General features: G+C 32.9%; 1 protein-coding gene across 1 annotated transcript; it reads right to left on the bottom strand.

The window, feature by feature from the left end:
• Positions 1–11654: 11654 nt before the first annotated feature.
• On the bottom strand, positions 11655–56595 carry LOC123659866 (collagen alpha-1(XVIII) chain-like). The gene is made up of 24 exons (XM_045595031.1): positions 56584–56595; positions 56290–56496; positions 35247–35295; positions 34787–34815; positions 33913–33960; positions 33366–33503; positions 32670–32864; positions 30619–30774; positions 27616–27733; positions 27127–27212; positions 25999–26031; positions 25352–25558; positions 24980–25123; positions 23930–24019; positions 23623–23857; positions 23216–23287; positions 22342–22454; positions 21514–21606; positions 19575–19697; positions 19274–19404; positions 16565–16744; positions 14901–15044; positions 12621–12701; positions 11655–11851 (listed from the first exon to the last, which is right to left on the bottom strand). Exons 1-24 carry the CDS (start codon positions 56593–56595, stop codon positions 11779–11781), a joined length of 2757 nt encoding a protein of 918 aa, XP_045450987.1. The 3' UTR covers positions 11655–11778.
• Positions 56596–71025: the final 14430 nt, after the last annotated feature.

Below are 71025 nucleotides of genomic sequence, written 5' to 3'. Positions count from 1 at the left end.
TTGTATTATAATTTCAGTTTCACATTATTGCAATTTCTTTCACACTATATTGAAGATAGTATTGATAAGGTAATATAGATGGTATATAAGGTGGTTTATAAGTTACATAAATTGAGAATATTTCAGATGACATATTATTGTAGGATATATTTGAGAACGCAATTCAGTGGGTCACACCAATTTCGACATGAAAGAACTTTTCCGATACAAGAAATAAAATTCCAGAAACCACTAACCTGTGACCATAAAAGGTAAGAACATAATTAACGTTTAGGTTTTGCTCAACATTTATTTGGGCATGAATTTGGCTTGGCAATAAAAATAAACAATGAAAGGCACCAGGTGAATACCCAAGCCAGTCACGTGCACACATGCGCAGAACGAAATGGAAATACGGGGAAGTGTTTACCAACTTGGTTGTTTTTTGAAAACATGTATGTTGTTAAATATTTACTTAGAACGTGACCAAATTGGTATGAAATGTAAGGTGAGACTGAATTTTAAAGTGTAAGTGTGTAAGTGTGCACATGATATCGTTCTAGGTAATCCACTGATGCTATCTGGCGAGTAATAAATTTTACTTCAACTTTACAAGAAATTTAAACTAAGTGCCCTAAAAATATAATAAAGACATTATACAAAATCTTGATAAGATATAAAAAGGTAGTAAAACTTAGGTATGTCGTAGTAGGTTATAAAATAGAAGGATAAAAAGTAATAAATAAGAGTTGAGTTGGTCGCTATTTAATTGGCAATGTCAATAAAATTATTAAGTCAAATTTTCTTTTTTTAAATAAAATGGGTATAATGTTTTCTAATTATAATTAATATCTTTATTAAAAACTTTTTTAATATCCTAAAATTAAATCAATTTTTTAACCGACTTCCAAAAAAGGAGGAGGTTCTCAATTCGACTGTATTTTTTTTTAATGTATGTTACATCAGAACTTTTGACCGAGTAGACCGATTTCGACAAATTTTGTTTTAATCGAAAGGTGGTGTGTGCCAATTGGTCCCATTTAAATTTATTTGAGATCTAACAACTACTTTTTGAGTTATATCTAATAATGCGTTTTTACTTGACGCTTTTTTCGTTGACCTACGTTGTATTATACCGCATAACTTTCTACTGGATGTACCGATTTGGATAATTCTTTTTTTGTTGAAAAGAAGATATCCCTAGTTTAGTACCATGATAAGGAAACCAGGATTTGATGATGGGATCCCAGAGAAATCGAGGGAAACTCTCGAAAATCCGCAATAACTTTTTACTGGGTGTACCGATTTTGATAATTTTTGATTTAATCGAAAGCTGATGTTTATCATGTGGTCACATATAAATTTTATCGAGATCTGATAACCACTTTTTGAGTAATCTTTGATAACGCGTAGTTATTTGACTATTTTTTCGTCGATCTACGTTGTATTACTCTTCGATGTAATTGAAGTCGGTTTTTTTTTCGTTTGCGAGCAAACACAATTATTTTTTCTGTTTTCCATCTTTCCACTCAATAAAATTATAAACATACATGTGATCACCCGACCTTTGACAGCACCGGTATTTTAATATCCTGAAACACGTGTAATATGGCCACATTTTACATTAACGATTTCCTTTGTCCCGATAACACGTCACATTACATTCACAGACGGACAATGACCACCGCAAAGTGACGTTGTTCCAATTAAACCGCGGATTGGCTTTTCAAATAAATCCAATATTTACTTGCCGCATAACAGAATATCATGTGTTTTACATATGCGTGTAATGGTTGCTGCGCCAGCATTTTAATATTTATCATTTATATTCAACGACATCGCTATAACTATAATAAAATAAAAGCATTATATTTCATCGGTTATGTTTTTTATGCACTAATATTTAATTTAGTCGGGTTTAAAATGACCAAAATAATTATCGGACCATTAATTTCGATTTTGTGTTGGTACTATTATTATAACTCATAATAGCTCTGAAGGTAATGAAGTAAGTCGAAATAGTTTGATTAATCATAACAATTGTAAACTAGAGTAGTCTATAAGTTGTACCAATATTACGAGATACAGTACAATTTGTACACAATATAAATTGGAAAAAAACAGCAAAATTTCTTTAAGTTAAAACCATGGTGTATTTTTAGTATGTCAACACATTTAAATATTTTTGAATTATTACAAAGTATATTTTTCAAGATTCTAATAAAATTCATTGGACCTTGCGCATGTGTGTCAGAAAACTCGTGAAGTATAGGCATTCCGATTACGAGACAGATCGCTAAGCATCTGAAGGTATGAGTATTCGAAGAGTATGTTGAAGAGTCTTAGCATTCCACGAAAAACTGTGTCATATATAAATGAATTTAGAAAATATCAAGAAAGAATGGAAATTTGTCGTACTCATAAAATGTTTCAATCCATAATAATATAAAATAGTCTTTTTTTCTATTTAACTGTCTGTGAACATTAAAAAGCTGTTTTTTTTTTATGTGATCATTAAAATTTATATATTGGAATGCGGATGCTTGTCTTTTCCTATTTAAATTTGATCGAGATCTAAAAACTACTTTTTGAGTAATTTTTGATAGCGCGTATTTACTTGACAAGTTTTTCGTCTACTTACGTTGTATTACTTGTCGATGTAATTGAAGTCGGTTTTTTTTTAGTTTTCGACCAAACACAATTAAATGTAATAGTGATTGGTCGAAACTTTGCTGGATTTCGTACTATTAATTTGTGTAAGTGTATTTTATTATGTATATTTGTTTCTCTTCCAAACATAAATGAAATTAAATTAAAATTATTTTACAATTATATAATTTTACAGAGGCTGTAATAAAACAATTTGTACAAGGAACAACTACTTTTTGAAAATTGTGAAAAACTAACTTATAATGAAACATTATTTATCTTCACTAAAAAAATAGTTCCTATTTAGCTAAAAGTCAAAAAATAACCACCCCACATTTAATAATAGTTGTAATTTGTAAAAGAAAATTACTATACCTACGAATATGGTAGCACACGGGTGTGTAAAGCAAATATTTACAAAACCTAACCGCACGAGCAATTCCGAGTCGATACTTTTTGAGAGAGCACGTAACTTTCCAAAACTATTTCGACTAGTGCCCAGTACGGAATCAAATCAAACGGCCCGGACGAACCAGTGTAAATCGGGAATAGAGTCGCGGCACTGCGGCTCTCACGCGCCCAGGCACACGCAAATTGGATTACATCCGGCGAAAGGACTAAACGTTGCTGTCAAACCAAATTGCTTGTGTCAGGTTAATGGAGAAACAGTGAAACAAATGAAAGTCACAGGGACAAATTAATACTGTATTGCGTTATGACTAGGTGTGTCTGGAAATAGTAGCTTGGTGGTGGCTGTTTCAATAATAACGTAATTAGAGTAAAACGAAAAAGAAATATGAAGTGAATACTTACCGAATAGACAATTTTTATGCTAAAGCAGTAAAAGAAAGTTATGACCGCATTTTCATATAATATTTACGCAATAAAGTTTTCGATGAAGTATTTGTTAAATAAAATTTTGACGATGTCATGAAAATAAATACCTCTGTTATTTTTTGCATCTACCAAATTTATTTTTATCTAGGCAATTAAGCTTAAACATTATATTTTCCAAGTTTTCGGGACATAAGTTAGAAAACTCGGTAATATCACAAGTTTTGTAAAATATTTCATATATTTGACGTGTGATTACTTTGCTTTATATGTATGTGTGTACAGGAATAAATAACAACATGTGTTAAAGAATTCGAATCGGGCAGTCACGGTTTCATTACCTGCGTCACCCGTATAGTGGGATCTGTGGTTCAATAGAACACACAATACAAAAAATACGCACTACGCAGATGGTAGCATAATTGCTTAAGTATTTATTTTATACCATAAATATTTTTACTGTGCTCTATGCATTTTCTTCATTTCTTAATTTGCCTCTCGATATATCGATATCCAATCATAGCATGTTCACAAAAAGTAATACAAAGCAAATACAAAACAAAAGTATGAATTATTTAAATGTTTATTTCTTTTATAGCGTTTTATAACGAAAAAAAGAAAAATCGCCATACAAACCTGAAACTAGAACAAGATCGTGGACGGCTTAAATTAAATTTGTACAGTCTTATGCGAGTATTCGTGACAATATTTTTTTGTTACAATGATATGCGTGACTATTATTCAAAGTTAATTTAAAATTTGCTGACACAGCCATTCTTATCTTGATACAAGCGTATTAACTGTAAGAAATAAACAATTTTATTTTATAACCTTAACAAGCATTTTAAGTTGTCTAAAATACAACAGAAATTAAATCATGATTGTATACGCGATATTGATGTAAACTTGACTATGTAGTGGGTTCAATTACCGCCCTGAGTCTGAGGGTAATATAATTATGAATATATTTTAAAATTAAGCCTTTATACTAGCCAGCTTTTACCTACAGGCATTAAATTGCTTTTTGAATGAACGTCCACGTGTGTCTGTTAAACATATTATTTGTTGTTTAATAAACCTAATTAAAATACAAATCATTATTACTAATCGCGTTCTTTGAAAATATCAAGACACCTGTGCAAACGATTTAACGGGTAGCAGTAAATAGCTTCCACAGCTAATGAGTGTGCTCTGAAAACATGCTGTACACGAAGGCACTCAAAGTGGCTCATTATTTCCACGACTCCGATTTCATTTATGGTACAACGTCGTTTAGTTTGAAAATTAAGTTATTATATTTTATTTCTAAACATGGCGACGACAAAATTGTAAATGACTATGAATATAACCCGAAACTTTTTATATAACGTACGGAGTACAATCGATTCTTGAAATATGTTTGTTATTTCTGTACTTTTCTGATCTTTATTTATGATTATTTATAAATCATGTGAAAAAAAAAATTAGAAGGTTAAAGAATTTAGTAGCATTGTTGTTTATTTTTAGTAAAAAAAAAAACTTTATATTAATTTTAAAACCGAAAAATAATCTATTATAATTTTACTCTTTGAAATGTAATTAATTTTTACTTTATATTTTTTACACATTTAAAATCTGTATACTTAGATAATTACAATCTGTATATCATTTAGAAGTCAAATGCATTTCAAATACATACATTTGAGTACAAACTTTGACTTTTAAAGTACCACTTAGCTTACGTTATCTTGAACCCAGAGTACTATATCAATGTCACGTCAATACTTCAGACTCAACGTGACTATTAAGAAACCTTCGGCCCAAGCTTACACAAATACGGCGAAGCGTGGCGCAATGCAGTCAAAAACCTACTGTATGTAATACTCAAAAATATTACGTTAAGAAATAACATATTCTGACAAACGACGTATGATTCTATAAACGAAAAAAAAAAACGTAATTATTTTTTAGCCTATTAGGGTATGCTTTTTAATAGAGGAAGTAGTTCGGTACTGTAGTTAAAAAAAATACTGTATCGAACTACACTGTCATAGCTTAAGTTTTGTATGTATTTCCCGTTACTCTCAGAACTTTCACTACGTCATTTGATTGTAGCTATTTAAAGGGTAATTTAACTAAAATTGAAACTACAGACACTTTAATTGGTTGTATTTGATATTTTTAATAATAAAAATCTTAAAATATTTTTGATTATAACATATTAAATTTACTATATTTAATTATTATATACAAATATTGTTAATAAAATGTTTGGGTTTATTTTATATATTAAATAAAACTCTCTCTCTCTCTCTGTTTCGTTCTCTTTCTCTATTTGTCTGTATGTGTGCTCTGACACACGACTAGAGGTTACTCCTTAAGAACGATTACCGTAACATTTAAAATATTGAAATGTTATATTTCTATGTAATTAATCAAATAAAAATTAATTAAAATAATCAAACTGTAATTAAAAGCTCTGTTAAGTGTCACTCTTAGCATCACTACTGTTTCATTGTTTCACATGATTTCACCCCGTATATTTTTTCATACCACACGTATTACACCAGGCCCACCCAGCCAGGTGGATGACTGCTCACATGTAGTGGTTTTTGGTCAGTAAGTCTGACATAACCTCTCTGGTGTTCCCGCGCTAGAGGTATCCATTAGGATTTTCCCCACGTAAAAAAAATATGTTGGGCAAGATATGTGCTGATGCTGTGCCCTACCTCAGTTAAATTCTAATAATATGTAACTAGCGTTATAATTATTTTATCTAAGTATTTATAATATAATATTATATATAGAACATGTATTCAAGGCTTTCCCTGTATTTTACAGACGGCGAACAACGACCGCGCTCCAAGTTTTAACTATTTATAAAATTTTCAGCGCCACTTTAAGTTTGTTGCAGAGTGCGCGAAATGTAAATCAACACCATTTGTTACGACAATGCGGTGTGAGTTTCTTTACCACGCGACGAATCTTAATAAAACTGAACTAAACCTACTCACAATTTCACAGTTGTTTTTTAGCAGGTAACATAGAGCGTTACAATAAATATTTTAGAATTAAATAACCACAAATGTAATATAGTGTATCTAAGTATGGTAGAGATACAATAATAAAAACCCAGACTGAAAATAAATATATTTGTATAATAGTGAATAATCGAACTTAACCTCGACGAACTTGACAACAGATTTTGAGTTCATTAGTAGCTCTGAAGTGTTTAATGTAAAAATGTATATTTTTGTCTAGAACCTTATCGATTACATTTATTTAGTTTATAGAGACAAAATCCACGCATCGTAAAATATATTTTAAAGATATTATGTACACGTATAATTTGATTGATTCGTATTAACAGGCGTATACAGTATTTTTTTTTTAATTATATGTTTCAAAAACAATAATAATTATTATTTTGTGTTCATTAATAAATCTAAACATACAATCTACATGATTAATTTTGCTAAATACAGTTCAAATATTTATATTAAAATATTGTCACATTATTATAATTTCATTATTTCCGCTATGTATTATTAATAAATCGTGCATATCTCAAACATTAATGTGCACGCGAATCAATCGTCACACCCTGGTTTTATACGGGTCGTGAAATATTTTATCAGAAGGAATTTCAAGTTATGTATTTATAACACAGAATAATAGTACTCCTGATTATGGACCGGAATTGAAGTTCGTGCTTATATTTGGCCTAGAAATTTGAATTCGTTTTTACGGGATTTATACCATGACCATGGCGCATGCAACTGCGCCGAAATATCGGAGCCTCAAAGATAAAAAGGTACATGGTATAAATCCCGTAAAAACGAATTCAAATAATGTTAAGAACCATGGAAATTTAAAACAATATATGGCCTAGAAATGCTTATTAAGGTACGTAAACTAAATAACTTAACTAAACGTTTCTCAAATTTTTAATTCTAAGTTTGCATTTTTATGAGATCAAAGAGTGGATTAAGTTAGTGACATCCCATTATCCCATCCATATCCATTTGTGTGTAACGTAAATTGGTTTGTCTTTTTTATTTTAATTTTAATTGTAATCCGTTATAGGTGTCTGGATGAGCTTAGAGGTTATTTATTATTATTTATTTGTTTTTATTTATGTAGACTTTGAAATTATATACTTTAGATGTGTGTCCTATTTCAAAGTTAATTGAATTATCTCAAACCAAATTAAGTCTTGTTTTAATAAAGTACGTCCTTTTGACAGTAGACAAAGACAAAATGGGCTTTTTTTGGTTTCAGTTTAAATTAAAGCACAGAAAAAAAGATGAAATATCCTTAACGTAGAGAATTAGACTTATTACTTTAAATATAGAGGTAGATAAAGAGTAGTGAATAAAAGTCATTTAAGTAAATTAGCTGCAATTACGACGACGAGTAGCGCACTGGAAAATGCCACTTCACTTACCCGTGTCTGACCCTCGTATTATAAAAATAGATATGTTTCACCCCGTATTCACTTTACAAATGGCCGCAGAAGATTTAAATTTAACACAAGCCTTGCCTAACGATACTAAATGAAGGGTTTGCATAACAAATTTAATCTCCATTAAAGTATTTTACACAAGCATTCCACACACATGCCTGGATGTTAGGCCGTGGCAAGAATATGCGAAAATTCAGCATTTGGCACCGATAACACTATTTCATTGCCCGGGACGAAAATCTAACACCTTTAATTTATCCTAAATCCCTTTTAATTTCATAAACAGTACGTACCTTTTATATAGAGCGGGGTTATAATATTATACAGAGGATTAATATTTTAACGCTATTCGCGCAGACCACAAACTGACAGTTTAAGACCTTAAGGCGCATTAACCATAAAAGATGTTTTCGTCGAGGTCTTCAGATGTTCTATTTTTGATTTGGAATTTTGATGTAGAATTTATTTAATACAAGAAAATGCGAATCAACTTATATTTGATTAGGTATATTAAAACAGGAACTAGTAAAATGAGTATTGAAATATTTATTATATAGTATATACCCCAATTTCTATTTTTTACAAAGAATATACAAAAAGCATTACTGTAAATAATTCTAAAAAAAATAAAAAATGGCAAAATTTTTTTTCAAGTTTTGTGTAATAATTTTACTAATTTAGAATTATTACCAAAAGTAACAATTTTAAACAAGTTTTGGTTAACTAGCAACGATTGAGGACTCTTATAACTTTTTAGTTAAACAAAAATAATTACGCAAACGGCCCCGTTTGTGCTGTTGTGTAGTGTATCCGGACTCTCGACACAATTGAAAGACATTAAGCCAAATGAATGAACGTATAATTTTGTGTTGTTTACTGAGGAGTTATTTTTAAGTAATCGTATAATATATTTTTGTCTGTGATGTGCAATAAAGACTTTCCTTCTTTCATCATCTGCTGACTGACATTGACGACCTTTCTGCTGTGATGGTGACGAGAGTTCCCGCTATTAAGCTTACGATTGTATTCATACTGGAAGTGAATATTATTATTTGTAAAAATGTTTACTCATAGTATGTTTGCGTTTTCTTTTTTAATAGAGCAAGTAAAGATTTCAGTCCTGCTTAATACTATATATACTTGATAATAATGATATAAATCATAGTAAAATTAGTCTAGTAAAAACAATTATGTATTACTTTTTTTAGTTTCGTTTCATATTTTCAATATTTGAACAATTAAACCTACCTACCTTTTAAAAACAGTTATTTTGCTAAAGACAGCCTGAAATCGTAGCCGGACTTCAGTGGTAATTCAAACTAATGGAAGATATGAAATACTACATGTTAACAAATTAAAAATGTTTCAACTTATTTTGCATCACATTTTTGTTATGTTAAATATAATAAACTAAGTTATTTTCCATAGTCAAATTTCTATATTAATATTGTTGTAAATAATATATTTATATAAATATTGTTGTAATAAAATTTAGATATATTTTTTATATATATTCCGTATTATGATCACCTTACCTGTTAAAATGCATATTGTCATGTAAAAATACGTAAAATAAACACTCTCTTTGTACATTCACATACATTTCACAGATGGTCTGCTTTTGGTGTTCCGAACATAAAGGTTTCGGTATAAATCCTTCCCTGTTTGCTTACTTAACTCCCGAGGGTCTGTGTTGTTCATATACAAACCTAGACCCTCGTAAAAATCACACATAATGACAGTCGAGCGAGAGAAAGAATTTGGATATAAAAATATTTATTTATTCGAAACTTTTTTAATGATTTACCACTTCATTAATTGAATTAAAAAAATGTTGTTTATTACATTTATTGTTATAATTTATTTTATGAAGAAATATAAATAAATTATTTCGAACAATTTTCTTGCATATAGATTCATAAAGGCAAGCAATGCTAGTAAGCATTATTGTACTGTCGGACGTACACCATAAGATGTGTTTAATATCTCCATAGTTTTTAATTAAACAAAAGGGAATTGCTTAATATGTTATTTAATAATTTATAAATATACTACCGACTCGCCTACGGTACGGTCTGTCTGTTTGTTCCGGCTAATTCTTGAAACAGCTGGATCGATTTTGACGGGACTTTCACTGGAAGATAGCTGATGTAATAAGGAGTAGCTTAGGCTACTTTTGTTTTAGAAATTTATTTATTTAGTAACTTTGCGAACTGAACAATATATTTTTTAATTCCATGCGCACGAAGTCGCAGGCGCAGCTAGTTGGAAATAAAAACACATTGCATTAAAAAAGACTTTTATTATTAAAATAAAGAAGAAAAAAACAAATTGACTTGATTATCAAGTGTAATAAATTCTAACATATTAAACAATTTAAAAACAATATAACATTAGGCGTAAGTGATTCTTAACAGCAAATTTTTAATTACATTAAAACATAATTATGAAAAACATCGACATAATTTGTATGTATATATAATTTTTGTTTAATAATTTTACTTAATGTTTCATTGACTTAATTGATGCTTCTCAATATGATATGAACATTTCTATTAAAATATGTAATAAACGAAAGACAATATTTACAAATTAATATATTTTTTATATAAAAATTCATATTAGGTTAACAAAAAAATTTACAAATACTTATTTTGCACTTAAACTGAAAAAAAACGAACAACTACTGAAAATGGCAGTAGTTAAGTAATGTATTACTCTAATTCAGTTAACAGGAATATATTTACATTGAAATAATTATGAATTACATTTGTTCTATCTATACAGGGGTTTTCAACATATTTTTTTAGAAAAATCTTTAAAAGCCATCTATATACAAAACGACTATATTTCAAAATGGCTGACATCGAATAAACGGTTTCCAACAACGGATTTGTGTTGCATTTCAGCACTCAATTATTCCTTGTGCCCAGGCTACAGTTTGTACCATAAATAGCAGAAAATTATAAAATATAGCCTGTGGTCAACCATCAAACGAATGATTTATTCTCTTTAGATGCTTTAGTGCTGATTGCTTCCGATATTTCGAATAAACCTATCTTACTAATGAAACTTTACACAATTTATAACATAACAATATTTTAAATTTATTTTTATACAGAAATTATTATAACAATATGACTGATTTTATATTACGAAAATATTGATTAAATTTTGAAACTGAAAAAACTATTCTCATTGAAATATGTCTTTAAATAAATATTCCGTTTTTAGTATTAAAATAGTAAGCATACATTTAGAAGTTATAAATACAAGGAACATTTATTTTAATACTAAATTATATTAAAAAGACTGTAAAAATAAAATATATAATATTATATCTAAGAAAATAAATAAAAAAATAATTTAAAAATATTCATTCAGGAAATTATTCAACACATAAATGTTAAATTATAAAATAATTTAATAAATATTTTGTTATATAGGTAACTCTTAACATATTTAATTTTTGGATAGAGAAACACAGCAGATATGTGTTTATACTCTTAGAAATCTGTTACATTTCTATATTATGATTTAACATTATATAACGTAACCAACAAACTTGATGTTTACTCCCGAATTTCGTACAAGTTTCAAAGTTATTACACCACCGAGATAAAATAACGAATGCCTAAGTTTCGACCTTTATTCAAGTCGAGTGTTTCAAACTTTTAGGTATAACTTAATACGGATTAAACAACATAGTTTGTTTGATAAATGTTAGTTGGAAACCGTTTTTTTTTTGTAACAAATAATTACTTTTTATATTGTCCTTATGTTCCACGAGAATCCTTTTAGAAACAAATCCATTATCTAATCATTTATTTACAGTCTTCACAGTTTTCTTACATTATAATCGAACGTATTATCTATAAAGAATTATATGTTTCATTTCGTTCTTCGATGTCTTTCATGTGATGCGTTTTATCGGATATGTGATATCTGTTGAGAAAACAAAGTTTCTATAAAGTAATTATGGTTATATACGAATATTGCGATAACTTGTGATTTAAAATAAAATGTATGTTCGTTGTAGATAGCATAATTTTCTTATTAAAAATTTGTTTGAATTATTTTAGAAGTTTTAGATTTTGTGGACTACAGCAAACATTCAAATATTTGCCCATATAAAAAATTCTTTTTTTCATATAGTAGGTTACAGCTAATATATATTTATACTAGCCGTGCAGTTGAGTTTCACTTGCATTAAAATGTGTAAGAAACGGCTTCGTTAGAATTTCAATATAATTATTTTTAGAGTAATAACTATGCGTCAAAGCATGGTATTAAATTAATTAAGTGGAGTTTTCTTTATTGTACATCAAGAAGAAAATATTAGATGTAAAATATAAATAAACAATTGAGCCTTATGTACAACTGCTTAAGCTCCCTAAGCTCGTAAGCTTCTAGGGGGGGGGGGGGTTGGGAATAGGGTCGCCAACGCGCTTACGATACTGGTGTTGCAGGCGTCTATAAGCTACGGTAATCGCTTACCATCAGGTAAGCCGTACGCTTGTTTGCCGACCTAGTTACATAAAAAAAACAGGTTTTGTTAGACTTTCAATGTCAGAACTATGGACAGATATGGTCCAGAACTAGTGATATTGGAAAGCACATACACACAGGTAAACAGACAGGCCCAAGGCCCTCATAAAGCCAAGTGTTAGCATTGACCGCTTACGATTATTTAAAAACGGTTAATAGAACTTACTTTGAACGTTTTTTTCTTCTAACTGTATTCACCGGTGTAGCTTCAATACACAGCACGATTAATCTCGTACTGCACGGATATCTGTATAAAAAATAAACAAAATGAAATGTATGAAAGAAGAACACGCTATTCATTCTAGCAATAATTCTTAGAATTTTTACAACCCTATTTTTCAATTTTATCTAATTTTTCGCATTTGATCTAACACAGCATGTAATGAAATATTTGATAAAACAATTTCATATATAGTTCGATACGAATTTTATTTTAAATACCTATGTACAGTCGTACGAATGAGGTATTTTGGGAATGTATAAAAAAGGCTTGACTTTATTACCGATCTGATATCCTAGTGTGTTTCCCAGAATAGAATAGAATAAATATATCGTATTTCCCAGAAATACGATATATTTATTCTAATTCAATCAAATATCATATACGACTAAGAATTGGTTTATTTATTTATTTAGTTAAAGCGTATCAAAAAGGTTTTCCATTCAAAAAAATACTTGAAGGCTATGCAAAACATAATACTAATGGTATAATATTACTACAGCATACTTAATGCTTAAGAAGTATTTATTATTAATAGCATTAATAAATATCACATAAAACGTACATTTATTAAAAACATTACATATAAATCTTAAAAATAACAATATAAGGAGGCTTACTTTATGATCCAATAAAATGACTACACTTTGCTGCAGTTTAAAAATTTTCGTCCAGCTAGTGTATAAATTTGTAATACGTGACAGGAGTCTAAAACGATTCTAAGACGACTGTATGGCTCTGTACCATCTTACTCGATTGTAATAAAATTTCGTGGACAATTTTTCAACGTCAACGGTAGATAGAACGAGCCCCTTAAACTTTCAACTAGGATAAAATAGAACAGGCTTATTATTTTATTCTTTATGAAAACGTCTCCGCTTTAAAGAACATTTACCAAGTATACTGTGTAAGTGTATAATGACGATATTACTTTTAAACGTAATACAAATACAGTTTTATTTGGCTTTAAAAGTAAATATATAAATATACGTTTACGTTTTTTTTTAAATATTTACATGTTTATTTATTTTTATATGTTGATATTTCGTTACGAGATCAATAATCGAATTTAGAGGTTTTTCCGTGATTTCATATGTACACATTTTTTAATAAATAAAAAAAACCATGTGTCAATCATGTCCATTTGTTTGTATGTACTGTTACGATTATACAAATATGTGAAAAAAAATGAATGTACATTAAAATATCGGAAATCGTTTTCATCATCATCAAATCGAATTTACATTACCATAATAAAATTTTGATGTTCCAATTCCAATTTAAGAAAATGAGAATGAAATTTTTGAGAGTACGAGCATATTGTTTTATTGAGCTGTGGCGAACATGATGACCTAAATACGACATAGGTCACAGAGGAGCTTCAGCGGTTATTTTTCTGTTACATAAGTCATGTCATAAAGCTATGGCTCACGATCGCTTGCTTTAAGTGCTAGCGGGATCTGAAGGATTCACTATCTATATTATTACACGAAACATTACTCAATAAGTTAAAGCTTTACTTACTTCTGAAGAATTTTCTTTAGTAAATTTCATTTTTGAAATAACAATATTTTTGTGCAATGTTTTTAAATATTCATAATATTTATTGTTTTTAAATATATATTATATTTTTAAATATTTATATATTACTATTTATATATAATTTTCAATCCATATTATCAACCGCCCAGGAAAGGATTTTTTTTAAAATAGTTTTAAGCAACTTCCAAAAAGGAGGATGTTATCAATTCGACTGTACCTACTTTTTATGTATGTGTGTTTGGGTTTTTTACTCGGTAGATTGATTTCGATGATTTTTAAAAAAAATGATGTTTGTCATGTGGTCTCATTTAAATTTAATCAAAATCTGACAATAACTTTTCGAGTTACATTTAATAATGCGTATTTACTTGACTATTATTTCGTCGACCTACGTTGTATTTATACCTCGTAACTTTTAACTAGTACCGATTTTCATGATCCTGGTATCAATTGAAATTTGATGGTTCTTTTGTAGTTCCATTTAAATTTGATCGAGATTTGACAATTCATTAAACTTAGATTACGCATATTTACCCGACAAGTTTTTCTTCTACCTACGTTGTATTACTTGTCGATTAGATTGGTTTTTTGTTTGCGAGCAAACACAATTATATATAGATACAATTTTATTGTAGACCGCTAAAATATTTAATTTTTTAAATATTATTTTTGTTGTGTACTTACGTTTCTTGGTCAAGTAACTTGTTAGACCGCAGTGAGGAGGCAAGTCCGAACTTGCTAGGATTGCTTGTGTGCCACGCGTCACAGAACGCATCCATGGCCGGCTCGCCCGTAGGAGTGGCACCGTGCCATACTGCTTTTGTAGGCCTAAAAAAAACAATAAATTGAATGAAAGTTGAAATATCATAAGGGGCAAATTCTAAAAATATTTCTCTATTATATGGATGTTTTGCATAGATTCTTAGGGTAAAGTTACAATGTGACATTATAGTCACATACTAATTTTTTTCGTGATAGTTACTCTGGATATCTTTGTTAATAAGTATATTGACAGTTTTGAATTTTATCTTCTAATATATAAAATTCTCGTGTCGCGGTATTTGTAGTTAAACTCCTCCGAAACGGCTTGACCGATTCTCATGAAATTTTGTGTGCATATTGGGTAGATCTGAGAATCGAACAACATTTTTTTTTCATCACCCTAAATGTTAAGGGTAGTCACCTCTATTTTTTTTAATTATTAGATAAATTATTTATTTTTTATTTTATTATGATTTGGCGTTGAAAAATACATACAATCCTAAATTTTCACCCTTCTACCACCGACTCCTATTTCTAAATAGCGTTTAGCGGCAAGACAACGTTTGCCGTGTCAGCTAGTTCTTATATACAAATCAATGTAAGAAGTATCATTAACAAAAATACATTGTAGTATAACGCCTGTAATACTAACTTCGAATAAATTCTAACAACGAATACTAAACTCTAAAAGAAGAGGAGGAATGTGAGATTTAAATCGTCCTCAACATATAAAGCATTTCCAATAAAATTTTAAATTCGTTGTTTAAGTACTTCTTATTACATATACATTAAAACGCTGTTATCATACCTGCTGAATTCAGAAAAATAATGTTTTCAGATAAAAATCTAACTAGGAACTGTTTAGTAATTTGATTCTGGTATTACATAGTGCACTAACATTAAACAAAGACATTTATTGTGTGCACTACAACTACACATTACGCCAGCCGTTAATCAATTAAAAATATAATTAGTCGTATCACATGGCATATAATATCGCATAAAATGCACTATCTACAATAAAATTCAGTATCGAACAATGTTTATTGCCGCGATCAAAATGGATGTACCTTTGTACGATAAGTCCTCCCTAATGTGTCCTTTCAATTAATGACATAATTAATGTTGTTTCGCGTTAGTGTAGTCTTAGCATTAGTCATCGTTAATTCGATGTACGTCATTACTAGCCCTCGCTAGGAAGATACATAGTTATTTTTTTTTCATTGCATACATATTACATTTCTGTATTTATATTTATTATTCAATTTGAATCAACTATTTACTAAAAATAAAACCAAATTTCACAGATAAGCTAATAACAAGTAAGTTATATTTTATGTTTGAATTTAATTAAAATAAAATGAAAGCTATTCATAAAATAAAATCATTGTAATATATAAATTTAACAAATTATTATTTGCAGTTAAAAGCACAATTGCTTTTATGTTGTACTTATTTTCGTATTATTGGTATTCTATGATATTATTCTTCAACAATAATTCTTATGAATCATTTTATGAATAAAATCACTTACAATAATATTATACATTGCAATACTTTACGAAATGCACACAACTATAACTTACCAATCAGAATCTGTCATCACATTTTTGCCATTGAAGCTGTAAATCTTAGGCGCATGCGTGAACAGTGCACCTGATCCGTCAAACATCTCTCCCCACGAGTTGAACAGCATGTCACCTCTTATATTCATCACTGGCGTTTCTCTATCTACCCAGCTGACTATAGCGTCGATGTTTTGAACTCTAGATAAAAAATAATTTACACGTATAATCATTATAGATTATAAATCTTAAGACCGAAATAGCAATTTGTTTCGTCCGTTTTTCTTATGGAATCATAATATTTTACATGTATTTTTATATGTCACTGGAAAATTAATATAAAGTTTACTTTATATAATAGCCGAAGTTCCGATTCTTCTCGTATATATATATATATATATATATATATATATATATATATATATATATATATATATATATATATATATATATATATATATATATAGATAAAAAGAGAAAGGTCACTAACTCACTCATCACGAGAAATCAAAAACCGCTGGATGGTCTATCCATCCAGGTTGGACAAAGATAAAATTTGGCAGGGAGGTAGATTATAGTTAGCAGACGTCCGCTAAGAAGGGATTTTACGATATTCCACCGCTAAGGGGGTTTAATTGGATTTGATAGTTTATATGAAACACACACACAGCCTGAAAATAAAACTAAAAATGTGGTGTATAGAGAGGTTTTATAAAAATAACTATTAAATTTTACTAAATTGTGCCTTTTAAAAAGTTACTCAGTCTGATAAGCATTTCAAGTGACTGAAATAAAAAAATAATTTGCGTTAAACATCTTAATAGTAATGCATATCTTCATAACCACGCGGACGTAGTCGCGGGCAACATTTAGTGTATGATAAAACAAAGTCCTCAAAAGTATATGTGATCGATTCGCTCAAAATTTACTGAACGGATTTACATGCGGTTTTACCATTGGAGAGAGGGCTCCACCATTGGCAAGAGGAAGGTTTACGGAACGGCTAAGCCGATTTTGATGAGAGTTTCACTGGAAGTTTGCCGGGAAAACTTTGTGACATACTAATTTCAACGCGGGCGAAGCCACGGGCACAGCTAGTAGTTATATATAAATACTCTTAATAATTAAATAAACGTATATTATTGCAGATTTTAGATGATTTGAATATATTTTAGTGGAAGAATAATTACGTCTACAACTAGCAATTAAGTCTATATTTGGGTTATTTATAACATAAATAAAAAATTATAATTTATGTAAAAAAAAAATAAAAAAATTATACAGACACGATTCGTTTATTCTCTGACAATGAGTCTTAAAATAAAACATACAGACTAAAATACGACTTCTTTACGCGATTTTTATGAGATACAATTATAAAGACAAAGGAAAAATAATTTTATAAAATAAGCAATAATGATCGTTTGTCATACAAAAGTGACGTTAAGTTGATACTCGATTTCATTTTATAATTTGACAATATTACAAAGCTTTAAATAAACGTAATTTTATATGGATATAAATAAATGTACTTTGCACGACTTCAGTTAAAATGTTTCAAGTAATTCGATGAACTTAGAGGTTCTACTTCAAGTACTAGAAAAGTTCAAGATGAGTTGTATTTTTGTCGCATCAAAAGATTGTTAAAAGAAAATAAAATAAATATGAAAAGAGAGATTTTTACAGATTACTTTTGTGCACAATATTTTATTTATTTATTTATTATTTATTTATTTATTATTTATTTATTTATTTATTATTTATTTATTTATTTATACTTTATTGTACACCACAACTACATTTTAAATAATAAACACATTTAAAAACATTTACAGACTGTGAAGTACAATGGGCGGACTTACAGCTATTTAGCCATCTCTTCCAGACGAACCAAATTTTAGACAATAAACTCAGTTGAAATGGAATAAAGAAAACCACGCAAAATAATTTGTTTATTAATTTTAAGTAATTACTATTAATATATAGGTGAATATTTATAATCAATACGTTAGAGATTTTACATTCAAAATGATTAATTTTTGTTTTCACATTCTTGCTTTCGATGTTATTCATATAGCACTTTAACCGACTTCCAAAAAAGGAGGAGGTTCTCAATTCGACTGTATTCTTTTTAATGTTTATTCGGATTTACAATGAAGCAGCTTAATTAAAATTGATTTAGATCAATACACAAAATATTTCCTAGAAGTCTTTCTATACTATTATATTTATCAAAATTCGTTTTTTTTTTATTTATATCAGTTTTTATTTGTTTTCTTTGTTCTATTAAATTTCCATCGACTTCAGTTTTCTATATCTTTGATGATGAGTATGATAAGTAATACATTATAAAAAAATACGTATTTTCAGACACAAATAAACTTATATTTAACATTTACTTGGTAGTGCAGCCCGACTGGGAACCGGACCTTACGGGTTACAGCTAAATAATACTGCTTTCAAGCAGTGTTGTGTTCCTGTGGTGAGTAAAGCTTACCATCAGGTGAACCGTACACTTGTTTGCCGGTCAAGTTGTATAAAGACCAGCTTGTAAAAAAAAATAGGGTTTATTTCAATACACTATAAATGCATATACAATTTATAAATGGGTTGTGAAATTTTTTTTTTATTCAACAATTATATTAAACTTAATAAGGCTATATATTTAAAAGACGTTAGTAAAATCGTATTTAAATGTTCGATATTTAATATATACATAATTTAGTTTACCTTGAGGCAATAAATGCATGGAAGTTTCCTTCGAAGCCAGCTCTTTCAGCCTGCCTATGACAGTCGTAGTTAGTGCTACTCACGCCATGCAAGTCACCTGTGTGAGGTTCGTTTAGTGCCACTAAACGCAACTGATGAACGAAAATTCAGTATTAATAACGACTGTATTCATATTATAGACACACTATACTATACCACTACATATTGCTTATAGTTTGGTATGTTTTGTATACTTTGATTTATGTTTGTATACATATAAAATATTTAAAATACGTAACAAGTTAATAAATTATTTACTTACCACAGGACCTCCACCGCCGGAGTTCTTGTTGTGAACCAAACTTGAAGTTTCCAAAATGCTCTGTAATGGAGTTAGAGTCGGACCTTTTCCCAGCGGACTCTGAACTTCCAGAAGAGATCCCATCTATGAATAAATCAATATTAATAGATGATAGTATTTATGTACGTTTAAGTGAACTTCCCATGCTACTTAAATTAAGTGGGTTTTTTATTTTATACCTTTTTTATTTTTATATATAAACTACGTGGATTTTCCAAAATGTTGTTCTTGTATAATTTTGATGTTGATAAGATTAATTGTAATCAATTAACTACTTGAAAGCAAATTTAAACTCAAAACCGTCTTCACAATTCATCGTTTTATATTCACTGTACAAAAACTTTATTGACTTCTCTTGCGGTTTTACCAGCGTTGATTTTAAATAATTACAAGTTTAGATGACAGATATGATTATTTTTCTACCATTAACAGTAACTGAGGTAGGGCACAGCAGGAATTTCCTGCTCAAAATATGGAGCAGCCCGACTGGGGTAGTACCTCGACCTTACAGAAGATCACAGCTAAATAATACTGTTTTCAAGCAGTATTGTGTTCCTGTTGGTGAGTAAGGTGACCAGAGCTCCTGGGGGGGATTGGGATCGGTAACGCGCTTACGATGCTTCTGGTGTTACAGGCGTCTATAAGCTATGGTAATCTCTTACCATCAGATGAGCCGTACGCTTGTTTGCCGACCTAGTGATATATAAAAAAAGAAAAAAAAAATCGCAACAAAACTTTACACCCACAAAACCTTTAACAGGTTATCAACCACATTAAATAACGACATTAGTTTGCTGACAAAAAAATTGGCTCTATTTTATTAATACAATAAGGTATCTTATACTAATTTTATTAATAAGAAAGATTTGATTTTTTGTTTGCATAGTATATGCTCCGTAACTGCTGAACCGATTCGAAAAATTATATCACTGTTGGGAAGCTACACTATCAGCGGGTGACAAAGGCTATTTTATAAATTATATATATATATATATATATATATATATATATATATAATTTTTATTAAATACCCGTGAAAAGTTGGGGAGGGATGCTAGTTAAATCTTTTCTCATACAAAACTGAACAAAACGTTAAATGTAACCAATATTTTCCTGTCAACTTTAAGCAATATCATTGCGATCACATTTCGCTAATACTTATCCTCGAAAGCTAAAGTTGAATTTTAAATTTGAGATTCTCTTTTACAGCGTCGTATCCTCAAAATGAATTTTCTGTAACCGAAAGCCGCAATAAAGGGAAACTTTGTTAAAATGAATCTACGTAAATTTTATTATTATCTAATAAATCGAATTCATTCATCCAAAACTCATATAACATTTAATTTGATTTTCAATTAAAGCGACATTTCAATTAACAAACCACAGCAACACATTATTATAATATAATATATTAAATTCTCGTTTTGCGGTGTTTGTTACCAAATTCCTCCGATAATATGTATAAAATTCTTCCCAACAATAAAAGAATTTTTCAAATCGGTTTAGTAGTTTCGGAGCCCATTCAATGCAAACATACAATCAAATATTTCCTCTTTATATTCTTAGTATACATAAAATAAGCTCTACTTAATAAGCAATATACGGAGGACAGTATGAACAGCACTCAAATTCAAAATTAAATATATCTTTAGTGAAGTAAGAGTCGGCCTTGGTATTCAATTTAAAATTCAAAAACAAAAATTGCTTGCTAGCACCACAATTATGGCAACGTATCAATCGCTAGCCAGTAACATAAAACAAAACAATATTTTTTGGATTAGTTGTAACTGAGAGGCTACAGTTAAAATAAGGCTGGTTGAATAGCATACAATCAGGAACTCCTAGTCTATGTTACCAAATTTAATTTACCACACGTATAATATGTATGTATATTACTCACGGCGACGTACTGCCATCCCTTGTTGACTCGTAAGAGAAGGGCTTGCTCTCGTAACACATAAGCCAATGTTCCTCTTGGACTGTTCGTTCCCAACTAAGCAAAGAGAATACGTCTAACTTTTTAAATGAAATGTTAAACTTATTATTACAAATTAATTTGATAAAATAATATTTTTAATGAAGAAGTAATCAAATTATATAAAATACGTGACAAGAATGTACATTTTAGGTTGTTAGGACATTCTGTGCATTATCAAAAAAAAAAAAAATGGAACCACACATAAAACCTTCACACATGTTTAATACAATTATCTACGAGATCTGATATATACTTGAAAATGTATTACGGCACATTAGGATTTTCCTTAAGTTAATATCGCGAAGTGCGTATAAAATGTATCCTTAAATTTTTGCTTTAGTCGCGATCTGAAAGTAAAGTAGAGTAGAAAGTCTGATTGACATTATGTTAGAGTATTTTACTAACGTAAATGTTTTAACAACATCGTCATCAATAAAACTTTGCAACTATATATTTCATCTAAAAAGTTATAACAAATGACAAAACACAAAACAGCACAAACCAATTATTATTTTTATAGATTGTTTAATACTTTGTTCAGATAAATAATACTGCTGACGTAGATATTGCTGTTGTGATACTATGGATTACTACTAGGGAAGGTTAGGGATAAAGACGGCAACGCGCTAGTGATTCTTCTGGCGTTGTAGGCGTCTAGAGGCTACCGTCATGGCTTACCAGCATGTGTGCACTTGTTAGCCGACTTAGTCGTAAAAAAATACAAATATATTAGAGTTAGTAGTTATTTACCCGTAGCAAAGACTCCGTAGATTTAAACAGTATGGTGCCAACAATCGTTCTCCCGTCATCTTCGTCATCAAAGTCAAAATTTTCCGCTAGCGGATCAAGTGGATCTCGAAAACCTGTATCCAATGAAATAGTGGTTTAGATTTACCACAATTTCACGTATAATCAATCATTTAGTTAGTTCACTTATTAAAAAAATCCTATTTTTATTGGTATGCATTTTGTGTTACTTGTGGTTGTTAATTAATATCTGCACAAGAATGTATATTTTTAAAGTAAAGGTTAAGGCTAAAATTATCAAAGTTAAAGTTACATACATAATTTTGTTAGATATATTTCTTTGTTAAGTAGTAATGTAATATGTTTAGAAGTAGTATACGATTATCATAATTGTTTATTCACTTAATTGTAAGATATTAATAATCAATATAATTAACAAAAAAAAAAGGATTTATCAGTGGTTTAATTTTACTCATTTAATGGTACAAAAATTATTAAAAAAAATTCATGATCAATGAACATTTAAATTTTAGGTGAACGATTATTCGAAATTCGAAGACAAATTATGACATATCGAAACACTGCTTTGCTCTACTACAACTGTACACATATGTTCTTGATTCTGAAAAATAAAAATAAAACAGATATATATTTGGAGAAGGACAAAAATTCTAATGGATACAAAAAAAATCGTAGCTTCTATTTTAGTTATACCTACTTCAAAAACTTTTGTTCTATAACAGTTTGTGGAATTTAAACTCTTTGGACGAAATTAAAGGAATTGAATTAAACTTATAATAAATATTCAGCATTCCTATATAAAGACAGTTGAATAAAGCTGCAGTCTTATTAGGTTGGTTCAAAACTTCTTACTTACCAAATTGTTCTTGCCTGAGCTGCATCAAATTGTTCAAGTTTCTTAGAATTTGTAACGAATCCCTCGGTTTCCCTATACAAAATAAAACATCGTTAAACTTTTTTTATTTCATTAAAATTCAATCCATTTTTACATTTTTTTTTTTTTTTACTATTTATCAGTAATATTGTTCACATAATACTGAAATAATTCAGAAGCACTTAATACATCTGAATAAAAATTAATCGTCGAAAGTTAAGAGCTTGACTTCTGAATGACTACAGAAAATTTGATAATTCATTTTTTTTTTTTTTGTTTTCATTATTGCCATGTCAAGGTTTACATAAAACAAAATTTGAAAAAAAATTAGGAAGTTTGCAAGGTATACTAATTTTATATTACAATAGTAAGAAAAATGTGATCCTTACCTAAAGACGGTTCGTTTCTATTAATCCCCGGACTATCAGTCAACGTGTCACTCGGTTCGTTGGTAAAAGCACCAGGGGGCCCGGGAGGCCCAGGAGGCCCTGGGGGGCCAGGTACAGGAAGATATTGCATGCTAGTAGCTGGCGCCCCCGGTGGCCCAGGTGGGCCTCTCGGTCCTTCTTTCCCTGGAGAACCTTGGGCCCCATCATACCCACGTTCGCCTTTCTCACCTTTTACCTTTTATATAATATATTGCTATAGTAATTTATATAATTTCGATGTATCAAACTATTTCGATTTATGATAAACCTTTTCGAGGTCCGCTGCCGTGATTCCAGAGTCTCCCTTTTCACCTTTTGGTCCCGGTGGGCCGGGCTGACCTGGCGCGCCCGGCGGACCCTATTAAAATCAAAATATTACGCACTTTGTCTTTTATGAATTAATTGGTATTGGCAACCGAAGCCTATTTTTAATAAATACAATGTATAAAAATTATACTTTAACTAGCTGACTCGGCAAACGTTGTCTTGCCGCTAAACGCTATTTAAAAATAGGGGTTGATCGTAGAGGGTTGAATATTTTGGGTTGTATGTATTTTTTAATATTGTATCATAAAAAAAAAAAAAATTATCTAAAAATTAAAAAAAATATATTTTGTGGTGGACAACCCTTAACATTTAGGGGGATGAAAAGTAGATGTTGTTCGATTCTCAGAATATGTACACAAAATTTCATGAGAATCGGTCAAGCCGTTTCGGAGGAATTTAACTACAAACACCGCGACACGAGAATTTTATATATTAGATAAAAAAATATACTATAATAATGTTCAGAATTTAAACCTACATATTTTATATCATTATATATTTTACATTTATACACGTATATTATACTATCTTGATTATTTATGTATGGATATTTGTATGTGTGTATGCGTATGTATTATTGAATCTATCATACACTATTTTTATTTATCCTTAAGAATATTGTACGCTATATCGTGTCCTGTGCCCAAAGGTTATCTGGAAGAAATCGCTCTTCAGCGATAAGATCGCCTTTGTACATCTTTTTTTTTTTGTTACTACTGTTTGTTCATATTTTGGTGTGCGATAAAGAATATATTATTATTAATAAACGCGCTTTTTGTTACTAAGAGTGAAATTTTCATAATAAATTTTATTTACTTAATCTATCACATAGTTAAAAAATTATGTTTTTCTTTTTTGCGTTATAAATAAGACGAAAATTATATTTGTGTAATACAGTTTTGTTATTTTATAGTACAATACGTTGCAATGTTTTATTTACAAAAACTTCCTTCTGATTTACAAAAGATATTAATGTGATTTCTAATCTTACCGTCCATCCTGGTAACCCTATGTCCCCAGAATGTCCATTTGTTCCAGGTGAGCCAGGAGGGCCGGGAAGCCCCGGAGGCCCTCTAGGCCCAGGAGCTCCCGGATGACCTCTTTTGCCTCTAGGACCAGTTTCACCCTTATCACCCTATTAACATATGAATTATAAATCTATATAATTATGTGTTTTATAAATATGTTAAATAAATAATTTTAAACAATATAATTTTTTTTAATAAAAATCCATTTGCTCTTTTTCGTCTTTTGATATGCTATTTGTTATTTTTATATTAAAAAGCAGATATACTAAACAATATTATAAATTTGAAAAAGTATCTGTCAACTATTATGATGTATATAAATTTTAGAATAGAACCTTTGTCATAATAGTTGCTTCTTCGCGTGATATAGCCACCGGTCCCGGTGGACCCGCGTCTCCTTTGTCCCCTTTTGTTCCAGGCAGACCAGTATTTCCTTGAGCTCCTGGTAAACCAGACGGTCCGATGTCCCCTCGGACGCCAGGTTTACCGTCTGTGCCAGGAAAACCTTGTGGGCCTTCCATTCCTCTGCTGCCCTTTTCTCCCTGTTTTAAAGGTTTTATTTAAAATTAATTGTATTTCAATAAGTCTTGATGATAGATATTAAGTTTTCTTTTTATTTAATTTTAAATATTAATTCCTTGGTGAAATACAAAACCTTAGTTTCATTTTACATTCAAAAATATTAAATAAAATAAAAAAAAAATAACTTTTGTCTCTGTTAGTGACCAGTAAAGAGTTTCAAAAAAAAAATAAATATAATCAAAATGCCAAACAAATGACAAAAAAAAACAGAGCCTATTTTACAAAATAATGTATTCATTCAGGTTATTTGTCTGCGAACTCATTATTATGTATGAAAATTATCGTTCCGCTTTCCATCTCATCTCGCACCAGTTTCTAAATTGAGGGGCTAAAAAGAAATTCTAGAAAAAAATATATACCAAAAATGCTTTTTTATATTTACCTACATTTCAGTAATTACCTTTTCACCCTTGTCGCCTCTGTCGCCTTTCAACTTCACAACTTCACGTGGCCCTGGAAACACACGTCATTCATATTCTACGTAATTTATGGGAAACTCGTAAAACAAAGAGTTATTAGTTGAGTGAGCTGAGACGATATGTGTGCTTTTTAACTTATGTGTTTGTGGTGCGTAAGACTCTGAGGTTACCAAAGTTTAATGCTTATGAATATTTATCAAAGTTATGAATAATTACTCAAAGTTCATAGAGAATGGGCGTTTTGCTGTATCAATTTGATGAGTCGCGTATTATAACTTTCTCGAATTCAGCGCATATTAAAGCCTACATTATTAAACATTTTCTATTAAACCGAGTTCCTTGTCCATATTAGCTTTATATAAATGTGAAACAGTTCGTTTGTAGCGCTGAGTTTCGATATATTTCTATGGATAGAATCGATTAGTTACTGTTTTTGTCTAACGTCCTATTATATAATGTTTCCAAGGCAATAAAATCAATAAACGGGTTGTTTACTTAATGTATAGGCTCAAATAGATTATTAGGGCGTGTAAAGCAAGTAAATACAATCTCTATCCCTTTTTGGTATTAATAAGGTTCATAAATATATTTCTATAGTTAGACAGAGTTCTTTGAAGCAAAGATATCATTTAAGAAGAAGAATTCGAAACTACACAATTAATCGCTATTACAATTAGTGAAGAGTCCTAAACAAAGGTAACTAATGTATGAAATTAATAATTCATGAATCTTGACCCGGATTCGTGGCAAGTTTGTTGAAATTTCGACCGAATTCTATTATGTATGAAGTGCTGTTTGGTTTGAAATTGTTTTTCTTAGATACTAGACTATTCACGTGGTTACGTTTTCATTTATTACTTTTTTCTCCTATGAGATGTATCGAGATCGTTACAGTTTGCCTTATTTCTGATTAATGTTCATTTGATTATTATGTATCTAATGGTAAAAAATAATTTAAATTCGTTCAATATTTTCAATCTTGGTCCATAAAAACAAAAATGATATAATTCTTTTTTTTTGTATCTTTCACAATTATACCTATTAGTAAGTAGTACTTAGTTCTATCAAAAATAATATTTAAACAACACCTAATTGAGAAACATTATCACATTACCTAATTGAGAAAGGTCAGTTATTGAATTTTCAGAAATTCCAAGAACTGTGGTTCCTGGAGGTCCTGGTAGTCCTCTAGCACCTATAATAAAAACTTACTTTTAATATGAAAATATAATTATTTAAGTAATGAAAAAGATAATTGATTTTTTAATGAAGAAAACGAATACACGACATTGAATTTATAAGAAAGCTTGAGTCACAAATGTAAATGAAATGAAATGTACCGAGACAACTTTGTCGATACGACGTCGATCGACCAATCCAAGTGCGGGAGTAATTCGTGAATAAAAACTTTCCACGCTAACTCGAAATCATAACAGTAAATAATACGCGAACTGAACACTTTGAAATCTAGACGCAATAACGACGAAATAAAGATTTTCCGAATACTTACCGTAGAGGCCTGAATACTTGCACATTTCGTTTAAATAAAGGGTAAAGTGAAACATAAAATTTGATAGTTCAGTTAGATTGGTACCTACCTTTTTCACCCTTTTCAGCGGGACGCCCGTGCGCTCCGGGTAAGCCAGGTGTTCCATCCTTCCCGGGTGGCCCGCGTTCCCCTTTCGCACCATGTGATCCACGCAAGCCGACGTACCCCTAAAACATAGTTATAACCTAGGGTCGAACAAATAACGTCACGTTACGAGGGTCAAACTGACGGTTATTGCGTTACTGAGTTTATTTTCCGCACGGCCACTTACTGAATAGAAGCAGTTCGGATATTAGCTTTTATTTTGAATTTGAAACGAGTTATATTTACGAAGTTAGGTTTCGCGGATGTTACAAAATTTGGTAAAGTATGTTGTATGTAGTGTGATGGATTTTTATGTAATAATAAAATGAGTGATACATTTTTTATAAGTCACTAGGTCGGCAAACAGCGTACGGCTCACCTGATGGTAAGAGATTACCATAGCTTATAGACACCTGCAATACCAGAAGCATCGCAAGCGCGTTTCCCCAATCCCCAATCCCCCAGGAGCTCTGGTGACCTTACTCACCAACAGGAACACAATACTGCTTGAAAACAGAATTATTTTGCCGTGATCTTCTGTAAGGTCGAGGTACTACCCCAGTCGGGCTGCTCCATATTTTGAGCAGAAAATTCCTGCTGTGCCCTACCTCAGTTAAATTAAGCTTCATTATCATTTTCATATCATTTATTCAATTAAGGTATTTGAATTTCGACCCGCATCAATCTCTGAGTATTTTATTATCATCAATAAACAAAATTGTGTTTGATAAAACACCTGAGACCACAATGGCAATTTCATATTTATGACATTGAAAATGAATTACAGTAAGCGATCGTATAAATAATTACAAATCGAAAAAAAAAAGATGTCACATGTTCGTAAACGTGTGGAACTACAAACAATTGTTTATTATTCACGAACTTTCATATGTATCTTTTCACAGTTAATTTTAACATTCTAGTCGTCTTAATTATAAGTTTCCAGTTTTTAGTACTTTCAAACAATTATGTTCATTAATTAATTATTGAAGTAATGAACTATTTTAATTGTTTTGAAGAAAAAGTTCTTTATTATTTACACGCAGACATTATATTTTAAAATCCGATTTACCATTGTGGGTCTATATTTAGACATGCAATTCATTTCTTTTACATACAACGAAAATTCGATGTAAAAGAAATTGAAATTATTTAGGTATGTGTTTTATTAAATGATTTATTATTTTAATTAATTTTTTAAATATATAATTAAATTATTTACACGTGTCAAGCAAACAATATAATATTGTTGTCATATCTTTGGCAAATACACGTTCAGCGTATAGTTTGTGTGTATATATATTATCACAAAAAACTATTTTGCTTTATCTACCTGTTTGTGAAATTAATTTATATAATGTTACGATTTTTGGCTAGTATCTATACCGTGAAATTTTTCACTTGAAATAAAAAATACAATAAAGTTGTGAGACTACAAAGAGTTTTAATATTACTTATATTAAGTACTTAATACGATAATAATATCCTTATATATATATATTATATATGTTCGGGGATAACGTTTCGGATTTCGTCGTTTATGAACCGATTTTGATAATTTTTAGTTTAATCGAAAGCCGATGTTTATCATGTTGTCATATTTAAATTTCATCGAGATCTGATTACAACTTTTGGAGTAATTTTTGATAATGCTTATTTACTTGACTATTTTTTCGTCTACCTACGTTGTATTACTTATCGATGTAATTGAAGTTTTTTTTTTTTCGTTGGCCAGCAAATACAATTATTCTAAAAAACTTGGGTACACCGATACAAGTAAAATGACAAAAGTTCGCATCGTTTCCATGTGTCCTAAAAAGTTATAAAAGCTCCAGAGTAAAAATTTTCGATTTTTTGGATTTACTCGAAAACGATAAAAAATGTAGATTATAAAGTTATTTACAAAATGACTTTGATACTTTACTCCTAACAGTCACCACTTCATAGATATCGTGATTCTAAAAGTGTTTAAAATCCGTTGAATCCGTTAGTAATAACGATATTGACAAACAACTTCCCTCGTTTTGTGGTCATTGCAGTCTTCGCCAGTAGACGCTGAACAAATCCAGCAAATATGGTTTGAAAAAATAGATTTTAGTGGGTTCGAAGTCGTTTTCTTTTATCAATTTTGAAAATTACCCGGAAAACAAATAAGTATGTAGACCTATAGACTTGAAGCTCGAACTGCAAGGACCAATTACAACCTAACATTTGATAATTACTTTACCAGTTATCCACTATTGTTACATTTACTAAAGGAACATCTTTTGACGTGCACAAATGCTGGTAGTTTCTCCTCGAAATCTAAGTTTTCAAAAAGAACTTCGTTAAAAAATTCAGGATCATGGTATCCTCTTAAAATTACGAAATCTCACTACACCACGATAACAAGTAAAAATACTTATATAAGGCGTGAAAATAGAAGTAAGTATTGATGTAATATTGAATTAATTAATCGATAAAAGTAAAGTTGTATTAAAACAACACAATTATTATCAGGGTGTGCTACACCCACCTAGCGCTCCGTGTTGCACATTCTAATCTTACGCTCGAAGTATTTGATCGATTTTTAATCATTGGTACACCTTCTTTCCGTTTCATTATCTTGTATCTTTCAACCAAAGGTTTGAGATTGCTCTTTTCTCTTTTATTTTGTCATTATTTTATATTTCCGTATTAATTTGTGGAGTACAATAAAGAACATTTGTATCGTATTGTATTTGTATCACGCATTAAATACAATATATTTCCATTAAAATCTATCATAACAGAGCGTGGAGTAGGCCTACCGGGGCTACTACATATATTATTTCGGTAATCTATTAATGTAAAGCGATATTTCTAAAATAAAACGACCACCCTAAGCAAATATTCATTATGAAATAAAATGAAATCAAATATTTACGAAATGGCCATCCATTTCATGAACGAGGGCAAAATGTTTTATCGCGAAATTCATTGAACTTACCCGTTCGCCTTTATCGCCTTTAGTACCATGTAATCCCCTTTCACCTTTATTCCCAGGATAGCCTCTTTCGCCTTGAGGCCCTGCAAGTCCCATTGGCCCCCTTTCACCCGGGGGCCCCTGAATTCCACGATCGCTCGCATATAGGCCCGTTGTTTCCTGTGACAGAATTTATGGTAAGAAACGAGTAGGAATGTGATGAATCTTTCTTTTAAAAGTAATGATATATAAAGAAATTTGAGATTTTTACGTCATCAAAGTTTTTAATATAAATATGGAATAAAATTTAATTGTATTTTAAGCTTATCAATGGTTCAATTTAGCGAAATAAATTGAGTATATTTTTAACTTATCAATTACCTTTATCCTTTGAAATGTTTCTAGAATATCAGTTTTACTTAAAGCTTAGCGGTAGCTATTATTATACGTTACATATTAATTAATTTAATTTTTATTATAATTATAAGTTAATCATTAAATATTTATTATAACTATAAATTTACAATGAATAATTAATACTGTAATCTCAATTTTTTTTATTATCTAGTTAAATAGAAGTTATTCCCCTCAACATTTATTACGTAATAATGTTATTACTTTCTTTTTATAATTCTTACTGTTTACATTCATGTATATACATATACACTTTTTTTTACAACCAGATCGGAAAGCAAGTGTACGGATCACGATTATCATATTTCCTATTAAGGCCTGGAACACCAGAAGCATTGCAAACGCGTTGTCGACCCCACTCCCTATCCCTGCTAGGTGTTTCGGTCACCTCACTCACCACTGGAATACAACATTACTTGAGACCACTATCATTTAGCTGTGATTTTCTATAAATTCAAGGTACTTCTCCACTCGAGCTACTCCCCATTTTGAGCACGATATTACCGTTTCCTACCTCAGATCCCTACTAATATTATAAACGTGAGTGTAAGTTTGTTTGTTTCGCTTTCATGATAAAACTATTAAATCGATCATCATGAAACATCGTACACATAATTATTCTTGGAGGTATTTATTTAAAGTAACATAGGACACTTTATATTAAAAAAAAAATCAATGCGAGCGAAGGTAAAAGCTAGTACTAAGTAAATGTGATATGCATGGAATCCAAATATTTACTCTTACTATATTGAAATTTTATATAATTAATATTAAAAAAAGCATCAGTAAGTAGAAAATTAAAAAAAATGAAATAAAGATTTAAATTAACTTCTTCGATAAAACTAAAATGTCAATTAGAAGGATTTTAATTAAATAGCTTAAACCGGAACAGATTCTAATAAGGAAATCGGTAAATTCTTTTTTCATCCCTCAAATTAAATACAGACACTTGACCTCTAAGGGAGGTCTAAGAAAAGCGATGAAAGAATTTTATTAAATTTGAATGAAACGAAAATACATTTTATCAGATTTCAAAGTGTCTTTGATTTCAGACGTTGATATTCGGATGACAATTTTGGTGTCATTTCTTATGTCAGTCTATATTCATTTGTATATATATAGATCATTAAAATTCAATATAAATGAATAATCTTTACTATATTAAGGTGATGAAGTATGTACATTTCTTATTATGAGATATAAATGTAAGCAATAAAGTTAACAAACCGTTTTGTGAAGTACATACATATGAGTATAATAATAATAAAAATAAATTGTTTTTAATGTTACCAAACGAAAAAGAGCTCTTTCCTTTATTGCTTTTTTATGTCTACTTACACTCGGTCGTAGGAGATGGGAACCTCTTTCGAGGTCGAAGGGTATCAATATACTCATAGATAAATTAATAGATTTAATATATTAACGAATTCGTCTTGCTGATAGCAAAGAAATAGCAGACGGAGGTGTAGTATTTATGTGTATATATATACACTTATTATTTACATTTGTAAATTAATTTGAAAAAAAGAGGTCAGCCTGTTGTTACCAAAACAATAGACGTTAAGTTATGTACCTTAGGAACAGACGATTGTGTGCGTATGTCAAAGCATATTTATTTAATAAATTATTGTAATGTCATTCTTTAAAAAATCTATACCAACCATAAGTGCTGAAGCAACAGCTCCAGGGGGCCCTGGGGGTCCAGGCGGTCCTTGAAAACCGGGTGTGCCATCGTTGCCTGGTTCTCCTTTGGGACCAATTTGCCCCTCAACTCCTGGTGCTCCAGTATCACCTTTCTCTCCCCGATCTCCTTTGGGACCTGAAGGACCTATAGGCCCTGGATCTCCCATTTGACCCTAGTTAAAAGAATGAAATACTATAGTTAGCTTCAACAGTATTGAGAAAAGAATAATTATAGAATAAGTAATCTTAATCTCAACCAGTGAAGGTTATACTGTGTGATATATATATTTTAACTAGCTGGACCCCGCAAACGTTGTTTTGCCATATATGTTATTAACCCCATTAATCCTCCCCCTTATAACTTAGGGGTATGAAAAAAAAATGTTGGCCGATTTTCAGACCTACTCAATATGCACACAAAATTTCATAAAAATCGGTCCAGCCGTCTCGGTGGAGTGTGGTCACTAACATTGTGACACGAGAATTTTATAATACTCGTAAGATAAGACTAGTTGTTATTATTTATTAATTTTACACTAATACTAACGAAAACTAAATTAGACACCCCTAAAAACTCAGTGATGTATACTTAGCTAATTAACAAAAGATAAGCAAGCTACATACCTAATAATATAAAATGATAATGCATTAAATAAGATTTAAAAGACATTTACGGTTTTCCCAGGTACACCAGTGGTCCCATCAGCACCAGTAGGCCCCTGTGGTCCAGGGGGCCCCACTAATGCAGGAATTGTTTCCAGGATCCGAGATATATCGTTCACGCTGCACTGACATTGAGATGACAATGATACCTGTATTTCAAAGAAATTGTATAATATTTACAGTTCTTCTTCTGAATAATAGGTTCTAGACAATATATAACTGGTTATTTTTTTAAATTTTTTTTTACAATCTGTCCTGCTGAACGCAGATGGGTAGTTAATTATTTTGAAGTTTATGTCATGAATGATAAGAAATGATCAATCAAAACGATAAATATATCATTGGAACTATGTTTCACATTATTTTATAGCAACTTCGAGCAGAAGTTGAACCCGGAAATTTCAGTACAATTATAATGGAAGTATCATCAATTGCTTAAGAAATTAGGTTTATATTATAACAACAATTAAACTATCTTATTCAAATTTAATGCCCACATGTATCACTCAGAGAGATATAATTACTTCGTTAATATTATAGTACATAATCCCAACTTACTCGGTCGTCTGTCCGTTCCTTCCCGGATGGACTAATTTCTCCAAAACCCTGTAAGACAATACCGTTTTAAAGGGTATGCGATGACGTCATACCTTATGAATAGAGGAGTAAATAGCGAGATTAATCTTGCTTTGTCTGCCTGTTATAATTTATTAAAATTAATATGTTCTAGTTATGAGGTAAATAAGAGTAATTGTATTGTTGTTATGATACATATTATATACGTAATATCTGTAGCTGAATCATACCTCCTATGAAATACACAGTATTATATAAAACCGACCTGGATTATACTTTTACGTAAATATATATATATTAAAAATTAAATTTATAAACCAAAAACTCCAGAAAAGTCAATGAATCAATGAATCGCTTAGTGTTCTGTTAATAAATTAGCTAACTTAATTTTCCTAACAATGTAATGGCTGCTTTATTAAATTAACGATTAGTACAAGATAATCGAATAAAAAATATATGGATTTGCGATCATATAAATTATCTGTCACTCATTATCATAAATAGAAAAACGTTATACACTTATATCAACACTAAAAAAAATTACCATATACAAAAATTATTCAAATGAACAATACATATTTTACCATTAACTTCACAGAAAAATCACATTTTTTATATTGTATAACGAGGCTATACTAATCGGTTGGCTTATTAATGAGAATAATTAAAAATTTACTACGTCGGGGAAATAATGAAAGTACTCAATATTACTTTGGAAAAATCACTCAAATTTCATTAGGGATATATTATGATAAAGTAGAAATGAATGATTATTACTTTTGTATTATACAGATACTTAAATATAAATATTAAAGTGATGCGCAAATTTACAAAGTCGTAAATAATGGTTACTTACGATTTCATCTTTTCCTCCTTTGTGAACATCTATATAATATAGATTTGTAATTAATTTTAGAACATACACATATTAAAAATATTAATCAGTACTTTTATCAAAATAATTAAGATTGTATATTGATATATTGCAAAGCAATCTGTATATTAATCATTTCGACTGTCCCTACGTATAATATCGAAATTGAAAAAAGGCACTTGACATTTTTTACGCTGAATGATTTGTTAAGTATCGATATTGAGTATAAGCTCATGAAAAATGTGATTTTATAGCATTTTCTTTTCTTTTTTAGTTAAAAATATATACATAAAAAGTAGTTTTTTCATGGAATAAAAAAAAATAGAAAATTTTCAGTTTCGATACTGTACGTAGGGACAGTCGATTTATTACAAACATTTTGTATAAAAAGTAGACAATTGAGTAAAAACAGATGATACATTTATTATCACATTTTACTTACATGGTGATGAATGCGATATAATTGGTAGTCTATTTTCATCCGGATTTACCTGCAAAATTAAAAAAAAAGTTAACCAGTATAATTTTTTTATTAATTTATCGCAAATTTTTTGCAAATTTAAACAAATGTTTGTCATGTGTGGGGATCGAACCCGCAACCGCCAGCGCAACAGCCATAAACCAGTGTTGTGACCGTTGCGCCAAAGCGTCGTCATTGTTATCATACGCAGATCAAAGCAGATCATCGCAGATCTAAAATAAAAGTATCCTAAGTTCGTCCTTACTACATCAGCTATGTGCCAGTAAAAGTCAAAACCGGTCCAGCCATTTCAGAGATTAGCCGGAACAAACAGAGAGACAGACAGACAGACAAAAATAGTAAAAAATGTTATTTTGGTATATGTACAGTGTATACATCCATATGTATGTATTAAAAAGCGGTTATTTTACTATTACAAACAGACACTCCGATTTTATTTATTTATATATATATTTGACTGATAGCGGCTTTAGCAGGGACCATGTAACAAAGCGTATAAAATATACACTATTGCGTATAAAATATAGCGTATTTTTTTATCCACTCTCTTTATGAGTGTATAGTTTTCTCAATTTGGATTTCCTAATTATACCTATATTTTATTACCTTAAATCCTTATATGATGTCTAACTCCGACACGTATCTACAAGAGTTATTGTTAAGACTAACAATTTTAGCTATTATATTTTAAAAAGAAAAGTTAAGCGGTTATGTATTAGAAAATATTGTTTTTCTCGATTTTAAAATTATTTATTAAATAAAGGACCTCCTTTGGAGATAGCCTTTCAATCGACAAAATACCTTTCAATATTAGTTCAAAGTTAATGAAGATATCGGCTACACAAAAATATATGTATAGTCAAATACCTTCCATCTATCTTTGAAGTGGGTTGGTACTCATAATTATTGACATTTTATATAAAACTGTAAAATGACAAAAAAAATCTTTGACAAATGGCATTTTGATTAAAAATGACAATATAATAATGTTAAGTTATTTTTTATCAATAACTTTTAATTAAAAAACTATAATTTCTTGTGGCATCATCATATTTTTTCCTCGAAAGTGACACAATAAATCATACTATCGTGTCTCAGTGACCCATCACCAAATTATCGTAGACATCATCTTACTAATGATCGTATTTCGTGTTGTAGAACAGTAATTTTAAATGCTATAATTTGTTTCATAGTCAAAGATAAGTCGAAAGAAATTTGTTTTATAACAATCAATAATATTTTCTATTGCTGACAGAAATGCGTTAAGAAAGAACGATTTTTATGATCTATAGAATGCTCTTTCTACATGTAGCAAAATGTTGTATTTTTAATGAAATTAGCCAGCAAATTAAAACAAAAGTCCCAAATGTTTAGTGATGGCTGGTAATGAAAGGAATAAAGCTTAGTTTAAGTGAGCTTAGCTACTTTTAATCGATATTTTGTGAAAGTGCAATTGTTGTAAATAATATAAGAAATATAAAATAATGAAAATGGCATAATATTAATATTAATATTTACGGAGCGAGCCAGCATAATTTTTTTTACCAACTAGCTCTTGCCCGCGTCTTCGCTCGTGCAGGAAACCTACCTAAAGAAGTACCAGAGGGTTAAGACTATATATTTTTTTAGTCTATGTTGAAATTACTTCTTTATATACTACATTAGAGGTTCTGCCTTCAGATGCTAACACGATCAAGTTGTTAGATAAGCTCACTCTCGAGCAGGCCACGTAAACCTGGCCGTGCGAGAAGCAACCCCCCCCCCCCCAAGATCAATTCCTGCTGTTTTAGTGGCTGACCCTGAGACTTATTGATCGTCATTGCGAAACAGATCTTAAAGGGGAATTGAAATCATAAAATCGAATGGGTACTCGAACTGGATTCAACTCGAAAAATTATGGTACAAATTGTAGTAAGTATACTCCAGCACAAATTAACCACTAGGTAATTTAAATTAATGGTATAATTATTAATATTAACTATTTTTATATTAACTTATTTTTTTATTGGAGTACACCTACGAAGGTTCGAATTGAATGGTCACCCCAAAGTGGTGAAACGGGAGTTCAGAGTTTGTATTGGGAAACAATTTAATTAATTTTATGTCATGTTCGCCGTCTTAGACTTCGAAATAACTGCCATTTTAGCAATCAATGTCCCAAGAAACATAAATAACGACAGCCGTGTCGAGTATTAGGTTTATTTACCCCATTTAACCCCCTAAGGGGTTGATTTTCGGAAAATCACGAAAGATGTATTTGCTTATTTATTTTTGGGAGTACTTCTACGAAGTTTTGAATCGAAATGTCTATTTAATATTGTTTCGCCATACAAACTTGAACCACCATTTTACCCCTTTAGGGGTTGAATTTCGAAATATCATTCCTTTTTCCTTGTATACACCTTGTATTAAAGGGAAACTTTGTACAAAGTTTCAGCTTTTTAGCTCCAAGGGTTTGGGCTGGGCGTTCATGAGTGAATCAGGACTTGTCTTTTTATATATAAAGATAATTATATAATATATAAATATACATCTTTGTCCTTATAAATTTCAATCACCAAAGTATTAAGATGGTCCAACGAATTAATAAACATCCTTCAAACATTAGACCGTTATATTTTTTTAAAATTAATTTATATTTTAGTGCACTGTCGCACTAATAACAGCCTATCTGGTGACCGGCGTGTTTATATGTAAGCACCGGCGGTATGCGGATTATTTCCCATAATATATAGAATAAATTTCTAAATGATATATAAATGAAGCTAGTGTTTCAGTTTCGTTTTATCATGCAATAATTTTGTCAAAAACTAGCGACATTCCCTTCAATGCTCACTAATTTACTTTTGTATAACAAAAGGTATATTTATTCATACAGAGCAAGTTTATTAACTGAAAGAAAATGAAAATAAAATTATTGAAATCAATAAAATATCATTTAAAATAAGTTTATGTTTTTGTTCTGTAAATTATCATGGCAAACTTCTTAAAGGTATTATAAAATTGAACTATAACGTCTACCGTAGTCGTGCCATCTTTACTAGAACGACAACAATAGTCAATATTGACAGATGCCAACTTTCCTCTGTTTAAGATTCGTTCGTTAATTATAAATACACGTATTATACTAGATGTCCCGGCACATATTAAACCGAAATACCTTTAAGCTTTTAAAGGTTGTTATTTCAATATTAAATTTTAATAATACATTATTCTCAATTTTGTTATGTTTAGACAACCCTTTTATGTCGTCACTTTTTAACTATGTGTATACGTGATTGTGAAAAAAGCGACAAAAGATAAAAGGTGAGGTTTATTTTCCTACGGCACATTAATGCTTATTTACATTTTTATGCAAATCGAAAAGGAAACATTTGCACAGTTTTTATGACGGGTAATTTTGCTTTTATACCGTGTAATCAGTATGTAAAAGCTTTGTGGGCACAAAAACCTGTTAAATCTTAATACATTTTTAACTTTGGTATACACATAAATTAGTCAAAATTAAAAATACATTTAACCGCATGGGGATATACATATAAATTCTATAAGGTAAAATTACGTTGTTTGGCTATTCATGACAAAATCTGTTTTATTAAATGTACATACTCTACCTGCTCATATAAGGAGTCGCATTTAATGATAAAGGGTCAACTGAAAGACGTCGTTGTTGTTACTTAGATATAAATATGTAGGAAGTAAAAGGTTGTCAGACTGGTTAATTACAATGTAAGGTAACACAATATAGTTATTAGTTAACGGGGGTAGACGAACTTCTTAGCATTCGATGGATTCACCGTGTGGGAGGTGGGTCCATCGTGTGGCAGAGGGAGAAACTCAGAGCAGTTCCTAGGACTTCCGACCTAGGTGTAGGTTTAAGAAGGCCTCCTTTGAGATGCACATCAACGCTCACCTTCACTGCTCGAGTTACCGGACCTGTCTAGCCAAATTATAGATCGTAATATAATAGGTAACAATTAATTCGTTTGCACATACAATGTTATGAACCAAATGTAGCAACACTAAACTATTATATTATCTATGACAGTTAGTATAGTTTACGAAATGGTTTTATCTATGAGCTGTCATTCGTCACCTTTGAATTTAAAAATTTGCATCGTTTTTTCCGGTCTCCGTATAAAAGTTACGCTTTTGTTTGTACTTGTTCGTTCTCGCGAAAAATTATCGCCTTTTGTTGATCGAACCATCCTTTGTTGTTTGAAGTAATTTAATTGTTAATAGCAAATTGTATTCCTTGTATTCCTTGTTGAATTATTGTGAAAAACGTGAGGGAACTACGCCGAACAACGGCCATTTTGATTGCTGGTTCCTGCTTCAGCCCGCCACTTCAGTTAAGTATAATTGATTAGCATTAGACGTAATGATTGGCCAATTATAGTTTGATGTTAATTAAGTTATACCTGGCGAGGCTTCACCGAACAGTATTCAGTGAAACTAAGGTAGGATTTTTATTTAAGACATTGAGTGTTAGCTCTGCGTACTGCAGACAATTGTTCGTCCCGTTCGTACCTGAGATCACGCTTCCACTCGTTTTCAATATACTCCAGGTCGGACGTAACAAGTTTTGGTAGCAGAGCGTGGTTAACTTATTGTTGCTCAGTTTATTATATTGTATGAATAAGTTAGGTCACAATTTGTTTAATTCTTTCTTTATTAAAATATTATATTTAGATACTTAAGGTCTAATATTTGGATTTGAGTTAATAACAGCTGTTGTCTTATGCTTTATTGAAGGTTAATTTCTTATAAATACTCTTGTTTGTTAGTATAAGATTAGAAATAGCTGTTTAAATGGGTATTTATCAGTAAATTCATTAATTTGTTGAGTAAATTGTGTTATTGCTTTGAATCTAGTTTGTTGAAATATTAGATTAAAAAACTTAGTTTTAATTTTTTCTTGTATTATTACTGAAGTTATTTAAGATTTGATACTTGATTTCAATTCAGTGATAGCAGTTGTTTCATTGGAATTAATTTGATTATTGTTTGTTGTTACTGTTGTTATATCTGTGCCTTTGAAGATGACTTCGACCGCGGTCACCATGGTCCGTGAATCTTGTTCAGGAATCACAGCTCAACTGAGATGGTTCAGTTCAGCGGTCGCCTTGGTGAATAGGGAAGACCGCACGGAGGCCTTAATAGACAGGTACGAGAAATGCCCGGCTCGACTTGAACAGCTCGAGACTCTGTACCAGCGCCTCCTTCTGCACCTTGACGATGTGCCAATGGAGTCGCTTCCGAAGGAGCGACGGGAGCAAGTCCACGAGGGCTACGTCCAAATTTTGGGCCTCGCCGATGAAATCTCCCAACGCGCCCGGGAGATCTTAGCCTCGCGCGCCGGAGTACCGCCTACAAGGGCCTCTTTGAAGACTCCCGTGGGCCTTTTGACCCGACTGCCTGCCTGCGCGTGGATGGGTTTCATCGGCCTGTTCGAAAGCCTTGTGGACTCTAGGGAGGATTTGAGCCTGTCCCAAAAGCTGGCCTACCTGCTCTCAGTGCTGGATGGAGAGGCAAGAGAATTGGTGCAGCACCTCCCGATTTGTGAAGGGAGCTATGCAGTCGCGCGGTCATTACTCACCAAGCGCTACCAAAACCAGCGCTGTCTGGCCGATGCTCATATCGACCAGATAATGGACATTCCTGTCGTGAGTAATACCGCCCAGTTGAGGACCAAGATGCTTAACCCCCTCGTTGCAGCTACCAATGCTCTTAGCCGCTTGGGCCTGCCGGTTGACCAGTCGTCATACTGGTTGGTGCGTATTATGCTCAAGCGGTTGCCGGTGTCCCTGAGAGCACGTTTTGAACAGGCGCACACTAGGGATGAGGCATCTCCTCTCCCTAGTTATGAGCAATTGTTGGCGTTCCTGGAGAATGAGTGTCGCATGGGCGACGTTATGGATGCGCCGGTGGGACTATCAAGCTCCGGACCCACCAACAAACGGCGCACTGCTCAAATGGCGCCAAAGGGAAGGGCTTCCCCCCGCTTTGCAGTCGCGCAGGCTGCGCGACCGGTCTGCCGGTTCTGTAAGTCCCGGGGGCACCGAACGATGCAGTGCCCGGACTTTGTAGCGTTGCATGTGGCCTCTCGTAGGCGGATTGCTAAGGCCCGAGGCTGGTGTTTCTCCTGCCTGGGGGACCACTTTCAGCGCGCTTGCCCCGACATGCACCCGTGTCCTGTTTGTGGAGGGCAACATTTAAAGGTGCTGTGCGCCAACGCAAATGGCCGCCGCGACCACCCGGGGTCGCCTTCGGGCGGGTATGAGAGCGGACACCGGGCTCAGTCCCGCAATTTGGAGTCCGGCTCACCTCCCCCCCGCCACGCAGATTGTGCTGCTGTGGATCGCCGACATGATTCGGCGCGCAGCCCCACGGGCGGGTATGGGAGGGGGCCTCGGGTTCAATCCCGCACCTTTGTGCCCCGTTCGCCCTCACCGCACCCTCGTGACCAATCACGGTCACCTCCAGTCATTTACCACGATTACCGTGACGCACGTCCGGTACGATTGCCGTCCCCCCCTCTGGCGGAGCGTTCCCGTTTGGAGCCGCGCAACCCTCAGTACGGACGCTCCCGGCGCTACGAACCGCCGACTATGGCTCGTGGCAGTCGCCATCGAGAGGAGGGCGAGTTTAAACCACTCCCTCGTTTTGACGTGCCGTCCCGGGACAGCGGCGATAGATCGCCGCCACGCCAACATTAGGATGTTGGCGTCTGCCCCCGCTATGCACCACCCCCTTTTGAGACCGTCCTCTTGCCCACGGCCTATGTCCGGGTCTGGGGACGGACGGGCGCCTCGGTTGTAGTCCGAGCAATATTGGACACAGGCTCACAAGGGTGCATAGCCTCGTCTTGGTTGGTGGGGCAGACTGGCCTGAATATTAAAAAGTATTCAGATGTAATAAGAGGTGTCGGGAACGCCCCTGTAACCACGGTTGAGGGCCACGTTTCGTTTGAGTTCTCGCCTTCAAATTCTCCACGCCCGACGCTGAGATCGTCGGCCATTGTGATGGAGAACATCTTGGGCAGTCACCCGCAAGTTCGGTTGTCTGCGGATGCGGTAAAATTGACCGCCGATTTGGACTTGGCTGACCCTAAATTCAACCTACCTGGCACGGTCGATTTGTTGCTTGGCGCCGATGTACTGGGCAAAATATTACTCGGTAAGGATCGTGTTTTGCAGCCAGGTGGCTTAGTAGCCCTCCGGACCATATTTGGGTTCGCATTGATGGGGCCTGTATTGAGGGCTCCCCCTCCTGCTGAACCTGGAACGGCTTTGATGGTGGGCTCCGCCCTCTCTGACGCCGTGCAGAGATTTTGGGAAGTGGAAGAGCCACCACAAGCACCCCGCTCTGATCCGGAACACGAGTAGTGTGAACGGTTCTACAAGAGCAACACCAGTTATCTTCGTTCTGGCCGGATCATGACAAGATTGCCATTTCTTGCCGTACGACCGCCCCTTGGCGACTCGCGGCCTACTGCAGAGAAGCGTTTGTTGGCAATGGAACGCCGCATGAGCAGGGACCCGCTACTCAAAGAGAAGTATATTGACTTCATGCGGGAGTATGAAGATTTGGGACACATGTCTGTGTCAAAATTTGATTGGCGCTCGATGGAGCATTTTTTCCTCCCACATCATGCTGTGATAAAGCCGTCAAGTGGCAAGCTGCGCACAGTATTTGATGGTTCTGCGCAGACCACATCGGGAGTGTCCTTGAACCAGTGTCTTCATTCTGGTCCCAAATTGCTTAAGGACCTTTGTGACGTCATCACGCGGTTTCGGCGTCACCAATTCGTTTTCGTAGCTGACATCAAGATGATGTTCAGGCAAACGGTAATCCACCCTGATGATCGTCGATACCAGCTGATATTGTGGCGGGAAAACCCGCAAGATCCCATACTTGTCTACGAACTCAACACGAACACATACGGGCTGCGGTCTACACTGTAAAAATTTTTTGTAAAATTATCATTTTTTTACTCAACATGAGATGGCTAAATTACTAATCAGTGTGTATGAATTCAAATTATAACACATTTTGAGTAATTTTCCAAGACATATGAGAAAATTTGCTAAGATGCGCTTTAATTTTACAATCTTAGAGTATAAATCTTACTTGTATTGTAATTTCACGGAACAGTTTATTAAATTTTAATAACAAACTTTGAAGATTTACCAAAATTTTTAGTAATTTGAGATACTATATTTTTTTGTAAAATTACCAAATATTTTATAATTCGAATTACTGTGAAGTGTTTAGAAATTTACAAATTTTGTTATTATTTTTACAATTTGAACTGTAAAATTACACAATACATTGTAAAATTACTAAAAAATACTATTTGTCTGTTGCCATGTATAATTTTACTAAACAGGTTATCAATTTTCGATACCAAGCTCCTTAAATTTACTAACATTGTTTGTGTTTTGAATTACTAATTTTGTTGTAAATTTACAAAACAATATTGTAATTTAAACTACAATCAAAGTATTGAAAATTCAAAAAAATTTTTTGGTTTTTTTACTATTCTTATTGTAAAATTACACAATGTATTGTAAAATTACTAAAAAATACTATTTTTCTTTAGCCTTGTTTAATTTTACTAAACACGCTGTCGACTTTCGTTTCCAAGCTTCGTAAATTTACAAACATTGTGCGTATTTTAATTTAATCTGTGGTCTAGTAAGATTGTGAAACAATAGTTAAATTCGAATTCTAATGAATTCATTGGAAATTCAATAATCTTCTCATTAATTTTATTATTTTGACTGTAAAATTATACAGTGTTTTGTATAATTAACAGTATAATAGGGTAACTACTTTTTTAGATGAACCAAAATTGTTAGTATTTCGGTTTACCATAGTTTCTTGAAAGATTACAAAAAAAAAATGTTTATTTACATATTATTGAAATTATTAAAAATTTATCAATATTTTTATATCATATTTATATGTAAAATTTTGATTTGAAAATTATATATAGTAAAGTTATGATTAATAAAGCATTTTTAACTTCCCTCTAAAAAAATTAAAATTTTTTTTAAAAATCGGGAAGTTATTGGTTTTACCCCGTTTTTCGAAAGTCGAGTTTTCATCATATCTCGACGTTTAAAGGCCCTAGAAAGCTTCCCTGACTATTTTTACGAGGGTGTGTGTATGTCTGTGTGGATGTGTGTGTGTACGCATGTAAACCTCTTATAACTTTTGAACGGCTTGACCGATCGAAACGAGACTCGTGGCATTCGAAAGGGTTCCACTCAACTTAGACTTCCTGAAAATTTGAAGTGAATCGATTCGGTAGATTTTGAGAAATTTAAAAAAAAACCGCGAAAAAATTTTTTCGAAAATGATGTTTTTTTAGAATAATTTTTTGGCTATTGCACCGATCAATTCCATAACCTAATCAGCTCTTAAGCTCAAAAAACGACGTCGAATGCCGTTTTGCAAATCAAAATCGGTTCATTCGTTCGTGAGATATCGAAAACCAAAAAAATCGAAAAAATTAAAAAACAAGCGTTTCTTAGAATAACTTAGTGACTTTACGTCTAATCGATTTTGTTCTCATTGTAACATTTTTAGGCCTCAAAAAACTGCGTCGATTGCCGTCTTGAACATCGAAATCAAACCACGCGTTTTGCAGTTATGGCATTTCAAAAATTCCAAAAAAAACGTTTTTTCAAGATAACTTTGACTTACCAGTTTGACTTTTCAGTTAACTTATTCAGTACAATTATACTGAAAAGGTTTTCGGAAAATCGTTGGTAAAATAACATCAGATGTCTCTAGTTTTAAAAATCTCAATTGAAATCAATTGTACAGTACAATAAGAAAGCTACATAGTAAATTTACTAAACATTTTTATGATCAATTATTGATTAAAATTACAAAACTGTATAGTAAAATTACCAATCAAATTTTCTGTAACTGCTTGGTAAATTTCCGAAAATATTTTGTAATTTTATCAAACCCAATTCAAATGAATTGGTTGGTGTAGTTACGAAACTGCGTAGTAAATTTACTAAACATTTTTATGATCAATTATTGAATAAAATTACAAAACAGCATAGTAAATTTACTAAGCATTTTCATGATACATTCTTGAGTAAAATTACAAAACTGTATGATAAAATTACTATTTAAATCTTCTGGAACTGCTTGGTAAATTTCCAAAAACATTTTGTAATTTTCTCAAATTGAGTTGAAGCATTCTGTTTAGTAAATTTACTAAATTGTTTTGCGTTAAAACTTCCCACACATTTTTAGTAAGTTTACCAAAGAAATTTTTAACAGTGTAGCCCCTTTTTGGCCATACGTTCGCTTTGGGAGCTCGCAGATCGAGAGCGTATGTCGTTTCCTCGCGCAGCCGCCATTTTGAAGGAGGACCTATATGTTGATGACATATGCACTGGTGCGTCCACGGAGAGAGAGGCTCTCCTTTTGCGTGACGAATTGATTGGCATCCTAGCCTCCGCAGGATATGAATTGCGTAAATGGATGCTCTTCTTCATTGAGTTCGTTCTGTGCAAGAAGAGAACTTTGAAAATGAGATTGATATTTTGAGAAAAGGCAAATGTAAGCTGTCTGGAGCCATTTGCAAACTGAACCCCTTTTTGGACAGTGCGGGTCTTTTGCGAGTCGGAGGGCGTCTAAGGAACGCAAACCTCCCGTATGGAGCTCGTCATCCCCTCCTGTTGCCCAAAAGTGGCCACTTAGTGAGTTTGTTGGTGACTGATCGTCACATCAAGAACTCCCACGCCGGCTGTAATGCCTTATTGGCTATTTTACAACGAGAATTTTGGATTTTATCGGCCCGAAGGACGATCCGTAGTGTGGTCTTTCGCTGCATGTCTTGTTATAGACTCAAGGCCTCTACCATGCAGCCTATCATGGGTGACCTGCCGTCGGATCGGGTCACAGAGACAAGGCCCTTTGCTGGAGTTGGGACGGACTTTGCAGGTCCCTTTTCGGTTAAGACCTCGACCCTCAGGAACAGTAAAACGGTCAAGTCCTACCTGTGCGTCTTTGTTTGCCTGTCCACCAAGGCGGTACACTTAGAACTAGTCTCAGCCCTCTCGACAGAGGCCTTGTTGCGACGTTAGATAGATTCGTGTCACGACGAGGACTACCGTCCTTGATTCGGTCGGATTGCGGCACCAACTTCAAAGGCACAAATAACTATTTAAAAGAGATATATGAATTTTTGGCGTCTAATGAGACTGAGATTGCGTCTAGACTAGCTAGTCGCAGAATAACTTGGAAGTTCAGTCCCGCGTCATGCCCCCACTGGGGAGGAATTTTTGAAAGTGTTGTAAAGGTTGCCAAAACACATTTGCGACGAGTAATTGGCGAGTCCGTATTAACATTTGAGGAGCTCGCAACTGTGTTTTGCAAAATTGAAGCCATGTTGAATTCACGCCCGTTGTGCCCGATCTCTTCAGACCCTAACGATTTGGAAGCCCTCACACCGGGCCATTTTTTGATTGGACGGCCGCTGAACGCCCTGCCGGAATACCCCTATGTTGATGTGAAACTCAATCGTCTCTCGCGGTTTGAATTGATCCAACAACTCACTCAGAGCTTTTGGAAACGTTGGAATTTGGAATATTTGCATATTCTCCAGCAGCGCGTTAAGTGGACTGACAAGACTGATCCACCGCATGTTGGTGACCTCGTTCTGGTTAAGGACGCTAACTCACCGCCACTGTGTTGGCGCAGAGGGCGCATTCTTAACCTCGTCTTTGGAGCAGATGGAGTGCCCCGTTTTGCTGAGGTTCGGGTGGACGGTTCTGTTCTGAAGAGAGCGGTATCAACCTTGTCACGACTGCCAATTGATTAGCGGCCAGGTAGTCCTGGCCGAGGCGGGTAGATGTTATGAACCAAATGTAGCAACACTAAACTATTATATTATCTATGACAGTTAGTATAGTTTACGAAATGGTTTTATCTATGAGCTGTCATTCGTCACCTTTGAATTTAAAAATTTGCATCGTTTTTTCCGGTCTCCGTATAAAAGTTACGCTTTTGTTTGTACTTGTTCGTTCTCGCGAAAAATTATCGCCTTTTGTTGATCGAACCATCCTTTGTTGTTTGAAGTAATTTAATTGTTAATAGCAAATTGTATTCCTTGTATTCCTTGTTGAATTATTGTGAAAAACGTGAGGGAACTACGCCGAACAACGGCCATTTTGATTGCTGGTTCCTGCTTCAGCCCGCCACTTCAGTTAAGTATAATTGATTAGCATTAGACGTAATGATTGGCCAATTATAGTTTGATGTTAATTAAGTTATACCTGGCGAGGCTTCACCGAACAGTATTCAGTGAAACTAAGGTAGGATTTTTATTTAAGACATTGAGTGTTAGCTCTGCGTACTGCAGACAATTGTTCGTCCCGTTCGTACCTGAGATCACGCTTCCACTCGTTTTCAATATACTCCAGGTCGGACGTAACATACAACAATTGCACCGTGCCAAGCCAGAGCCAAGACTGCCTTAGCAGCGGTTGCACCGATCGTTTTATACACGTCAGAATGATTCGAGTAATAGAATGAATGAGGGTAAGTGACAATCGAACGATGTGCCAGGTGGCGTGGTCGGTGCATCTGTTGTTAATAGGTTCCTTACTAATTGCCTGCGACAGTGCAAGTGTTGACAAATATATTCATCATTTGTTTTTGATAATTGTTTAGTTTTAAAATGATTGAACAATCAAGCTTTGTTACGAAAGTCTTACATAGCATGATTGATATTTTTTCGTGTGTACGTTAAATAAGAATCGGTAGTATTAAAGACATATCTTGCAATATTATTAATTTCATAGTTATATTATTACATCAATCTCCTAATAGCAATTAAATTACAAGATAAAGCGATTTTCGGAAAAATATTTTTTTATAATGAAAGTAAAATGATTAAAAAATTGGATCAAGACACTATTTTTTATATGACGCAGTAAGATTTTAATTCGCTTTATAAATCCTTCGCAAAATGTCATTAAGCCGCTGTATAAACAGCGGTGTTAAGTAACAAGGCTGTGCTATTAATTGAAATGCAGACATATTGTATTTAAACAAAAAGAACATCTCTAAAATATTAATTACTGAGTTTTAATCTATATTGCATAATGAAACGTTTTGTTTAAAAATATGATCAAACTTTACTGTACTCATAATGTGGGAGCGACCAGTTGGATTTTAATTAAAATCAGCAACCGACGGCAGTTTTTACTTGAATCAAAAATATAAGATAATTTTAATCGCAAAATTAAAATTCACAAAGAATATAATGTAAATTGTGAGCAGAAACATATCATTTTTTTTTATTACTATTATATAAAACAATAGTATCATGTGATTATCTAGTCTAAATAAAAATATTAATTAAATTAAATATATGTATGTAAGTATAGTAAATCATTAAATGAAGACTGCTACCGGATGGATTTGAAATAATCTCTATGTTGTTCATACTATAAATGAAATAATAAGCCTACTGCTGTCATTTGTTATGGTTACAGCAAAATATGCTTTCATTCCAAAATTCCAAATGCTCTTATTCCATTAATTGTAATGTAGTTAAAGTAAAAGTTTGTGCTTTTAGCAGTTAAAACTCTTTTACCAACACTTCGAATTAAAAAGAATTTATTAATAGCATTCTGACTAAACATGTTCTCGACAAAGAAAACTTATTTTCATTTCCGCAACTGTGACAGTAGATTAATGGAGAGAAACATGCGATGGAAAAAAACACGTTAAAAAATTACGTACGCAACGACGAAGGCTTCGACGTACTTTGTGTTGTAAATAATTCATTCACGTGGCACTGTATTTTGATATTTGAACAGTGTAAACTTGTACTTTGTATAGCTACTAAAACTAAGATTCCGAAAAGTTTTTATATTTGGATACGATGACATAACTTCCTTTTTAACCGATATCCAAAAAAGGAGATTTCCTTTAGATTGTATTTTTTTTGATGAATCTTTTTTTAATCGAAAGGTTGTGGTCGTCATGTGGTCCCATTAAAATTTAATCGAACCCTGACAAGTACTTTTTGAGTTATATCCAATCACACGTATTTACTTGATTATTTTTTCGTCAACCTACGTTGTATTTTACCTCATAAATTTTTCCTAGGTGTAACGATTTTGATGATTATTGTTTTAATCGAAAGCTGACGTTTGTTTTGTGGTCCTATTTTAATTGAAATCTGACGACTACTTTTTGAGTAATCTTTCATATTGCGTATTTACGTTATATTACTTGTCGACGTAAATAAAGTCGCTTTTTTATTATACAAGCCCTATAAGATCGTAAAATAAAAGATCAACAATATGCTTTCTTCAGGCTTATGTCTGGCTCACAACAGCTTTAGGACACGTATGTGGTATTTTGAATCGACATTTGTGTAATAGAGACAAAATACATTACCATTATATATTAAAACCAGCCTTATTAACATTACATTGTAATAAAAGCTAGGATTTTTTAATTTCAGCCATAATACCGGTACAAAAAAAAAGAAAAATAAGATACATGAATTTTTATTTATACAGTAGGAGAGCAAGCCCAGTCTACGATACTATAGAGAAATTATAAATTTAAATTACGTACACTTTACGTTTAGGCCTTGAATTTTTCCTGATAGAAGAAGATGCTATATTCCATTTACAAAATAATACAGATAAAATCTCTTATCAAATATTTCGTAAATCAAAAAAAATCAAAATCGTTACGCTTAAATATTTCAAGCAAAATGGCCGACGCTGACTTATTTACTGTTACATGATTATCAAAACGAGCCAATGCTAACGATTTCGGTCACGGAACTTGTTTCAAATCATTCGTTACACTAATACTATGCATTAAATATTAATGTATACTGATTTTGTGGGCAACTTTAAAAATGCATGTTATGAGAGAAAAAACCCCGGGAGACAGATAATTATGAAATTAGTATAAATATAATTAATATAAATTAAATCATTGCAAATATCTCATCACCATCACTTCAGCCTAACATTGAACTCGCGTGTTTTGCCCATAGTCACCACGCTGGGGTTGATGACTGCAGTGCTGGCTTTGTCGCACCAAAGACGGCAAATATCTTTAAAAAGGCTACTTTGTAGCGTTGTTTTCTGAAGTGTTTCTGATATTAAGCCTGTATTTGCCTTTTGTTTGGCAGATCCATATTACTAAGTTATAATGACACCATACCAGTCGATGTGTGGGCTCTATAAACAAAGTATATCAAATATTTAAAAAAAATTTAAAAGAAGATAACCCATTGCTATATAATTATGAGTTCATAACAAAAAAAAAAAAAAAATTTAAAGCTTGTTTTTATTAGTAAAACTACAAAAAATAATAAGTAAATCATACTTTTACATAATATGACAGTTTTAAATGAATAAATTTGTTGAAAGAAGATCAAGAATTTTCTTTTATATTTCAAACTAAGAATATTACCCGTAAGAATTAAAATTACTTAGGTACATAAAATATAGTGGTTAACTACTTTGAAAATATACACACAAATAAATAAACATACAAACTACTTTTATTCACTCTTCATTTTTAACTTTGATTAAAAACAAAACACAAATGAGCAAGAATGTAATTTATATAAATCCACAAAACGTGCATTATAAGATTATTTCGACCGACATACATAAAGCGTCGATTCTGATTATAAAGAAAATATATCCAAAATTCATGAAGTGAATAATATTGTATATCTTTTATACAATCTAGGAGCAATTAGCGAACTACACAGAACACGCGATATTAACACAAAAAGATTCAGAGCGAATACGCCTCAAAGCCTTGTTGATCTACATAATACGGGAGGCAAGGTCTTTTAAAGAGTTTTATTTTTAAAATTATGAAACATTAAATTTAATAATAATAGGAGATACGAACTAGAGACGAACTTCAACCGTCTGCTTAATGGATGAAATATATTTTATATTTATTTTAGCATATTCGAAAAAAATCCTGTCCAAGCTGTATTTAACTCAAATTAAATATCGTCTATTATTTTTTTATAACTACTGGGTTGCAGGTATAAACAGGTATATTATATATATACTGTTTTAGCGACTTTCACCTACATTATTTATAAATATATCTTAGATCGTAGTGAGCGCTGTTTCATTGCGAATACAAAGGCATAGGATTGCCTGCTAAAAATCTGTTTTGAGTGGAGGTTGGCGAATATATCATTTTCGATAGTAAAATAAGTTTTATCAATTAAGCAGATGGGTGAAGATTATGTCTATTTCGTATCTTAGACTATAAAGAATTATACTTAATAAAATAAATAATATTGTTACTGATTTAGTGCTATGTATGTATGTTTATGCCTATAGTTTCATGCCTACAAGTATGTCTATTTAAGTGTATATATAGTTATATATGTGGTTATATAGATTATTTTAAAGTACACCTCTATGCCGCTTTATTCTTATTCATGTGCTTTTTCTAAAAGTTGTCTGGAAGAGATCGCTCTTTAGCGATAAGACCGCCTTTTGTAAACATTTCTTTTTTTGTACATATTTTATGTTACATGTATTGTACAAAAGTAAAGTATATTTATATTTGTAGTTGTAATTGATAAAACATTTACTTTTTGCTGATAAAGTTATCTTTAGTTAAATATGTTTTTTAGTTTACTTAATAGTGATTTCTATTAAAAAATATGTAAAGAACTCTATAAATCAATCATTTTTTATTGAAAAATTATTATTTTATAATTTTTTTAAAATTAATTATTATTTATTACTAACAGTAAATACCTGCGCACTAAAATTGCAATGTGAAAACTATTTTGTAATATTAAAGGTTTATAATATTTTATGTTATTTTTATTAAAATAATGGCTTAGTTTTATTAAAATATGCTTCAACATTTTAGCGATAAAGATATTAAGGAGGAAGGTTTTTAAATGAAAATAGCAGTAAAAATAAAACTTGCACTACATTACGTAGCAAAAGTAATTGAAAAAGTACTAAAAATACTGACTTTAATAATTTATGAGTAATAAAACGTGTTTATTTTTCACTTTTACAACATTATTCATTAACATAAAAACAGCGTTATAAAAGGAGTAATAAAAAGTACGAAAACGTAACTTCTTACGCTTTTAATAATTTTATACAAAATAACTTATATTTCGACGTCGTTATTTTGATTATATTGAGTAAGTTGAGGGAATCTTTGTTTCAAAACAATGTTATCGAAATTTAATGGTGCTGTTTGAATAATTTTGTACTTTTTTTATAAATGTTGTTATATAAGAGAGAGTTAATATTCTTCGTACTTTACTACAAGAACATAATACTAGTATGACAATTGTACAAAATGTTATTCAGCTTGAAATATTCAAATTTAACACTATGTATTTATTACAATGCTGTTAACGACTTAAATTATTGGTATGTTGCAGAATACCAAGCTAAAATCATTGTTTGTTGCATAATTTTTTCAAGCTAATGAGTAGCTGGTTGGCGTATGACTAGGATAGTTACGTTAGTTAGAGTTCCGTTTACGCTGTTTTTGACAACAGCTGAGAGCGATGGCTTTATTTTCCTATCGCATATGGTAGTAAGACCTGTGTCGATACAGACCCAGTAAAGGCTTCAATGAATATCTCATATGTGTTCTGAAGTTAATACAGAGCAAACCCAAACATTCAGGTCACAAAAGATACGACCGTACATATAGATAACAAACTTCTACACTTTTTATTACGTATTAATTTATTAAAATGAAAAATAATATTAAAGTACTCATCATTAACAACATAGTGAAAATTCTGGTAATAAATTTTATCAACACGAAAAGCATATTCTGAAGTTCGTTAATTTTAATTCTTTAAAAACCCTACCCATGATACCGTATGCATACTAATTTTGCATTTTGGATATGTAAATGAGGTCTTGTTAAGGCGTTACTCATTGCCCTAACGTTTCAGAACGTATTATACTCGTATCATACTAGCTGTTACCCCGACTTTGTACGCGTCAAATTGCCAATATTCTGATCGTCGATCGAAATGAAAATAATTTTTCAAACTGATTTTGATAGTGTAAATCGACATTAACGTCTTTTACTGACTTTATGTTTATGATAGTATAATAAATAAAAAAAAAAAAACTAATTGTAGCCTAGTTACTATTAAAAGGTTTTTTGCTTCTACTCTGTCTATTTTTTAAGATTTGGGCGTTTACACAACCAGATAATTAGCGTAAGTCCATAGTTATTTATTGTTTCTTAAAAATAACAACATTTTAAACAATATAAAACAGTCATCATCATCATCATTTCAGCCTATCACAGTCCACTGCTGGACATAGGCTTCCACAAGTCTGCGCCAAAAATGGCGTGAACTCATGTGTATTGCCCATAGTCACCACGCTGGGCAGGCGGGTTGGTGACCGCAGGGCTGGCTTTGTCGTACCGAAGACGCTGCTGCCCGTCTTCGACCTGTGTATTTCAAAGCCAGCAATTGGATGGCTATCCCGCCATCGGTCAGCTTTTTAAGTTCCAAGGTGGTAGTGGAACTGTGTTATCCCTTAGTCGCCTCTTAGGACACCCACGGGAAGAGATGGGGTGGCTATATTCTTTACTGTCGTAGTCACACAACAGTATCCTAATTTTAATTCAGGTTTACGAGGTGAATACTAAGTCTTTTTTAATAATTTAAATGTGGAGATAAATTGTATTACTCAATGCCTAACCTTTTAGAAAAGATTTCATTTTCTGAAACGGGCTTGTTATAATTTCATTGTACTTTATAATTAAGTTTGGCTAAATGTAAGCGATTATGTTCTTTTTTCTTCATATTTCTATGTCTAATTTAAATCTGAACCAAAACAATTGTACTGGTATATTACTTTGAAATGTATTTAAATAAAGTAAAGAAAATTAGATACATACTGTTTTGTAATGTTTACGCGAATTTCATCCTTTATAATGAAACAACTTTTTCGGATTTTTTATATTTTTCGTTGTAATTTTTCCAATTATGATTTTATTTTTCATTTATTCTTTATCACATCTGTTTGAAATAACTGTAAAAGAATGTTTATAGTTTATATGAGAGTTGGTTCGAGTTCGAGTTGTAAATAATTTTAACTTGATTTTAAGACTAATAGAGAGAAATATAGTTCTAAATTGTCAACCTTTTTTGTATGAGTAGTAGATAATAGAATTTATCAGCTAGACCCTTTTTAAACTAACAATAAGATATCCGCTGTACTAGCATACTACTTAAATTATTATTTTTATACGTGAATCTCTCAGTAGACATTTAAAAGTTAATTTCATTTCTCGTCAAACTATTACAGTTGCATATAACTGTTATTCAAATGCTTCATGATATTTTTTATTAACCTTATTAGATTCGCAATAAGATAAGTCAATGAGAAGGGTCGTTGAATCTTCTATCGTACTCGACATGGACGACTCGTCTAAAAGTTAAGGCTGTGCTTAGTTCAAAGCATCGTCGATTGTCGGGGACTAGAATAGAGCTCCCAAACCGGGACGATTTGCATTTCTAGACTGCTATCGAAAGGTAAAACGACTTTATAAGTTTTGCAGATAATTGTAGCTATAAAATAGCATGTTGATGATGGCGTTGATGATAAATATTGCATCATAATATAAAATGAGGTAAGAAATGAGGTAAAAAATAGAATAAAATAAATATTTAATAATATAAAATAGTAAAAATTGAAATAATATAAAAACGTTTTGAATAAAAATCATGAAAATTAAATTGAAATACCTTTTGCGTAGAATTTGAATAAAGGATACAGTGGTTCCAAACACAATCTGCCCTTCTGAGATGAATACTATATTGACTACATTTTCGTGAAGAGCGTCATTCCAGCGAATCTTAGTAATTAGTATGCCACAAGTTTGACTAATGAAAATGCCTAAATGGTACGAATTTTAAATGGCTTAATTTAAATAATTATTTACACGGTTGGAGTTTAAAATATTGCCCGTTACTATACATTTATATTTAAACTTTTACGGCTTGTAAATTTTTAACAGTTGTTTATTGGTTTGTTCAAATTCGAACGTTAAATAAAAATGATATTATGACAAATGTGTTCATAATTATGTACATGTATGACGATTTACAAGTCGCATAATATATCGAATGTACTAGCATATATTTAAGTTTAAATGCAGAGCGTATTCGTTGCACTGCAACATATGAAAATATTTTAAGATACAGTGATAGTTTATCTAAAACAGTTACTACATACATAAGTAAAATTTTTATTCTAATTGCGATTTAAAAAATAAACATTTTTTTCTTAATCCAACCTTCATTAAGACACGGTTTTCTCTTCAAGTTATGTTACAAAATATTGTTAACTTATTAATTGCTTTCAGCGACGCGTAGCTTCATGTATATCAAACATACCTCGTTTTATTTGAGCACACACCTGTGACTAAGAGTAATACAAGGATCTCTGTGAACACTATCATTGCATGACATTATTCATAAATTACACTCTCGAGGAATACAATATGTATTTTACTTTATAGTTTATACTCGTAGTATACAAGCTGAGCCGGGAGATTGTACCTATCTTGATCTTTCAAGGATCCTTGCATATTAATATGGGACATAAAGTATCAACATATTATTAAAAAGCTTCAGAAACAGTTCGTTATTCTTTTCAACCGACTTCAAAAAAGGAGAAGGTTACTTACATATATATTTTTTTATGTATGGTCGGGGATAACTTCGCCGTTTATGAACCGATTTTGATAACCCATGGTAAAGAAACCAGGCTTTGATAATGTTATCCCTGTTTGTTAATTTTTTTTCGTCTACTTACGTTGTACTTTCACGTTACTTGTCGATGTAATTGAAGTCCGTTCTTTTTCGTTTGCGATCAAACACAATTATTGTATAGTGTCATCACACGTAAATTATATTAAAAATAATATTAAAAGTTGTACTCACAGCACGATGTGTGACAAAAGAAGTTCTCCCTTGAAGTCTGGCGCTGATCTTCGCCGGTGTATCTTCATCTTCTCTTTTATGATCGAACCAGCCAAACGCTGCTCCAGCGACCAGAACGGCAACAAGTATCATCAACGCTAAAATTCCGCCAATCGCAACTTTAGTCGTTTGTGATATGACCATCGCCATTTTGTTAACACTTATCACCTTTTAACCATCGTTAATCACTGATTCACTAGCAACTAAAACTGTTTATTATTCAATTTAAAATGTATTACAGTTCGTATCGTACACTTTAATTTTCATGTTATATTTGTCTTCTATCTGTGCTTAATTAAATCACTCCTTCAAAGTCCCCTTGTTATTGGGTCGAGTATTCAAAACGTCAGTCGATCTGAAAGATTTCATTAATGAGATTTTGTTAGTAGGCTATATTCTATGATTGGCTTGATCCCTTGCTATAAGGGCTTGTTTCACTCCTTGCTGATAAGGTTTATCTTGCATATTAACTACTATAAGCTATATCAATAGGAGATGGAATATGTTTTCAGGTTCATCTAAACTAATAATCTACAACGCTTAGATTCACAGTTTTTAAATAGAAATATATAAGGTATAAAACGGATTTTGATAGTAAAAGAAGAAATCTATAGTATAGTTTTTTATCTAATAGATACAGTTATATATCAGATACATTTATCATTATTTATTGAAGCAGTTCTTGAACTAAATATTTTTTAAATTGAGGTAGGGGACAGCAGGATGCTCAAAATCTGGAGCAGCCCGAATGGGGAAGTACCTCGATCTTATAGAAGATCCTGTGGTGTGTAGGGTCGGTAACACGCTTACGATATGTCGATAACGCCCCGTTGTGGGCGCTGCTGTACTAATGTAGTAAAAATGTTGCCATTGTGTAGAGGATTGTAGGGCGATTTGTCATTTAATCTATAAGGACTCTCGATTACAACTTGCGAACATCAACCTATATTTAATTAAAGATTGCTCAAAGAGGGCACTATAAAATAATTTATTCTCTTAGTGGACAGTAGAAAAAATAAGTTTGGGAACCCCTGAGCGACGGTAACGGCTTACCACCAGCTGAGTCATACGCTTGTTTGCCTTGCCGTCCTAGTTATATTTATAAAAAAGAAATATGTATATCATTTTTTTTGTAACACAGGCACATAGGATTCGAAACCGTTAAATTTAGATTATGAATCACGTGTCCTATCCACAAGACTATCTTGTTTCAATTAGTATTAACGTCAGCTTATATTTATTAATTGGATTTAAGGTCTGTTAAATCCTATTTACACCTTAGTTAATCATTTTAGAAAGAAAATAGGCAGAATTAAAATAAAATAAAAAAGAAATTTGAATACAATTTAGTAATAAATAAAATAAAACGATTAGTTTTTTTTTTTTTTTTTTTTTTTTATGTCACTAGGTCGGCAAACAAGCGTACGGCTCACCTGATGGTAAGCGATTACCGTAGCTTATAGACACCTGCAACACCAGAAGCATCGCAAGCGCGTTGCCGACCCAATCCTCAATCCCCCCAGGAGCTCTGGTCACCTTAATCACCAACAGGAACACAATACTGCATGAAAACAGTATTATTTAGCTGTGATCTTCTGTAAGGTCGAGGTACTACCCCAGTCGGGCTGCTCCATATTTTGAGCAGGAAATTCCTGCTGTGAAACTCCACAGTGTGTGATTACTTCTCCATATGTAAACAAAGATACGCTATAGTAATAAGAATGCTTTTCTTTTGTTTGATATCAATGTGTGGTTGTGACTATTACATTCTGATATTACATAGAGACATGGGAGCGATCGCTCCACTTAATTACACAAATATTATCCACCCTTTATCTTTCGATATCATAAACATGTTATGTAATAATATCAAATCATATTCACTAATACAGTAAAGCCGTATTCAATGAATTTTAAGCGGCATGCACGCATTCAGCCTGTACATCCCACTCCGCTGGGCATAGACCCCTTTCTCCGTGTAGGAGAAGGATTCGGGCTTCATCCACCACGCTGCTTCACTGCGGGATTTCGGATATGTTCCTACTATGAGTAACGATCTCTATCAGGTGTATATGATAACAACCGGCACTGACGGCTAAACGTGCTCCGAGGCACGGTGAGGAGACCCAAAAGGACAGACATCAAAACTGGGAAAAAATATTTGTACAAATAATCCATCCCGACTTGGAATCGAACCTGCAAACATTCGGTTACTGTTTACGCTCGAGCAACGATCAGCTACACCCACCACTACTGAGCGGTTGTAAACGGCATATTTCGTTTTAATATTACCAACTAATGTTATGGTTTGAAATTTACCAATTTAGTGGTGTAACTAAATACGAGAACTTCCAAATAATTACAGGCCTCCGAATAATGTTATGACGTACTAAACACAATTTGTGTTACATAATAATTGATAATTCAGAAAATAAAACTTTAAACTGTACTTAATCTTCCATCCTTATAAGATTTTATAGAAATTTACGGATACGGAAATGTACGGATTTGGAGGAACTGAAGTTCCAATACAATTTTCGATAAATTAATTATAGTTGACTAGCATGTAACATTTTACCATCGTTAATAGATTGTAAGTACATGTCGACTTGATTGAATTGAAGAATTGAAGGTTTAATGATCTGCAAATTTTCACGTCGTGTGATTGTTTAATTGCACATAATTTAATAATTTAACAAATATTTGAGAAATATTATGCTCTAAAATTGAATAATTATGATTTTTTTTTAAATAATATTTCCAAATTATTTAGTTAAAATAATCTCTTTACGGAGGATGGTGATATAAAACAAAAGACGTGCGAAAGAACATTATCCTGTTAACAGCAGCAGACACTTATTTGATTGAACTTATGACCTAAATTACAAAACCTAAAGGTCTGGTATAGTAAAATTCAGAATATGCTTTGTTTGTGCGCTTTTTTTCTTTCTTTTTTTTTTGATTAAATGCATTCAGCTTTTAAGGACCCGTTTACTCATAAAATTTAGACGTTATAATGATATATACGATGATTCACAGAAGTTGAACAGAAATCATAAAATATATGTGTAGCCACATTTCTTGTTTATTCATCAATATACGCAATCGGTTAAGTAGCAACAACACTAAAGACTTGTTAGGCATTAATTAGTAGTAGTAATTAGATATCACGATAGATAATCGCGAGTAAATATTTACCAAACACATAATAATCCACTTATTTGATTATAATGTATTTATTTAATCAAATTTCGATATGATTATAGCCACAACAAACTTGTGTTAATGGAGAAAATTAATTAAGCCATGTACCAATATTATTACTCAATAATTGTGACTGCTGGCAAACGAAAAAAACCGACTTGATACATCGACAAATAATACAACGTAAGTAGACAACAAAAATTAACAGACGCACTAGTCGTCACTACGATTTTCGAGGGTTTCTCTCGATATCTCTAGGATTCCATCCATCCATTAGATCCTGGTTTCCTTATAATGATAACAGACTTGGGATGTCTCCTTTCCAACAAAAGAAGAATTATAAAAATCGGTTCATAAACGACGAAGTTATCCGCGAACATCCAAAAAAATATATATACAGTCGAATTGAGTGACCTCCTCATTTTTGAAGTCGGCTAAAAAATGAGACAAATAATTCAAAGAATTATTGCTTGGATCTCATGTCTTATTAATCAAGCTCAAATAGTCAGAAAACAATAAAAGTAATTAATCATTTGTTAAAATGCTCCAGATTATTTCTAATTACTTCGTTAATCTGAAATACAAGTGAATGTAGTAAACGATATATAAAAATATAGAAAAATGGTCACAGTTAGTAGCTGTGAGTCTTAAGTCCAACATTATATAACATTAATTTTAAAAAGTACAACGAGTATTTTTCTCATTTTATTTGTTGCTTATAATATAATTATTGATGATTTTTCATTGGGTTTAAATTTAATTTTTCTTTCCAAATCCCCATTTAATAAGATACACATTATTATTTTATTTTTATACATTTTAAATACTTAGTAGATTTAGGATGTCAAAATATTTAGAAATAAAATTTAATCACCGAAATCCATGTATGCACGTAAATTTCGAACGTCTGCACTAAATTATTTGTGTTCCTTATTGTTAGGGCAAGGTTTAAATAGCAAAAAAAATGATATATACATGAAAATAATATGATATCATTATATAGCCTACTAGATTTCAGCTGCTTTATTACAAATATAGACCTTATATGCGTTTAAAATACCCATATAAATATAATAAAACTTAATTTAATAATTAAATGTATAGCTACCAATAAAGAGAAAAAAGGTTTCGGTATTCTATTCGTTGCTTCTATAATATTCACGGTCGATTTTTTACCACGATTGATAGATTTCTTAACAAGAAGACGTATACTTACTTTTATACTTACTCTATATACAAATATAAATATTTATGAAAATCGAGTTTCAAAGAAAGGAGTTATTTATAAATATAAAAGGAATGATAGAGATTATTACATCGCATATTTGTACCGACACAACTTTTCATGTAAACATTAATCTAATGAAAACGAGACCAATTTAGACACAATAAAACAAATTACCTTTGTAGTAAAAGTAGTGGTAAAATATTTTATTTGTGACCTATATAATACGATATACACACGATTCAAATGGATTTTTAAAGTTTTACTTCTTTTGGCACGTTAGTGAAAAATGATGAATAAATGATGAATGATGACATAAAAACCGATAACCTGAAACTAGCTAGTAAACCAAAAAGAAGTTAGCTACCCAATGAATAAAAAAATACAGACATACTTTTTTATACTAAAAAGGTTGCTAAGGAACGTACGGTACATCTGATATAGCCTGATATATGATATATATGATAGATGCGGTAGCCTATGCCGTCTATGTATCCCTGACCCCCTTCCGGCTCTGGTTACCTTATTCACCACAGGAACACGACACTACTCGAGACTAGTGTTTACTTGTCTATTGTTTACCTGTGTAGTCGATTTACTTCCGCAGTCGAGCTGCTACTAATTTTGAACTAGAAACTTCCTGCTGTACTTCAAAAATGTTTTTTAAAATCATTAACATAGACTCGACTAAAGTTATCTTTAAAATTAATTCGACTACTATTTGTTGCAGTTTTCATTACAATTATCTGCTTTTTTAACAGTTGCAGTCTCGATTCCCACTCATAACAAATATTTGTAATGTCAGACAGTCAGATTGTTCATTGTTCAAGACTGCCACTCATATTACAAAATATTTAGGCTTTGTTAATCTTAGTATGGATCTTCTCAAACTAATATTCCTCATATTTCGCTTCAGCCATAGTATACCACTTCAGTTCAGTATAGTATACCACTATTTCCCGTAAGGGTAGGCAGAGACCACTTCTTTCCACTTGCTATGATCCTTACATACTTCTTTCGCTTCGTACCCTTTCATTATTCCCTTTATACATGCTCTTCGGTTTAGGGTACTCTTGACCTAGCCTTTTTTCAAGACTGCTCTTATTTGATCTCGGAACGTCCGCCTAGGTCTACCCCTTCCAACCCTTCCATCCACACTTGCCTTATACATTTTTTTCGTTAATCATTCTTCACTCATTCTCTCGACATGACCAAACCATCTGAGCATAACTTTCTCAATTTTTGTCACTACATCTTCTTTCAGATCACAACGTTTCCTTATCTCACTATTTCTTATCCTGTCACTCAGTTTAACTCCTATCATACTTTTTAACGCTCTCATCTCAACTGCTATTAAATATGAGGAATTTAATATTCATAATATTTCATAAATTGTAAAAATAATAATAATATGATGTACTAAAAAAAATAATCAAATCAGTAATATCAATTTTAAGCACACGTCATTAGCTTTTATTGTATTTAATTACATTACTATATTGTTGCTAGCATTTTACAAAACAGAATAGTAAGCACATAAATATATACATACATATATTTTAAATTTGGTACGGTCTGAAATTCCAAATGAATACTGTTCAGATCACTTTTTGCTTCGAGTCTAGCGTGTTAAGTGGGATGATGTGATCGCAACGCGGTCGTGGAGTGTAAATTTTCTCGTCTCTTGTTAGAACTCACTAGAAAACAAGTGACATACCCTGATTTTTAAACGGTTTTATTTAGCTCACCCCGTTTGTTTTATTTTTTATTATTCTTGGGTCAAATTTAGTAATTCAAATTTCACCCTCTTCCTGTCAACCGATTAATCTGAAATTTTGTATACACTGAATTTTGGTGACAATACAATTATGTTTGTTCATTATCATTATAAATTCAAGATGGCCGCCGCTACAAAATGGAGGATAATTTATGTTTTATTAATCCCATCAATATGGGTATCAAATGAAAGAGCTCAACAAGCAGAATACAATATACTATAAAAAATTGAAATCCAAGATGGCGGCCGCTACAAAATGGCGGATAACGTAGGTTTTATCAATCCCATCAATATGGGTATCAAATGAAAGGGCTCAAAAAGCAGAATACAATATACTATAAAAAATTGAAATACAAGATGGCGGCCGCTACAAAATGGCGGATAACGTAGGTTTTATCGATCCCATCAATATGGGTATCAAATGAAAGTGCTCAACCAGTATAATCAATGTACTATATAAAATTAAAATCCAAGATGGCGGCCTCTACAAAATGGCGGATAACTTAGGTTTTATCAATCCCATCAACATGGGTATCAAATGAAAGGTCTCAACAAGTAGAATACAATTTACTATGCAAAATTGAAATCTAAGCTGGCCGCCGCTACCAAATGTCTGATAACAATTTTTTATCAATCCCACCAATATGGGTATCAAATAAAAGGGCTTGACAAGAAGAATACAGTGCACTATACAACCTCAATATTTAAGATGGGCCTTGCAATAATGAAGCACTAAATGAATTAAACAGAATGCGAAATAAAAACTAAAAATTAGAAAATAAAAATAGGTAAAAAAACTTTTTAAGTTAAACGGTTTTATGTTAAACATACATTGCAATGTTTAAGATAAATGTACTAAAAACCAAAAAATAATAAAATAGAACTAGTTGAAACATCTCTTTTATTTACATGGAGTGTATAACTATTGGAATTTCATTAGCAAGAAAATAGTAAGTAATTTCCTCACCGTCTGCGGGCCAACTGCCTATTTTAACGACGAATTAAACGATTCTTCTATCGCACATTAAGTCGATAATTTGTAGACAATTGACGTGCCCCACGGTTTTATTTTAGTCTAGTCTATGCATATGTTTATAATTCCCACGACTGTATCTATTTTATTATTTTTTGGTTTTTAGTACATTTATCTTAAACATTGCAATGTATGTTTAACATAAAACCGTTTAACTTAAAAAGTTTTTTTACCTATTTTTTCATGGACAAAACTAAGTAAAATATTTGAAGATATAAGCTTGAAACAAGAAATTCTCATTTTCTCATATGTATTGGTTAACAGAGGTTTTGATGTTTAATAATTCACCCTGTAACATGCTACTGCTGGGGATAGGCCTCTTTACTCCGTGTTTGAGTAGCATTGGACCTCAATATACCACTTTGCTCCACTTAGTACTGGTATTATGGTATTTATGATAACAACCGAGACCGACAGCTTAACGTCCTACTCGAGGTACAAGAACTACAAAAATCTATAAAAAAAATACAAATATCTATTACTAGCGGGAATCGAACCCGTAAACCGCTGGTGTTTAGGCGCTTCCACGCAGCACTACACCAGAGCGGTTGCTTTTCTCCGCTTTCCCTTTAAAACGCATAAATCTTTCGCCAGTTGATGTTTAATTAACTTCCAAAAAAAGTCTTTGAGCTTTTTAAAACAATATTTTTATCATTGTCTAATACTTGGCTTAAAGAAGTGTATTTAAATATGAGTTGTCGTGTCGGGAACCATCAGATGTTTGTTAATCTTGTATGAAGTATTTCCAATTTTTATGGGGCTAACCTATTATTATATATGCCTATTATTTACTCAACCTATACCTATTACTTTTCCAAAAATATGTATTCATTATAATTTATTATTATGAAAAGTTAATGAGTAACAGCAGTAAGGTTATTAGTTCGTTGACGTACATACTATTTAAGTTCTGAAATGTATATGATAATGACATATAGTTTTCGGGACTAACCTGTGGTCAAATTATTCTACACAGGCATATATGTATCATACAAAATTATGATTTAAACTTCCATCAAACGAACAAAATTTAACCGAAGAATGCTTTAATGTAATATTTTAAACACTACAAATTTCTAACTTGATTTCCTACAAAATGATTATTCTGATTTATATCCATAGTACTATACTAATATTAAAGCTGAAAAGTTTCTTTGTTTAAACGCGCTAATCTCGGGAACTATTGGTTCGTAATTTTAAATACTTTTTGTTTTGGATAGTATATTTACCGAGGAAGGTATTAGGTAGATTATATAGTACCTATTTTAGTACATTTTTTCTTCAAATTATATATATATATATGTGTATGTATGTATGCATTCAATACAAAACCCCCTTATTTTTATCGTCGGGTAAAGTAAAACCACTGTCTTTTAATATTTAAGAAAATTTAAATTAAAATGGAGAAAGAAGGCTAGTCAGGCTTTTTTTAATTTCATAATTCTAAGAACTACCTTTTATAAGGAAATCTTAACACAGATAAAACAAAATTAAAAAAGTTTCCTTTAAAAATATTTTAGCCTACTTCGAAAAAATAGGAGGTTCTTAATTTGACGTTATTTTTTAAGTATGTTACCTCATACATTTTTATTAGGAGGACCGATTTCGATGATTTTTAAAATTAAAAGTACTAGTTGTCACGTGGCTCCATTTAAATTTAATCGAGATCTCAGAAGGACTTTTAGAATTATCGCTAATAATGTATATTTAGTCGACTATTTTTTCGTCGACGTATATTGTATACCTCATAACTTTTTACTGAGTTATCTGATTTAGACGATTCTTCATCTAATCGAAAGGTGGTGTTTTTTGTGTGTTGTCATTTGAATATAATTGCGATATGACGAATATGTACTTTTTGTGTTATGTCTAATAACGCATATTTACTTGACTATTATTTCGTCATGACAAATACTTTCTGACTTATCTCTAATAATGCATATTTACTTGACTATTATTTCGTCTACCTACGTTGTTACCGGTCGATGTAAATGAAATCATTTTTTTATATCGTTACTCAAATATAGGTAATTGGTAATAGTGTTTTATCGATTTAAGGCTCTATTTTCTGACCAATAAAATAAATTATGAGAAAAATGTTTTATTTAAGGCTTACATCATTAGACGAGGAGGAGAGTGTTCCGCCACCCGTCACAGAGGCTGAAATGGAGGCAGCTCTGTCCCGCCTTCAGAGTAAGAAGAGGGCGCCGGGTCCAGACGGGGTGCACGGGAGAGTACTTGGGATCGCTCTCGGGCACCTCGGCGATAGCCTCCGGGAACTGTTTGACCGCTGCCTGCGGTCTGGCCAGTTCCCGGGGGCCTGGAAGGAGGGTCGGCTTTGCCTACTTCCTAAGGCAGGGCGGACCCCGGACTCGGCTTCGTCGGTGCGACCGGTGGTGTTGCTGAACGAAGCTGGGAAACTCTTGGAGAGAATAGTGGCTTCCCGGCTCGTTCAGCACCTGGAGGAGGGCTCGGGACCCGGACTCTCGGAATCCCAATTCGGGTTTCGAGCGCGCCGGTTGACCATCGACGCCCTTAAACGCCTACGGGCGGTGACGGGTGAAGCGGAACACAAGAGGGAGGTGGTGCTCGCGGTGTCGTTGGACATCGCGAACGCCTTCAACAGCCTCCCGCATGCAGTGATTCGGGAGGCACTCAAATTCTTCGGAGTACCCCCGTATCTAGGGAGGCTGCTGGAGGCGTACCTCTCCGATCGCAAAGTAGGCCTCGAAAATCGGTCGGGGTCCGTGGAATGGCGGCGGGTCGGCTGCGGTGTCCCACAGGGATCGGTGCTGGGCCCGATCCTGTGGGACATCGGATACGACTGGGTCCTGCGAGGCCGTCTCCTCCCCGGGATGGGTGTCATTTGCTACGCGGATGACATTCTCGTTTACTCCCGGGGACGAGACTATAAGGAGGCGGCGCGGCTGGCTGAGGTCGGACTCGACCTCGTGATCAGCCGCATAAAGAGTTTGGGGCTTCGTGTCAGAATTGAAAAGACCGAAGCCCTCCTCTTTCGCGGGACCGGACGCAAGGGACCCCCACCGGGGGCTACCCTGCAGATCGGAGAGGGGAGGGTCAGGATGAGCTCCCAAATGAAATATTTGGGGCTCATCCTTGACGGAGGGTGGACCTTCGGTCCACACTTCGCTATGGTGGGACCGAAGGTCGTGAAGGTGGCGAGTGCACTGGGCAGACTCCTCCCGAACCTCGGAGGACCCAGCGCCGCCTGCAGGCAGCTATATTCCGGAGTCTGCCGGAGTATGGCGACGTACGGTGCCCCGGTTTGGGTGGATCGCCTCACTGCGAAGAATAAGGCCGCACTGCGGTCGGCGCAGAAGATCATCGCGGTGAGGGTGATTCGGGGGTATCGTACGGTATCGTGGGCTGCAGCTACTGCTCTAGCTGGCGACCCCCCGTGGGAGCTCGTGGCGGAGGTCCTTGCCGAGACCTACTCATACGTCTCGGGTAGGAGAGCTCTCGGTGAGAACCTCACGTTGGACGGGATCCTACGGGTGCGCCGGATGGGGCAAGAAGCATTAATGCGGAGGTGGGGGGAGGACCTGGTGGAGCAGCCGTATGGCACACGCGTAACGGCTGCCTTGCGCCCGGTCCTTGAGCGGTGGATGCGCCGTAAGCGCAAACCCCTCACCTTCCGTCTGACGCAGGTTCTCACCGGGCACGGCTGCTTTGGTGAATACTTGTGTCGGACGGCCCAAAGGGAGCCGACGACTGAATGTCACGATTGTGGCGCGGCGGTGGACTCTGCCCAGCACACCCTCGAGGTGTGCCCGAGATGGGCGGCGCTACGTCGCGATCTGACGACAGTCCTCGGAGGGGACTTGTCACTGCCGAGTGTTATCACCGCGATGCTCGGTGACGACGAGTCCTGGAAGGCGATGGTCTCCTTCTGCGAGACAGTAATGTCCCAGAAGGAGAACGACGAGCGGATGAGAGAGGGGGCCGCCGACGAGGCCTCCGTCCGCAGGTGACAAACGGGGGTGCGTAGGAGGCGCTACTTAATGCGTCTCCAGTAACGCCCCTGTGCCCATGTCGGGCCGGGATGGGAACCCGGTCCTGCTAGACATAGCGTCGTCGGGATTGTTCAGAGGTGAGCCGGACAGTCCCATGGAGGAGAAGTCTGGTCTTTTCGCCGAGGCCAGCCTGTCGCTGGAGGGATCCTGTTGCCTGCAGTTCCGGGACCCTCCAATTAAAGCGGCTGAAGGCTCCCGCAGGGGTTTTGGTCGGTAGTGCACCCCCAAGTGCTAAGCCGACATACGGTCTAGGAATGCCTACCCGGGCATCCTGGATATCACCCGTAAATGGGTTACCCTGCGATATCAAAAAAAAAAAAGGCTTACATCATTACATATCAAATATTAATTTTGTACTTATTATGTACTAAGCCTTATCGTAAGATAAATTCTACAATCAATTTAAAATTTCATGAATAACTACTGACTTAATCGTTTCAATATTATTAAATCTTACCATTTATCGATATGGATAAGTGAATTAATCGTTTGCTTACGATTATTATCAGAGGTTACCAATCACAATCAGATTATGATGTGTTGACTTAACACTAACTCCCCCGAGTAATGAAAGCGTTGATTGCTTTCATCAAAACATATATAGCTATAGCTTGAAGTAAAGTTATAACGCTTTAGCCTGTAATATTTGTATAACCACGTTTGAAAACATCACACATTTCATACATTTTACTTTTTCTTTTTTCGTTTATAAATAAGTATGTTATCATTTTACAAAATTGATAATACAATTATCTTGTTCAATAATATAATAGTTCAATATATGTCTAAAATAAGTATTTTTGTAAAAACTGAACTATAACTACTTATTAGTATGTCTTTATAGCAAGTGTACATATTTTACCTTCATAAGAGGTCGAACGATTAAGCTTGTAACATCCCACTGCTAGTCATAGGTTTCTTTCCCCACTGCGGGCTTGGTACCCTGCTATGAGTATCAGGTTATATGATAACAATCGAGACCGGCAGCCGGATATATTCCCTGCTATGACTATCAGGTTATATAATAACAATCGAGACCGACAGCTTAAGGCGCCTCGTTGGACAGAAGAACATCCAAACAGGAAAAAAATATTTGTACAAACATAAATATCCATCCCGAGCAGGAATCGAACCCGCAAATCACTGGTGTTTGGCGCATGTATGGCACACGCACCACTATTCCAGAGCGGTTGTTAAGTTATAAGAGGTCACCTCTGCCCAAATTGTCACTTTGAGAGGTATGGGAAATACCTATTATTGCTTGTGTATTGCGAGTCACTAAAATGAATTTGTAATCCTCCACTACGTCCATGATTTTTGTTTTACATATTTATGGAAATGTACAATATCTTTTTTAATATTTGTTTCATTTTCTGCCTAAAATCTCTTACTGTAAGGTCGAACCTCTCTACATTGAAAGTAGAAAGATTTGACCTTATAGTAAGAGGTCACCTCTGTCCAAATTGATAATTCAAGAGCTATTGGAAATACCTAACATTCTAAGGTTAGAGAGCAAACTTAATCTGCCATAGCTTTTGTGGCTTCTATAACTACGATTAATTAATAATCTCCATATTAGAATACGATGACTTTGCTGATCTACGAGTTAACCAATGTACCTACAATAATTTAACACAATTATAATTTTTGATTTGAACGTGCTTGTGTACGTAATTATTTTTGCTGTAACTGTATATCATTTATTCGTTTCGTTAATTATAAAACTTTATACATACAAAGAGCGTAACCCCTTTCTCATTCTAATTTTTTTTTCAATTCTATTGGATCTATAAGTAAAAGAGATAAAATAAATATGGAAGGATCGTATCAACGATATTGCAATTAAGCTCAACTAGTAATCCGATGATGTTCATTTTATAGCTGCTTTATAGCTGATGTATTATTAGTAGTTGATACGACCAATTCGAATGGAATTGGTCGGTTACATAATGCTTTTTTTAGTTTCGTCTAAATGTTTATAATTTAATAAATCACTAATAATTCTGGCATTACGCGGTGGTGAAGTGGTTTTAAGCTTCAAATCCTTTTATGTCATATATAAATATTTATGTTTTAAAAGTGGGATGTACGTTAAAATATTGATTGATTTAGTTCAGTCAGTTCAAACATTGCTATGGGGAGTGGGTAGTAATAGCAGGAAAAACGTTCACTCTACGCAGCGAGTATTACGAAATATTGATAGGAACGTAGTTAAAACAATATTTTAACCGACGAAATCTAAAGATACTGAGAATTTAATAAATAATACGAAGTGAAAGACCCAAATGAATTTAAATAAAATATAATATCTTACAATCAATGGCCACCAGTAGGACGACTGCTTTACATTAGGGAATAAAATAAATGGACAAATGACATCTAACTAATAATTTAACTCTAAATGACATATCAAAGTATTTGTCCTATACCAAGATCGAAAGCGGGTCGCTAACATACTCATTACACACATATATTGTTATTGTATATTGTATAACAACATTGGCGACTTATATATACAAAAATGACGGCTCAAAGAATACGAGTATAATACGTGAATTTTAACTATTTTGGTTAAAAATTGAACTAAATGGTCATTGCCAATGTTGTATTCAGCTGTGTGGCTACGGCAGTAAAGAATATAGCCACCCCCTCTCTTTCCGTGGCTGTCGTAAGAGGCGACTAAGGGATAACACAGTTCTACTACCACCTTGAAACTTAAAAAGCCAACCGATGGCGGAATTACCAACCAACTGCTGGCTTTGAAATACACAAGTCGAAGACTGACAGCAGCGTCTTCGGTGCGACAAAGCCAGCCCTGCGGTCACCGACCCGCCTGCGACCTACGACTATGGACAACACACATGAGGCACGGCATTTTTTGGCGTGAACTCGTGGAGGTGATGATGATTATGATGATGGTGAATGTTGTATTTTCAAATTCGTCAAAGTTGAATAAAAAAATAATACCTTTCAAATCTACACGTACGTGTATTTCGTTTAAGCCCTTACATACAGTGTATTGCGTTCTTGTTCTTTGTTCTCAATCTTTTGTCTGAACAGGAGACTTTATCTAGGAACGATATAGTTACATGCTAATTTAGTAAAATATCTGTATATTACAGTCAAGGTCTTAGTACAGTTTTATTACAGTTTTTGTTGGTAATGTTAATAAATAAATACATTAAGTTACGATAGTTCTGAGATTGTACGACACAACACGACAATCTTATTTATTTATTATTTATGATTTATTTAGTGCCAAGACTATAAATTTTAGAGAGAGAAAGACAGAGAGAGTGAGACAGAGAGTAAAGAATATAATGTTTAAAAAAATAATATGAGAATGTACCAATGGATTAATTTATTTGTTTAGGTTTTGTTTTCCATCTGTCAAAGTTAAAAGTATAACATACAAATAATGTGT

The sequence above is a fragment of the Melitaea cinxia genome, chromosome 14, assembly GCF_905220565.1.
Source record: "Melitaea cinxia chromosome 14, ilMelCinx1.1, whole genome shotgun sequence".
Taxonomy (NCBI): domain Eukaryota; kingdom Metazoa; phylum Arthropoda; class Insecta; order Lepidoptera; family Nymphalidae; genus Melitaea; species Melitaea cinxia.
The sequence above is the reverse complement of the archived record's forward strand: the minus strand, read 5'-3'. Positions and strand labels throughout refer to the sequence as shown.

Coding starts and splice junctions, on each gene's coding strand:
- LOC123659866 (XM_045595031.1), bottom strand. Junction 35,296..56,289: donor CTTTTGTCACACATCGTGCT/GTGAGTACAACT, acceptor TTAATTTTGCAG/GTAAATCCGGATGAAAATAG. Junction 34,816..35,246: donor TATATCGCATTCATCACCAT/GTAAGTAAAATG, acceptor TATATTATATAG/ATGTTCACAAAGGAGGAAAA.